This window comes from Chenopodium quinoa, unplaced genomic scaffold (genome assembly GCF_001683475.1).
Source record: "Chenopodium quinoa cultivar QQ74 unplaced genomic scaffold, ASM168347v1, whole genome shotgun sequence".
Classification (NCBI taxonomy): domain Eukaryota; kingdom Viridiplantae; phylum Streptophyta; class Magnoliopsida; order Caryophyllales; family Amaranthaceae; genus Chenopodium; species Chenopodium quinoa.
The window spans coordinates 3512708-3584796 of record NW_018745000.1 but is presented as its reverse complement, the minus strand read 5'-3'; the positions used below and the strand labels follow the sequence as shown (position 1 = coordinate 3584796).

The following is a 72089-nucleotide window of genomic DNA, read 5'->3' as shown; positions in this document are numbered from 1 at the left end:
GCCTTAAATGTTTGTCTTAACTTTTGCAGTACAACGTAATCTATGTTAGTCTTAAATTTTAAAAATAACTACATCATAAAATATTAGAATGGTTAGACTCTTTTTGGTTATATGCCAATTAGCTAATTTTAGTATACCAAAATAATGATTGTACCAATGATAATCCAATCAAGTTTTTCTTAGGGTGAGCGTTTTATTCTTCCGGAAGGACCTATGTACATTTAAATAATGACCTAACCTAATTGAACCTAGATTGAAATTTTATGTCATATTCACCTAATTGCAAGGGAATTCCTAATTCTAAACGCCCCTTACATATCTCTATGGTAACCTTATGAACTAACCAAATTGAAGCTATAATCAAATTAGTAGTTTTATAATGATATTCACCTAATTGAGAGGGCATTCTTAAATCCACAAGGTTCTAACATATCTCCATGGTAACCCACATGATAGTAAATACAATTCTAATACTAGAACAAACATGATCCACATAACAAAGTAAATGTGTAGCACCCCATAACGATATGGTGTTCAACATCACAAAACATGAACTACGGAGTACTCCAGTACGTACCACACAAGTCAGACTAAATGGATATTTAATGAGTGTTTCACAAACATTAGTTGCAAAAGGTAAGCTCATCCTTATAACAGAGATGTGTGATTGGTACTACTTCACTGAGACCTTGAAGGCTAGGGGATTCAGTCGAAGCAACTGCACAATGACCTTCTGCCTAGCCATAACCTTCACACCATGCATCATCGCCTTGACCCCATCCCTTATGTTGCACAGGACAATTGTTCCATTACAATCTTGCTTGACAAACAGTTTTACTTTCCACTTTTTATTCATTTCATCCCAGATTTCAGCAGGATTCTCGTACCCAAATAAACTGAAGTGTTGCCGTGCAAATTTCAGTGGCAAATTCTGCATAATTACAACACCAACAAATTCAGTACCATTTTTTTAGACACAATATGAATAAAAAGAAAACCAAGACATATTTTTAATGAAGGAATGTACCATCTTTCCCATTGCACTGTATGGACCCGTGTACCTGATTTCAAAGTCAGGTATCCAGCTACACCTGTTATCTGGCAAGAAGAGTGCAGTTGACTTTTGGCATGCCTCCTCCAAATCGGCATCATTATGCATAGTCTCCTCCATTTCAGAATCACTGTGTTTAGCCTCCTCCATTTAAGCATCATTTTAATTTTGGTGAATCTCTTCGGAAGAATCAGAATTTATCTCAACACAATCAAGAGTGATGTAGTTGCCATCACGCCATATTAGTACTTTGAAAGCCCCTTCACCCACATACAACAAGTCCAGTATATCCCCAACCTCTATGCTGTTGTCATTAACGAAATGAGACCATCCATCCTTAAAATATATCTCTAAGCCTGATTCACCCCTAATCTTGATCAACTTAACATGGTAAATTTGTTTGTTACCGCCTCTATAGACCCTAACATGCTTAGTGTTTTTGGGAAAGAGTTTTGTAATTCGATCGGGAATGAACTGGTACAAAAATTAAACGTTACATGTTAAAATTTCAAGGGTTGTAACAAGACGTGTTTTGTTTGTACTTATGTATTGTTAATATTATGAAATTGCTCACCAATTCAGTTAGCTTCTCATCGTTAATCCTGACCGTGAACCAAGTTTGCCCATCCTCCGGCATAGCTACAATTTAACTTATAGATTGTTTTTTATAAAATAGGTAATTAGTAATTGATCATAGGTTGTTGATTTGATAACACAGTATAACACGTGGGAGATTATATAAACAAATTTACAGATGAACGGGAACAGGATACTAAACAATGACATCATTCACAGTAAAGTGTACATAAGATATTAGTAGTTAAAATTTAAAAAAGTAAATAATTAAATAGAATAATTTGATGAAGAACATAACCAAAGTTAAAGATTTAAATCAAAATTTGGAAATAAAGGGCATCCTAAATAAATTGTGATAATATGACCACATTAATTTTTGTAGAAAAAAATCACCAATTCACATCCACGACTATAAGAGCAACCACATATAACCACATAATAAGATAAGTAGGTACAATCAAATAGTACATGCAAGAACAAATCTCAATGAATTATAAAACATAGCACACTATACATGTGAATAACACTTTAAAGTTCAATAAGTATGAATCCAAATACCCTAAAAAACATCATCACTGGTAGATCTGACCTAATTAAATCCGTGATAGTATAAAATTGGTGCTGTAAAAGGGAATTACAGTGTGGGTGAAACACACCTTACGCCGAATTTAATGAACGGTACCAAGGTCGACGACTTATGGGAAAGATTTGAAATTACTGTTCCAGTGGGTTGGTTGCGGCAGAATTCGTGTAGATGCGGCCGGAGTTGTTTAGGTCAAATTTAGTTCAATGGTAGGGTTTGGTCTTTAATTTCACCGTAGTAATTTATTGAAAAGGACAGTTACGGGTTTTAATGTGTGATTTTATCAAGTTTTTATTTTTTATTTTTTAGGAGTCAATAAAAGTTTGGATGGGCTACGAAGTCAAAGAGACAAGGAAATTGTTAAGGAAAAAAGGCAAAACTCATTTTGTAATTAATGTACTTATTCATTTTTGGGTAACCAACAAATCTAGTTTAATTACCCTTTTCCTCCTACTTGTAGTCATTTTGTATTAGTCATTTTTACAGTGCATAATGTTTATCAAACCAATAATATATGAAATCGAAGATTTACTGTGAAATTGTAAAGTAATACATAATATTATTTTACTTTATATATAATATTCAAATCTGTGTTATAAATTAAATAAATTTATCCATAAATAAGAATAAACATTTATATATAAATTGATGTTAATGAAGGAATAATGTTGAAAATTCGATATAGTTTGTAAGGTTTGTTGACATTGAAAAGAATTATCTTTAAGTAATTACAAAAAACCTAAAGATATTTGGAAAAAATTGTTCATACTTTCGGTTTACTTTTACAATATGCTTTAACTTCAATTCTAACATCAATAAATTCCTAATTTTGTTATTCCATTGCATGGCGAAAACTAGATATAATATTGCATTACATTAAATTCATTAAAAAAAACTACAAATAAGGGAGTGAGGGATAACTCGGATGGATGAAGTATTTCATCAATTGATAAACTTATGATTGATTGTGACCCCCGACCTGTAGGAAAAAAATACATATATAGTAATGAATCTACAAGTGTCATTACTAATCCGTTTTTCTTTTATGAAAATTAGATAATACACCCGGGTGCACCATGCTCATGGTACGCTCAGGGTAAACTTAAAAAGGATGAAAGAACATATAGTGTTTGATAAAGAACATACATATGTTTGACAAAGAACATACCTTTAATATGTTCTTTGAGTGTGATCAGTGTGTTCTTGGAGTAAAATTATATGTTCTTTACATTATAACTTATGTTATTTAACATATGTTGATACACATATATGTTTTGTTGGGTTTAATAATACTTTGTATGTTCTCCAAAGTTGACGTGTATGTTATTTGAATTTGGCATCTATGTTCTTTAAGTTTGTAGTAACGGACAAATTCTATTTTTATTATCATTTGTCATATTTTAATTACTTTTATTATCGTATGTTCTTTGAGTTTTATTAGTGAGTTATTTAGGTATTAACTATATGTACGTTACAATATAATTTATGCTACTCTAACATATGTTATTTTGAAATCTGATATTAAAATGTTATAAATATATGTATACTATTTTAGCTTTGCATATTTGAGGCATTGGTTAGGGGTTTGACTCATAATGTGTACGTATTACACAAGTATCAATTTCCTGATACATTTGTGTACATATAAATTATTATAGTTTTGTAAATGGAATGATGCCCAAATATTTCCAACCTAAAGGGAATCCTGTATTTTTTCTATGATATTCTTCACAAAATACGAGTAACAAATACAGAATTTTGAGTTGGTCAAAATTTATAATAATATTAAACAAAATATATTTTATAATAAAAAAATATAAATTATATTTTCCTGTGCAATTGTCAAGTGCAACAAGAATTGTTGTTGACAGAAGAAAATATCTTATTAACACGTGAGGGAAGGAAAGAAAGTCAAACAAATGTTACCCAATTCACAACTTGTCTAAACTCAACTTGTAAAACAACAACTAGATAAAAAAAAAAAAAAAAAAAAAAAAAAAAAAAAAAAAAAAAAAAACCTACTATTCTCCCTACTAATTCTCAGGCAAAATCAATCTACTGTAAGGGTTCTTTAAACGGCGCGAGTACAGGGCAAAGGGGAAGTTCTTGCATCCACAACCTTTCTTTCACCCGCATAAGGTACTAAATATGGATCGTTTGTATTTTGCGCAATTTATACCGCCTTCCATTTCTGACAAAACAACAACATGTTTTGCCTATGCACTGTAGTTTTCGCAATTAATCTTCAATTTACAGTTAGTTTTCCAATTATAATTGTCAAAAATTGTTGACTAAGAGTTTAATTACCCATAATGAAAATGTTTGTGTACTTTAAGTAATGGTTAATCTTCGGTTCATACTGTTTGTGGTATATAGTGCAATTGTAAGTCTTCGGCTGTTACAAGTAGTTGAATATATATTAGGAAGTGGGTTTTCTTTGTGTAATGTGTGTTGCGTTCGTGTGTGAGGGGGTTAAACCGCTCAAGAATTTTCGGTGTTTGGGTTCAAATTTTTTTAAATTTAGGAATTTTATTTTCCATCAATTGGCTTGTTGGGATGGTTGGTCAATTAAATAGCTGGGTTTAAATGTTGTTATTGGTTGATATATGAAAAGTTTTCTAATTCCATATGGAGTTCTGGGGTTTTAGTACAGCCCAAAGATAAAATTAAGATATTGCTCTGTAGGCTGTTATGATGGATCATTGTTTATCATTATCCAATTAAAATATGGTGCTTGTTACAAGGTAATCTATTTAACATAAGACCTTGTTTTTTTGTTTCGTTTTATGGGGTATAACTCAGTTATACTTTTTTTTTTGGAATTTGTAGTGTGATTTGGGATATGTATTTTTTCTGGATTTGGTACCACTATAATTGTACTCTATTGTTTGTTGCCAAGTACTAAATTCAAGTACTACATTTGGCCTATCTTCACAATCAATTATTCAATATCAATGCTGCACTAGGCCTATAACTACTGTCAAAATCAATGCTTTAACCTTATGTAAAATTTTTCCAAAAATGACCATACAGAACTGTGTTGTGACAATGATCATTTAAAATAATTTCCAACATTATTTTGTGGTTTCAACTATGTCCTATTTTGTTGAGTAGTGACAACAGTTGATTCGAATTTGTCGTATATAATGGGGCTTATAAGGTAGAAAACTAGATTGTTAATAACCATGTTAATTAGGTGGTAATGAAAACACAAACAGTTTGATGGGTTTGTAATATTTTTGTTCTGCTAGCTATGCATATATGAAAGAGAACTTGATGAAGTGGTTGAATGTCAACTTATTTAGTAAGACTCTTGTTTTTTGCAAACCCTCATTTGTCTACGCTTAGAATGTGGTTTGACTTTATCCCAAATCACAGGGCCTCCATAATCATCGGGGCTCCTAAGTGACAGGCCATTGGTTATATGTTGGATCCTATGGTATTTTACTACAATGCGTGAATTGTAACATTATTCATATTAGTTTTAAGGAAAACTACACTTTAATAATCCCAACTATGGGCGATTTACCTACAATAATCCCAACTAACGTTTATTATACAATAATCCCAACTAATAGGTCAGTTTTCCTCCACCAGTCCCAAACCGGTCAACAAAAGTCAACAACCTATTATTGTAGGTTGTTTGACACGTGTCAGCGTGTGAGTGGTTCCAAAAAAAAATACAAAAAAAAACCAAAAAAAAAAGAAAACTAAAAAAAAAAAAATCTGGTAGCCAACCCTAACCACCACCTCCTGCCGCCCAACCACCACCTCCAGCCCTAACCACAACCAACCGCACCCCCGGAACACCACGACCAGCCGCACCCCCGAAACACCACAACCAGCCGCACCCCCGAAACACCACGCTTAGCAACACCCCCGAAACACCACCTAAATCGCATCAGCAGCACCCACAACCAGCTGCCCTTGCCCGTGAAACCACCAGCAGTCCAGCAGCCCCAAATCGCACCAAATCACCCCGAAACACTAACCTGTGAACTTATTGGAGATTGAATCCGCGACGCCTCGCCGGAAACCACTCAGATTTGGGAGTGAAGGGGTGGTTAATGGGGGCGGGTTTGCGATTTTGGGTGACTGGTGGTTTGAGGTTGGAGGAGGAAGAAGGAAGGGGAGCGGTAGAGGCATGGAGTGGCAGTGTGAGGCTACGATTGGTCGGAAGGGCAGGCGACGGTGGGCGGCGACGAAGCTGCGGTGTTGGGAGAAGAATTAGGGTGGAGCTGTCATGTTTCGTGGTGGGTGTAAGGTGGTTGAAGGGAGGAGGGGTGACTGGGATTATTTTTGCTATTTTTTTCTTTTAAATTTTTTTTTTAAATTAGGCCAATCATGTGCTGACATATGGAATTTAAAAAACCAAAAAAAAAAGTTTACCATTTCAGCAGGTAACCGGTTTTTGGGACTGCTGGAGGAAAACTGACCCAATAGTTGGGATTATTGTAGAATAAACGTTAGTTGGGATTATTATAGGTAAATCGTCCATAGTTGGGATTATTAAAGTGTATTTTTCCAAATAAATGTCCTTACAGTTATGATTTAGTTCAGTTGTTAATGTTTGTTTTTGTTTATTAATAGTATAGGACATGACAACTTTTTCCATCACCAATGATGATGAAGAGAAGTTGCAGTTTTTGGTGAGCTCTTCTTAAACATTAGTTTGCCGGGATGTAATATATGTTTTCGTTGCAGCTAATATATTTAAATTTATTTTAACCTTCCTAGTATCTTCCGAATCATATAAGTGAAGAGGTCCGTCGTCGGGGTGGGAAGATAGCTCGTGTTATACGTGGCAACGATGATTCCAGGAATTTTTATGTTGAGCTTATGCAAGTCCGGTCGAAGTCAGGGGACAAGTTATTTTTGTGGAAAGGTTGGGAGCTTTTCATTGAGGATAATGGCGTGGAAATGGGTGATGAACTGCTTATGACGGTGTTTGATGATGATTTATTTAAGGTAGAAATCTTCAGGGGAGGGGTTGAATTAAACCCTATTGTTATTCTGATATCATCAAAGTCAACCGGTCATGCTCGCGTTGGGGGTGATGATTCTGTTGATAGCGTGGTGCCGAATCAACAACCAGACCCGACCCCTTTCTTCAAATTCAAGTTCCTCCATAGCTACATTTTCAAACCCACAATTGTAAGTTGTTATTTAGAACCTGTCATGCATGTACTGAATTATAGTAACTGATCTTGTATGCGTTGTTTTTTATTATATTACTTACCAATCCAAATTAGTAGATAGATGACAATGATAAATCTAAAATAAAAAATTGGTATTATTCATTATAGTTTACAAGAATAATACGACTTTATAAAGTCATATTGTGGGGAATAATTTCAAGCCTTTAAAAATCCCACTAGCTCGAACCCCACTATGATCATACACTAAAGTACGGTGGCGTCCAAAAGGGAAGAAGATAGAGCAAAAGAGTCGCCAACAAGTTTTTTAAGGAACTTGTAAACCGTTCATAGGATGAAGGTTACACCTCTTAACGATCCAAGAGATCGTCAACTCCATAAGGTCTAGAACCAAATAAGGGTTCGGGGATGAAGGTACAAATCCAACCTAAAAGAGACTGAACCTGCCTTAATAATAGGCCTCTACTTTATTCTGATCGTATTCATGTGCGCTTTCTGATTAACATGCAATCAATAGGATTAACCCTAAACCTGTTTAATCTATGTTGGTTGAATATTAATGCACAAACAAACTATTATTGGCGATCACTTGAAATTATAATCACATTAACCCTAACAAGATTATTAATTATCTTATTAAGCATGATTACAAGTACCAATTCCCTTTAAAACATGCATAAAAGGTGTGATCAAGCAACAATAATAAATATAATATGTATCAAGCAACACAATAATCAATATCAATAATTATAATCGTTATCAAAATAATAATAATAATAATAATATTCATAATCATCATAAATAAAATAATTATCATCAAAATAATAATAATAATAATAATAACAATAATAATAATAATATTCATAATCATAAATTATAACGATTATAATCATAATCATGTTCATGTTAATATTAAAGCATAATAATTGCAAGATCCTAGGCATGATACTAACAAGATTAATTACAAACTCTAGCATGTCACTAAGCAATAAAAATCAAATCTTTAGCCCTAACATGATACTAGCAATCATAAATATTAGGAAGAACATAGGAAGCATCGCAGGAATCATATTTAATATTAAAAACAACCTAGACATGATACTAGGAATATCATAATAACAATGTAAACATGATTTCTACATCATAATATCAATTAAAACCAATAAAAGCACTTACTTTGATGCTTCGTACCTCTTTCTAATAACAAAATACACACGTTAGTAACTTCAAGGAAAGTAATAATCAAAACAATTAAATTAAATAATTGAAATAGAGATTTGGGACCAAATCCTCAAAAATTAAACCTTTCACGTCTAGGGCGAAGGCAACTTCGAATATGGCTAGGTGTTTCTAGATCTTGTGAATGCGGAATTTTGTATGAAAAAAAGGTAAGAAAGAGATGAATGAAAGAATGCTAAAGAATTAATGATTGTTGATGAAAGCTAATTAAAACTAATTGTTGATGAAAATTCGTGAATGAAAACGGAGTTTTTAATACGATATTTATAGAGAAAATCAGCCAAAAAGATAATTTAACAAAACAGAGTTAGACGCTCAGGAAACAAGGTTGGCACCAACCCTGGCTAGCTGGCGCTAAGCACTAGTGGCTAGCGCCAGGCGCCAATGGCTAGCGTCTGGCGCCAAGCCTGGTTCCAGGCGCCAAGGCCTGGGGTTGGACGCCAGTCTTTATTCTAACCCGTTTTCGAAAATCTGATAAGTTTACCGTACTGGAGGATAAAATAATATAATTCCTTCGAAAATGCTATTTGATTTTGATTAAAACTCTGAAAAGTCAACAAAGTCAACTTATCAATGCTAATTGAATTAGGAATGAAAAGAACCTTCTGGAAGAATCTAGAAGACTAAAACCATTCCTAATTTCATTAGGAATGATAAATCACATTAGGCCCTCCCCTAGATCATTGGGCCGCACCTAAAGCTTAAACCGGGCCCAGTTTAGTAAATTGGCCATAACTTCCTCAATATTCATCGGAATTGGGATTATAATATATCGTTGGAAAAGGTCTTTGCAAGCCCCATCCAACTACACTATTATTGGACCCATATCATGGACCAACCAAACTGGATTGGCTGTTTTCTTAAAATAAAGTTTTCCAAAACAGAGTGAAGAGAAAAGAAATAAAAACTTTCCGCAACACTAGACCTTTCCACACTTTCGTTTCATTCGATTATGATTCGACGTGAAAGACATTCATCACTGGGTTTGGTTTTGGGGAGACACAAATGGGTGTCTACACATATATACTAATGAATGAAAGTGTCAAGAATGTCAGTTTGTGGATTAAGGGTACTTGGTAGTTATTTAAGCTTAGGAGTCCCTTTGAATAGCTATTCATTTGAATCTTCAGTATGACATTGAAGGTTTTTAATATGATTCTATCCTATAATTATATGTTTCCCCTAGAGCATTACACATTTGTACTCAATTTTAATTGTTTTTGAATTAGAACGTACCTGTATCGTTTGCACGTGCACATTTTCAAGGCCTAAAGGACCCGTGTGCTGTGGAGCTGTATAGAAGTCGAAAATGTGATGCCACAATGCACATTAAATACGATGGGAAAAAGATTGTGGCTTGCAACATCAAGAAAGGAGTTCTAGAGTTCATTAGGGGTGAAAGTGTTGTGGAGGATGAGGAAGTGTTTGTGCATTTGACTGGTATGGACCCCCCCCCTATCTAACAATAACCATTAAATTATTGGTGAGGTTAACTATTGCTATGATTAAGTAGTAATTGGTAGGTTTTCTGTTTTATTAGAAAAGGAGGAATTTGGAACCTGTAACATGTAACGTGGTGTTGTGATGATGTCAATGCTCTATGGACCAAGTATAGTTTTGGTATAAGATAGAACAATGGAAAACTAAAACTATAATAGCTTTTTTATCAACTTCATTCTTTAAGGATGTATGTTGGTTATTGCTATTGCAGTTTTCAATTTTTTGCTTAGGAAACCCGACCTCGCCTCATCTAATGTATGTTGTACTTATCAATAAATATAGTTAACTTGGTTTGGTTGAAGTCGTCAATAAGATATTCAAAGTAAAGGTTTTAATTTGATAAAACAACAAAGATTTATAAGGACCTTCAAAGGCCCAGACAAATACGTAGTGAAAGCTTTGGGCTGGCCTTGTCCAGACTTCAGGACGGCCCAATTCACAGTTCCAATCACAGTAGCACATGTCGTCCTTTTTTCACAAGGCCCAGGCTAGCCTACATCACGCCCCTTCAGGGTGTAATGGTTAAAGAACCAAGTTGGAGTGTATCCTTTTTGTGATGCATACATTGAAGGAAAAGCATCCCATTATGAAACCTACATTAACCAAATAATGAAGAACTACAAGCATCCACACACACTTTATAATCTTAGTGTTTACCATAATCATGCAAGAATTATCACAATAAATAATTGTGATTGTACTAATAAAATTCACGTCAAAACGTGTTTGTTCACAACATTATGAATTTGAACCTACCCGACTCAAACCTGACCCGAATATGACATTTTATGTTTTGATCCGAAAACCCGATTTATACAACAAACCCTATTCTTACACGGACCGAATTTCAACCCCGGCGTTTTATGCCCGAAACCGTTTATAATATGACACTCGAAAAGAAACATAAAGGACATGGGCCGGAGTGGGATTAAGGTGCGGGAAATCTGTGAGCTTCGGCTGCGAGTAGTCACTGAGTTTCTTTTGGGTCGTCATCTCTAATTCTGAATCTGAAGAAATTTCTGTGTCACTAGAATCAGAGGGAGGGTCTCTTCGACAGTGTCCTCCTTAGATTCCGCCAGAATTTGTTTATAAATTTTCCTTTGCCTATGAAACGAGCGCTCGATCTCAGGATCGAATGGAATGTAACCTGATCTGGAACACCTGGGCATAAACAAGGAACTAAAAGACAAATATGAGAATTGACTCAAAATACTAACGTTCTCTGAGACAAAAGGGGATAATCTAGACTACAAAAAAAAATTAAGAAAATAAAAACAAAACTGTTTCCCCGGAAACGACGCCAAATTTTGACAGGGTAAAGTCGTATCCCATAATCAAAAGTATTACCTAAGTCCTCTAACTAATGTAGATAGGGAAGTAGGGTCGAATTCAATGGGAAACAGGTCTTTTTACTCCTAATTAATTATTATAATCTAAATTATCAAGGTAACCAATGTTGTTGTAATTAAAGACTATACTACGAAGAATATGATCAGAGAAAATAAAGGAAGGAGAAATTAAATATTAAAAGACGTAGGGCATAGGTTCACTAATAAACAATATTCAGGGCAAATCATAATAAACAATCATCAAGCATTGATTAATCAAATTATAAAGGGCTTTCACTACGTATTATAATCACAGAGTTAATTTACCAGTATTAAATCTCATTTGTCGAATCTCGACTTAACCATTTATAAATTAGTCCGCCTATTAAAACTAAGCCTAAACATCAATTCTCATTAGTCAAATCTTGAGTTAATATTGCTAAACTCATACAATTAAATCTGGCCAAACCTAATTGCATAGCATTAAATCAATCAATAGGAAATTAACCAAGCATTGATAATCAACAATCACAAATTTATCCCTTTATATTATTTATTAGAACCCCATAAGCCCTAGAAATAAAACTACTCAAGCATAATTAAATCTGAACTAATCAAATAAATAAAGCAAGACATAATCAAAGAATTAAATAAAGCAAGACATGAACGGATCGGGCCCGCCTTTTTCACTATGCCCTTGCTGGTGTGCTGCGCCCGATCGAGCCTACGCTCACCCGATAGGGCGCGGCTTCTTCCTTGGTGCTTCTTTGCTCGTGCCTGCCCGATCAGGCGTATGCTGGCCCGATCGGGCCCGACTTCTTCTTTGAGGCTTGGATTTTGATTGGGCTCGATTCCTCGGCCCAATCCGGATTTCCTCATCGGGTCTTGATTACTTTATCCAATTGCCCCAGTATCACATACCGAGCCCTTAATCACCAGCTCTCACCGGTCCTGGGCTTCAATGATGGTCATGTCCTCCTAAAGCTCGTAGTTGCTTTGTGAAAAACCCAGAAAACGCTCCAAGTGTGCAATTTCCTAAAAAACTCAAGAAAAACTACACAAACACTATAAAACACAAATTAGTAATAAAAGTGACCCTAAAGAGCCAAAAACACTATTAATTATGACCATGAGATGGGGGTAAAACACTATATAAATTGGACATATCATGTCCCTAAACTCATCCAGAACCTTATGCATCGTTTTGGAGGGAGGAGGACGCCTCAACTTGATCCCTTTCAGGGAAAGCAGATTCCTCATCAGATTCATCAAACGGCTCTTGTTCAGTTTCAGAGCCGCCTGAGATAGAGCTAGAGTGGGAGGACCCTTTGGTCAGATTCATACTCCTCATCAGCCTGACCAGCCGACATGCCCAAGATGTGGTCATCCGGAGTGCTCGGGGTACCAGGATTGTCATAATAAACCTCACTCCTGGGCACCCTAATGGAGCCCTCACCCTCTCCTATACTAGGACCTTGAGCTGTCTTTTTGGTTCCAGTCATGGTGTCCTGTTGTAGGCGTTATTCGAAGTGCGCCTACGTTAAAGCATGTGGTGAATATGCTTGGCACTCATAGGAAGTGGGAATTAACATATATGATTAGGGACACGAATAGGGACAAGGAAAGTAGGGAGCTGCCAACAAGTTTTTAAGGAACTTGTAAACCGTTCACGGATCATAAAAGGCAACCACGAACAGGGACAACGAAAGGCAACAACGATTGACCCATGAAGGTTACACCCCATTCATAATCCATGAGATTACTAACTCCATATTGTTCGGAACCACGAAAGGAGGATCGGGGATGATGGTACAAAGCGAGTCATGGAGTCACATTCGCCCGTATTGGCCTCTACTCGATTCTTATTGTGAAAAGTATTCCGCGACCTTAAATGCATACAAACAAAGATTCAATTTGCTCTAAATCATTATTAAGCTAAATTGGTTGAATATTAATGCAACACATAATTCTAAAATATTTGTGACCACTTGATTAAATAACAAGATTAAAGGAACCTAAACCGGTTGTCCAATATTTTATTAGTCGTGATTTTCAATTACATATTCCCTTTAACATGTAATATGGTGATCATAAATAATAATTGGATAAACATTAACATTGGAAGCAATTTAACAATAATAGCGTTAGTCAAATTAAATATAAACAAACCTAATCATGGTACTAGCAACAAGAATAAAAATAAGAGTAATTAGGTGATTAATTACTCATTTTCCGCGTTTCCTTGAATTGCTACATCATTAATAAATTGTTAGTAACTTCAATAAAATTATAAATAAAATGGAAATTAAATTAAATAAAAGTAGAGTTGATTTGGTCCAAACCCTCAGTTAATTATACCTTTATAAAACGTTTTTATAAAAAGGACACGTAATGAATGATTTTAAAGGACACGAAATGAATTATTTTGGGTTTAAAGGCACGAAAAGAGGAAAATAAGTTATATTTTGGGGAAATTGGCTAGGAATTGGGTTGGTTTATGAAATGAAAATATGGATTTGAATATGGATTTAAGCACTCCAAAGATTAAGTACTATACCCGACCAATAATGGCGGTGAAAGGTTGTTCATCATCGAGTTTGGTTTTGGGAGACATTTTTAGGTGTCTACACGAGCCACTTCTGCCGGCGACTTTCTCCATAGGATCCTTTTGGCGAATCGTGCGTCGATGAGTATTCCAACTACATGTGCATTTTTTTATTTTACTTATTTTCTGACGATTTTTCATGTGGTTGTGTTTTATAGATTGATCTCCGTCCTTGGAGTTTGATCGTCAGAGTCCCTAAGGATATCCGGTCTTGCATGGTTCGTTGCCGTTTTCGGGCCCTCTATTTAGGACTATCGATGCTCCAGAGGACAAACGCTTGGTTTTTAGGCGAGCGTATTCTCTGGCAGCTTTCGTCCGGGGAGCATTTGAATCCTGCGGATCCTCCGATCCGGATGCTACGTCCGGACTTGCTGTCTACCGAGGATCGAGCTCAAGAGATCATTGGTTATCCAGTGGAGCAGCTGGTGCTGCCGGAGGTTTCTTATCCAGCTTTTATAACATCCAGGCTGACTCCTTTTCCGGCTTTTGTTCCGGTTAGTACTCTAACTCTCTTTTTTCCTTGTTTCTATTTATTTTACGGAACTTTGACCCTTTTATCGTTTTTTGTCATATATATTTTAGCGGGTCGAGCTAGGTGGTTGGGTGCCTCCTACAGCGGAGATCACGTATACCGATGTTGTCGGATCGGTAATTTGTGAGCCCTTCTAGCAGCGGAGGATGACGAGGGGATACCGTTTGTACCTGAGACGGTGGAGTCGGTATGTCTTTTATGTAAATGTACTTAAACATTTCTATTTATTTTTTGTTTCTTATACATTTGCTTACTAACTGTCCTTGTATTTTTGGAACAGGTTCCGTGGGAAACCGTGAATGGCATGGTGAGGACTTTACATGCTTTCCGAGCTGTTTATCGGAGAGCCCTCGTGACTTTATCATGCTGTGATCATCGGATGATCGCGGTAAGTTTAATTTCTTTTCTTTTCAACGAAGTTATTACATTTCATATATTAATCTTCGTTTTGCATTTAGCAGGATGTTCAGCAACCGTCTAGTAGTCGCCGAGCACCCTGATTCCTCTTGTACGCATATTGTTATTTTTAGTGTATATATATACATATATTTATATATATATTGCATTATTGTACATATGACACATTGACACATTTGTATATATGTCATCATTATTATTTTTTTTTCCATGTGTACATTATTATTTTTTTTATTTTTCGAGGGAGGGAAAGGGTTCCCGACTTACCCCCCTCGAAAAAAAGACCAAAACTCTAACAAAAAGAAGACGAAAAGAAAACAAAAAATAAAGAAAAAGAGAAAAAAGAAAATAAGAAAATAATAATAAAGAAAATAAGGAAGTAGGAAAATAACAAAAAAAAATAAAAAGAAAAAGAAAGTAGGAAAAATAAAAAAATAAAATAAGAAAGTAGGAAAATAATAAAAAAAAATAAATAAATAAAAAGAAAATAAGAAAGTAGGCAAGAAAAGGGACACAAAGTGTTAGAAGGCAAGCGTATGATTCGTCTTAAGATTTCGTGAAGATTTCTTCATTATGTGAGCCAAAATACGGAAATAAATCCAACTCACATGTCGTGTCAGGGGAGACGTGCGCAACTGCGTGAGTTGCGCCAGCTGCGCACGCATGTGAATTTTTCATAAGTTGCGCGCGCCACCTGTTGGTGAACTTTCCTTTAAGCCGAATTTGCTGAAAATTTGCCCCTCTTAGGTCTATTTAAACGTGGTTTCGTGTAGGATTTTGATCATCTCGTATTCATTTACTTAGTAATATAAGAAAATAAAAAGAATTAATCTCTCTAAATTCTCATTCTCTCTCTCTTGTTTTTTTAACAATGGTGAAGACCTTTGAACAACATTTGAATCAATGGGTCACTTCCCTTTCAACCGAGGACAAACTAGCTTTCAAAATTTACCATTTAGACCCTCTATTGAACTATATGCAACAAGTGGTTAACTTTGATTTTCTTCATTGACAAGGGGGGACTAGGTCGTTGGACTAATCCTCCCTAAGCCAAACAAAATTTATAAACACTCAACTAACCTAAATACAAGTATAGAGGTAAGTCAAGGGTCGAACCCAAAGGAACGGTAATGTCTAAGTGCTTTCAATTATGTGCCTAAGCTAGGTCGAAGTATAAGGATAAAAGGTGACACTAACAACTACTTAAACGGAGAAACCGAACAAATAAAGTGCTAGGGATTAGGATTCACATATAATAGCAACTAACATAGCAAAATGGGATAGGAAGTTGACTAAGTCGAGTGATGCGAGGGAAAACCAATTATGCAACCAAAAGAGCATATCAAGCTATTCTCCTTGAGGTCCAACTAGCGTCAACTACAATAAACTCTAGCTGGGAAACATCACAAGACACCTCAATCGTGTAAATGCAAGCCACAAATCAATGGTACGTATCAATGTGAACCTACAATGCAATCTAGTGTGAATAACTAGGGTGATCAAGCCTAAATCAAACACACACATGCACATAATCAATTAACCAATTTAATCTCATCATTAACTCCATAAATTATCCCCAATTTACATCAATTCATCACATCATATAAGCTTCACCCTATCCCTAGCCAAACAACTACTCTAGCAACATCATCAAATCAACAAACAACTATAGAAAACAAGAATCAACACTCAAAGAAGAACAATTACTCTAATCAAAGATCAAAGATCAAAATCCAATCAAAACAAATCAAACAAACATGAATATTAAACAAAACAATAAATGAGATAGAGTTTAGAAATGCTTATTGATAATAGAGAAGATCTCCAATACAATTGTCACCATTGAATCTTCAATCTCTCAATAACCATTGAAATTCCTCACTTTCTCTCTCTAAAATCTACTCCTAAAACTAACCCTAAAACTAGCTAGAGAGAGAAGCTCTCAACTAAGCTAAGAATATGAATGAAATCTTATTCTAAAACTTGCTTCTAAAACTTACCCCAAAAATCGGGTTTACATAGATATATATAGAGGCACGAAAACACCAAAAACCGAGCACAAAATACCCATGAAGGCGCGCCCGGGCAGCAGGGGAGGTGCGCCCGCGCACGCAAGGGTGCGCCCGCGCCACCCTGTTGTGCGCCCGCGCCTAGCTGGGTTCCTTCGAGATTCTCGCGGCTTGGTGCGTTCTCTAAGGTCTTCATGACTATGATGATGATGAACACTAGGAGTGGAAGTAGCTAAAGCTCTAGATTAGTGGGTACACCACTTCTTAATGGTAGCACGACATGAGAGCGCAAGAGCCAAGACTTGGAATTTCCACTTCCTTGCATCTTGAGCTTTCCAAATGTCGTGAGCTTGCTCCAAAGGCTTTCTCCACCTTAGTAGATCACCAATATCAAGACCCAAACCTCGTACAATACCTAAAACCACGGAAATAGAGCAAATAAAGGAGAAAAGGCTAGAAAACCAACGAATTACACAAAAGCTACAAAATAAGAGAGGAAAGGTAAAACTAAGCAACAAAGCATAAAACTAAGCATTTATTGAGCAAGAAAGCTATGAAAATAGGATGAAAACAATCTAAATACTCATCAAATGGGTTCCATTTATGACACCCATAATTCAAGCCGCAGTCAACCATTGGGACTTTAACCACCATCTTTTCTTGTTTAAAGGGGAAGAAATAGTCCCCCTTCCCGGTGAGTTTGAGGCCTTGCCAGGTTTTCCTACAAATACTCTATGACTTATTCGCCTACCTTGTCAGATCCCAAACCTATATTCCAAGGATTTTTTTTCTTGTCCAACAATGATATGACCAACATTGGAACTGAAGAAGGCGTGAACTTGATTCAATTTATTGAACATTTTGTCGCCCCACGTGACAACATGACCAAACAACACTTTAAAATTCTTGCTTTATGTTATTGTCTTGTTGTTAATTGTTTACTTAGGACAGGCAAAGAATACGGAGATTATTCCATGTTGTCCATAGTAGAGCAAATAGAGGGATGTCATTCACCCCTCTCCTTTGGCTTTGGCAGAAACTGTTCTATGTTTGAATCACCTTAGAGGAGACCCTAACAAAAATGGTTTCACGATAAGTCCACTCCTATTACGCATACGTTTTTTTCGGCGTTTATCAGCGCAAGTTACAAAGTTGCGCTAGCATGACCAGCGCAATCTTCATCGCTGCGCGCGGAGGGCGTGCACAACTGGTTTGGTTGCGCGTGCCACCTGCTTGTGTAAAAATCGCAAACTGGTTTTTTTTTCTTCCTTTTTTTTCAGATTTGGCTCATGGAGCGCTTGCGAATTGTTGATCAACCACAAAACCTTGAGGCTAATGGAGTAAGGACATTCCCTAGACGTCGGATCCTTTATAAGCATAAGAATGAAGAGGAATGGACGTCTTTTTTCTGTCATGGGGTTCCTAACATACGTTTTGGGATTCTTGGTGGAACATAAATAGTATGATTGGGAATAGTCTCAATTGCCCTTACATTAGGCTTTTAGGCCTATCTAGTACTACTTATATTTTTCCTTGTAGGGTAATGAGACAATAAGGGATGAAACAATTTATTCCCCAGCAAGATTGTGATGCCCCTAAAGATGTGATCTTTAAACCCAAAAGAATTCCTCGTTGGATGGAATATTGGTCAAGTCTTCCTAGGTAGGTATTACAAAATCCTACCGCAAGTATTGCATTGTCTTCCTTTTACAAAGCTTGGATGAATGCGGCGGATAAGGGCGAATTAAACAAGGCTCGATCTCAACTTCAAGCCACCACCGCTCGTAATCCACCTAAGCATTTGATGCATTCAACCACTACTACTCTTCCTAGTGGCCAAAACAAAGGAGTGGGAAGAAAATTAGACTTCTCATCCCCTAAGGCTCGTTCGAAGGAAACAAAAAGGAAAGCTCCCTCCAAACCCACGCAACAAGGTATGAAAATCATAGAACCTTCACCAAATACTCGCAAGAAAGCCCCAATAGTCAAAGGGAAAGGAAAACCAGTTGCAAAGGCCCCAATCCCTAAATTGAAAAACAATGTTTGGGTGAAAAAGAAGAGTGTAGGGGAGAGCTCTAAGGCTTCTGAAAACACTGCGATGGAAACTACTCCTCCATCATCTGTGACAATCGAGGACATAGTAAAACCTTAGAGTATTACACAATTTTATCATTAGTTTATTTTGAATAAAGTGTAATCACTACTATGTTTTTTTCGTTTACAATCTAGTTCAACAATGTCTCTCTTTTGTTTGCAATTTTAATGAAATAAAATGAGCTTTATATTTTTATATTTTGATATGACCGAATCATAAAGATTGCCTACGTATTCGTATTACGAAATCAGGTTTTGCGTAGTTCTAACGTTTTTTTTATTATTATATTTTTTTATTTTTTCTTTAATCTCTTAGGTAGAAATTAAATGAAAAATTAATCGAACCTTATTTAAAAAGAATTAAATCAAAGTTTAATTTTATTTTCCGAGTATATGTTATATTTAAGAAACACCCTCTTTTTTCCTCAAGTAGAAGTCACAACTTCATTCAAACGTAAAAATTCAGGTTCGCAGTTCTTCATCAGGTGGCGTGCGAAACGTCTGTAGTTGCGCGAGCCTTTCGCGCACAACGAAATTTGTTGCGCGTGACATCCGCGCGCAACACCTGTGCTACGAATGTCTCGAGAATTATTTTTTAAAATTTTTGTATTATTACCCCCCCTCCAAGTGTGAAGATTTTTTCGTGATGTTTGAAAATATTTGAACACTTAGAATGGTTTATTATTTCTAAATTACCCCCCAGTGTTATGTATTTTACCGTGTTATTCGGTAAAATGCATAACACTTAGAATTTTTCAATTGAATGCTAATTAAAATTTGTTGTATAAGTGAACGAATTTATCCAGATTTTATATGTAATATTTCTTAAGTCGATCAATGTTTATTAATTGGCGAATTTCATCTCCTCCAATATCCATTAATCTGACGGCTCCTCCTGATAGAATTTCAATTACGCGATAGGGACCTATCCAATTAGGTTTGAATTTCCCTCTTGGATCGGTTGATGGACCTCTAACCTCCTTTAGTACAAAGTCTCCTTCTTTTATACATCTGGGTTTGACTCTTTTATTGAAATGACGCGCAATACGCCTTTGGTAGACTTGTACATGATGCAAAGCTCTTAATCGTCGTTCATCGAGGAATAAAAGCTCTTCATACCTCGCTCTTACCCATTCAACTTACAGTAGCTTATTTTCAAGTACGATGCGTAGGGATGGTATTTCCAATTCGACTGGTTGAACTGCATCCATTCCGAAAACTAAGGAGTATGGAGTTACTCCTATTGATGTTCGTATAGACGTTCTTTAACCCCATAATGCGAAGTGTAGTTTATTCGGCCAGTCTTTTTAATTTTCTGTCATTTTCTTAATGATGACTGTTATATTTTTATTTGCTGACTCTACAGCTCCATTCATTGGAGGTCTGTATGGGGATGAGTGATGATGTTTTACTTTATAACGAGTTAAGAGGGTCTCGACTTCAGCTATGAATTGACACTAATTAGTTCATGTGGAACTCCATATCTACAAAATATGTTTCATTCGAGAAACTTTGCGACATGTTTAGAAGTGATATTCACGTAAGAAGCAGCCTTAATCCACTTAGTGAAGTAATCGATGGCTACTAATACGTACTCGAGCCCTCCTGTTCCTGTTGGAGAGACTTTTCCAATTATGTCGATTCCCCAAGTTGAAAAAGCCCAGGGGAAGTGAGATTGTATAGTTCGGATGGTGGAAGGTGTTGTAAATTAGCGAACATTTGGCACTCTGAACATTTTTTAACATATTGTATGCAATCATGTTCAATAGTGGACCAATAGTACCCTTGTTGTGAAATTATTTTTATAAGCATTTTACCATTCATGTGAGGTCTACAAACACCTTTGTGAGTATTTTCCATAAGACGTGTGGCTTCCGGTTAGCCTATACATAATAAATCTAGGGTTTATTGATATCCAAGAAAATCCTAGATATATTGTATTTCTATATATACTTCCCCTACTCAATGGAATAATAGACTGGACTATTCTCTCCACAATTTCTCTCCTATTCCCTTTATTTTATAATACGTTATTAGCACCAATCCTAGCCGACTGAGCCGCAAGACCATAATCCATCAATAAATTTTCTATTAGAATATGATGCGAAAGCTATATACCTTTGATTGAAATCATACCTCAAAAGTTAAGTCTGCGGAGGAATTACCATTGAAATCTAACATCGTTCTTGATTGAATAAGTATTCAAGCACGCATAAGAGGTAAGTTTACGCTTATAATTATTAAAATTCAGGATTAATATATGTGTGTGATCCGACAATGATGTTTCGGTTTTCCGTAAATTATTAAATTTGTCAATAGTATGTGTCCTTGTACCAAGAGTCTTTCACCTTTGACCTTAAATTTTTCCCACGCTAATCATTTTATTGACTATTGTACAAGATGAATTAAATTACTTTGTATTAATTTTATTAGATAAGAATATTGTTTGTTATGGGATTCCTTGGATATTCGAGTCTAGAAATTTCTGTTTTCATTGTTGAAATCATCATAGTGGGTTTAGTCAATTTTGTTTTGAGGGGCTAATTTTATGTCGGCTTGATGATTTGCTCATCTTCCCGCTTTTCCTTAAATGATAATCTTTACGATAACTTTGTCGATCTCATTTGAACAATTAAATTAAAGTTCTGTATAGCCCCAAAGACCCCAATTTTCTTGAAAATTCTAATTGTACGCATAGATTGTTAAGATTATATTATTGGTAAATTCATGACTACTTTTACATAGTTTGTAAACCTAAAGTATTATATTCAAGGACCAAAAACCCCTAAATTTGCTTGAAAGCTTTGTTTATACCTTCTTTATTCACTGCATAACCAAGCATTATTTGCTTGTGAATTATTTCCTTAACTCACTACATCTACTTGGATAAATTGTTTCTTTAGTTTTGATTGACTTTGAGAAAAATCCTATTTTTATATTGGATATGTTTGGTTACTTTTTGGTGTGTACTCTTTATTTGGTATAGACGTATAGTTAACGAGTTATACCATTATAATTCCATGATTTTGCCTGTTAATTTTGGGACTATTGCACATGATTAGCTTTATCACAAGATTTAATTTGTTGTCTGCATGTATTAAGTTTATTACTATTAATTAATAATCTAAGATTATTAATGAATCATGATAATGTATTTATAATATTTATTTCTCTTAGCATATATGTTTATATCTTATGCTCTGTATTTTCGATGGCATTGGTTTGGTATATTAAGTGGCTAAGTGCATTACTAAGGAAAGTCTAGTTTTGATTTAATTTGTTATGTATGAAGTATACATATTGGGTTATATCTTATGAGGAGCCTAACTTTGGTTGAATTAAGTGATTGTGATGATTGTAGATTAAACTTTATAGTCTATTTTCTTTAGGTATGCATTGAACTCTTTAACGATGATCCCATAATTATATTTCTTGCACTTTGTAAGCTCTTATACTTTGTAAGTGAGATTACTTACACTTGGATGACGACTTATTTTCATTATTGACCACCTTGAATACTTGTTTAAAGATATATTTGACGTAATAATCAACTAATTTTTACGGGTATAATTTTGTTTCTTTGATGATATATATTATTTCTTTTAATTACCCTTATGAGTTGCATGATGTTATATATTTGATTGACTATATAGATATTTTCTAGTTAACCTCAAATTATGTTAATCACTATCTGTCTTATTTTTATATGCACTGTTGAATGTTAATTTAGAATGAATTTGAGGACAATTTCTTTATTTTAGTAATTAAATGGAAAAGGATTTGATTGATGAATTACATATATATATTATTAACATGCAAACTAATACTCTATAAATGCATACTCCAAATTTTTGTCTTAAACACTTAGAAATATTAATTTGAGTATGATTGAATTTGTATATATACCTATACACATGAAGTCAGATAATAGGAATAATGAATAAATTGAACATGAAATACTTACACATATATATGGACCTGAAGTTCCTTAAATTTATAAGGGATTAAAAACCCTACAATATGATAAAAGATACGTATATAACTTAGAAATTTCTATTAGTTTCTAATAAAGTATATTTCTTAATAGCATCCGCGATACTAATGCGATTCTATAGACACAATTCCATGAGAAAGAGTACACAAAAGGTTTTGAATGTATTTCAGATGTTGAACTCAAAGTGAGTATTGAAGATACATAAATTACTATATTTACTCACTTCGATCCATAAGTGAATGAGAGTTCATGTGATTGAAAGGAAGCATGTTCTCATTATGTTTTAGTGATAACAATTCATTGAAAGGCTTAATTAGAATTGCAAACATGATTACATATCAACTATTGGACCAAGAAATAATGTTTTAATTGTGAGTTTATAAAATGCAACATGACATTGTGATAAAATTTACATGATCAACATTTTATTATGCCCATAAATATAAAAGGTTTTGTTTTTTTTTTTTAAGGTGAATGTAATTTGGCATGAGAAACATGATTAAGTGTTCTATAAGTATAATTTTATATAAGCATGATTTTGCTTAAAGGAACACATTACTTGATACATGACATTGCCAAAAGAACTTATGGCTTAAAAGGTACAAGGATTTCAAAGGTTGTTGGATTTAAGGATTAGGGGAAAATTGTATGTAATCCTTAGCTTGCACATAAATAACATAATATATTGATGGTCAGTTTGATATATACATTAACTTTATTATCAACAAGTTATTTAATAGAAGTGGCCACATGTTAATTAAATATTTAGAAATGATACCATCCTGAAGATGAATCAGATACAAATATATGTCTATATGTCATTGATCCTATACTAGTTGTAAATTCTCCTATTGAAATTGATTACCCATAAGCACAACATCAATTGCTGATAAATCAATTGCACTCCTGAAGCGTAATAGATCAATTGGTTTCAAAGATAATTAAATATATTTGAAAAGAAAAGAAGTCACTATTGACATTGAAAAAGTTGAGAAAGTGATAAAGCTTAAAACATTTCTAGAACACATTACTTTTAGTGAAATTTATATGTTCTCATATGTTATTATATAAAAGACTCCAGAAGATTATAAAAAAATATCCAACAAGCTTAGCATGTGTCAAGATTATAGTCAAAGCACTCCAGCAGAGTATGAGTTAATATTGGATAAAATATTAGTTGATTGTCTTGCCAATTGTATAAAAAACACATATTGGTGTTCAAATATCACATCAAATTCATGGCCATGCATAAAGTAAAATTAATAAAAAAAACTGACCAGAGTTCAAATTTAGAGAAGTGATTGGATGTGATAATTAAATTAGGCCATCTAGATTTAATAATTACCCGTTATGGAAACCTGAACTTTCATTTGATAATGTGTTGACGCTCTCTCAATGTTAGATATATGAAATGAATCGAATGGCAAGACATAACATCGAGCTTAAGCTATATTTGGATTGTGATTCATAATAATTTGTATTGATGAAAATTTCAAGAGTTATTAGGTTTTGATTTCTTATATAAAAGAGTAATGGGTGACTAGAAATTCACCAAAATAACTTATATATTATTGTCAACTATTAGGTGACCAGAAGCTCACCAAATACACATTTAAGTCTTTAAAGATCTAGAAGATCACCACCTAGTAGAATTACAAGCAAGTGATTTGTGTTTGTGTAACAATTCCTTTGATTGGGGCTATTATATGTCAACACATAAGAAATTGAAAAAAGAAGGAAAAACGTACAATTTCACAACACATGTCTCCCCTTTGACATTGTTTTTCCAAAAGATATTATAAAATAGGTAATACTAAATACACATATAATGTAAAAATAATGAAGAAATGATTCTTCATTGAAATTGTTCTCCAGAAGAGATAACTTGTTTAATACAAATCTTCTGATAAATTTATCTACTAAGTTGGTATAGAATTAGACGCCCCTATAAATGAGAAATTTTTCCAACTTAGGGGGAGAAGCACGAATTAGCAAAAGTTAGAAAAATTAATTAAATAGATAAATGAATAAATAATAATTATAATCCTTATAATGGTAGTTTGAAAAGTTGTATGCCAACTTTTATTTATATATTATCAAGATATGTTGCACATTTATGATTTGATTTGTATTCAGTTAAGACTCATGTTGCATAGCATTAAAGATACATTTTGGTCATATTAATTATGTGCATACATTGAGATAAAATCTAGCCAATTATACTTGAATAACTACACTTGAAGTGTAGGTTTTATGATCAGTTCCAAAACAAATATATGTCTAATATATATGCATGATACATGGAAAGATAGTGTAGTTAACACTAATAGTGTAATAGTATATGAATACCATAGTGTATGAAATACCTTAAAAGTGGTATAGATATCTGAATTATTACAATAGATGGTCTATGATGTAAGAAAGTTATAATGGTACCAATAAGAAATGTAATTAGATATCATAGTAAAATAGCATGCGATATATACATTAATTTTATGATACCGGTACACAATGGAACCGATGAATAATATGCATATGCATAATAGTGGACTAGTGAATAAGGGATCTGAAATATATGTCCATTTTGATATCGACATAACGATAATGATCATAAGTTTATCATAGACCAAAAGTCCAATAAAATATGGATTTGAAATCCACACTGTACAGTGTCACGCATTATTTTGAGTCTTATGTTTATGAGCATGTGTGTGTCATAGGTTAATGGATTATTTATTTCATGTGTAGGAAGTTGTTAGATGCATTCCTCATTGTATATTTTATTTTTTATATCTCATATTGATGCATGTGTTTCTATACAATAATTGTGGTATATGTGAATGTTTGTACAAAATATAGTAAGGCGTATTTGTAACTTTGATGGAAAATTACAAAGAAATATTTATATTCCAATGGGCTTATAAGTGTGATGAAATTATTAATGACGTTGATTTTATAGCATGTTATGAATCATGTAAGAAGAGTTCTTGAAAAACTTATGTACGACGTATTTATATACCTAGCCCTACAAATTTTATATGGAAATTACCAACGGTAACCCTCTACTTTTTTAATTTCTCAATGGTAACTTTCAATTTTCAAAATTATCAAATATAACCCCAAATTAATAATTAATCATTAAATGTGACATTAGTGGATTAAAAAAATTAAATTACAATATTTTCCGTTAAGTTGTGGGTGAATGAGTTATTTTGCTAACCATGGTTAAAAATTAAATTAGCATATACGACGTACTACTACTATATTGATTTACTTCTAGTGCCGCCGACAAATTTCATGCTATAGACATTCTTCTCTTTGTCAAAAAACTAGCAAATTCTCCATTCAAGCTTTTGTGGAAAACGAGGGACACAACACATTCAAAGGATTTTTTTTAAGTCTGGGTGTTTTCATTCCAACGATTTTTGACTTTTTACCTTCAACTTGTTTAGGGCTTCAGATTACAAGTAAGTGCATTATCTCAATTCTAGGTTGGGTTTGTATAATTTGTGTCAATTTTGCTGAAATTTTATTTGTTTAAGGTTAATTTTTAAATTACCACCAAAAAATGTAACCGTTTTCGAACTAACTACCCGTTTAATTTTTTATTTTAAATTACCACCCCTTAAATTAAATAAATGCTCCGATTACCGCCCATTTCAAAAATCCGGTGGATTTTTGGTCTGTAGGCCCCACCTAACACTTATTTTGACCCTTTTGACTGTTTTTTCCCCGATTTTCTCTTTAAAAACGCTCTCTAAACTTTAATTCACATTTTCTTTACCAAATTCTACCAAATTTTGAAGAGAAAAATGTAAATTGAACTAAGGAGAGCGTTTTTAAAGAGAAAACCCGAGGAAAAAATCAGTCAAAAGGGGTCAAAATAAGCGTTAGGTGAGGCCCACATACGGAAAATAATCCACCGGATTTTTTAAATGGGTGATAATCTGAGAATTTATTTAATTTTAAGGGGTGGTAATTTAAAATAAAAAATTAAATGGGTGGTTAGTTCCAAAATTTTACATTTTTTGGTGGTAATTTAAAATTTTTCCTTTGTTTAAAGGAAAATTTGTTAATTACTACCTCAAAAAAGGGGTCTTTATGAATTATTACCCCTAAAAAAAATGTTGTTAATTACTACCTTAAAACTGATGAATTCTATAGATTGCTACCCTTTTCTCTAATCAGCCCCTAATTAGGTGATTTAATCTACTAATGATATCATTATCCGACTAATTTGTAATTAGTTACTTTTAAGGCATGATTAATTAAATAAACCCTAACACCACCTCTAAACCACCATTGCACCGCCTCCGACAGCCCCCTTACTCTATCCCCACCATCTCTGGCAGCCTACCCCCGCCCCGCCCACCTCTAAACCACCCATTGCACCACCTCTAAACCCCCCAACAATCCCTCCTCCCCACCCACTGGCGACCCTAGCCCCCTCCTCCTTGCCAGAGAACCTTATTAGGCCCTCCCTAAGCCTCCTCCAACCCCTTCCCCCCTTTAATCACCACCCTAATGTTCCAAAATTAAAACCCTAAAGCCCTAAAATTGAAACCCTAGGGTGGTGATTAGGGGGGAAGGGGATAAAGGAAGATTAGGGATGGTTGTGCAAGGTTTTCCAGCGAGGGGTAGGGGGTCAAGGCCGTCGCGGTAGGGGATGGGGGTATCGTAAATGGAAGGTGGGTTTAGGGTGGGCAGATGGTGGTTTTAGGGTGGGGAGTTGGAGGAGGTAGGTTCGGTAGTGGGTGGTGGGTGGCCGGAGGTGGTGCAATGGTGGTATGGAGGTGGTTCTAGGGTTTAATTAATTATTTAAGGTTTAAAAACAACTAATTACAAATTAGCCGGATAATGATATCATTAATAGATTAATCACCTAATTAGGGGCTGATTAGGGAAAAGGGTAGCAATCTATAGAATTCACCAGTTTTAGAGTAGTGATTAACAACTTTTTCTTTTAGGGGTAGTAATTCACAAATACCCCTTTTTTGAGGTAGTAATTAACAAATTTTCCTTGTTTAAATATATAGAAATTAGTGGGTGGATTATGACAATAGAAATTGACGAAATTGTAAGAAAATTCTTGTAAGTAGCTATTAGTTTTTATTTATAATTTTAATAGCAGAGTACTCATTTGGTCAAATTTGTGATCTTACCTAGAATTTGATAACTTGTTGGACCCAATTGAAGAACTAACAACATGTTGTTAATCAATTTACATTGCCTAGCCAACTAGTGTAGCGTCATTGTCTAATTGCACTAGAAGACGAGGCTAGATAATATCAGTAAACTTTGACATAAAACAAAAGGTAGTGAATGGAAAATACAATTGAATAGAAAAGGAAAAAATGTGTTGGCATATGTATGTAGTCTCTGATTGATATGTGTAGTCTTATATACAAAATAGTCATATGTTTGGAGTAATCAACGGACAAATGGAAAACTAATTTAACTTGTACAAGTATATATTGAATGGACAAATGGCAAGCTAACTAATACAAGTATATAAATGATGCAACATAAGCTAATTAAGCTAACAACTAACAAGTAGATTACAAAAGATTTCTACTTTTTATGTTCCTACATTAATATATTGGTTTTCATTCTACTATAATGGATTGCTACTTTTCTATAATATTTATTGGATATTATTCTTTGTTTCTACAGATAATTTAGCCTAAAATATGGGTGATATTGTATTTTTGAGGTTTCAATACTCTGGTAAAGACACTGACATCATTGTGCAAGACGTTGACGAGGTCAATTTGGTAGACCTTATTATCGAGTATTGGGAAATAGCTAAGCGAGAACAAACCCCAATGCCTAAGAATCCTGAGTTTACATACATTCACAAAATGAAACATGTTAAGCTAAAAAATGACATGGCGCTAATGAAGATGTTTGTTGACTTGCCTGGGAGGGATTTGATTTACATATGGGTGGGGGATCTTCAAAAATCAACTCCAATTGTTGAAATTGCACAATCACTTAAAGCTTCAAGAATAATGAATGCCATTGAAAGTAGTGATCATATTCAACCTCAGCCCACTCTAGACCAAACTAATGAACCTTGCCTCACCAAAAACCAAGAAACTGAAACTTAAAAGCAAGCCGAGGTTACATTTGACATGGCTCATCCTCCTCTCCTATTAACATAAATGAGTTTATTGTTGATAACATGGAATATTGGAACAACATTGAGATCATTACAGCTGAGCCTAATAGAGGGAGAGGGAGAGGAAATGGAAAAGTAAGGGGTGGGGGCAGGGATAGGGGAAAAGGAAGAGGAAGAGTGACTAGCACACCAATTGTTGAACCCATACCCGACCCTACTCAAGTAGTTCAGATAAGAAGAAGAACTAGAAACCACCCTCAATCTCAACCACATATTATACCGTCTCCGAATTTACCATCCCAAACAAGTAGTGCGTTTAAAGTGGGAAAGTCATCAATATATGTTAAATTTTCACCGTTGCTAAAGAAGAGAATTCCTAGAACTATAGCAAAGAGGAGGGGCTTAATCACTACCACTAATGTGGGGAGAGGGAGTGCTGAACTAGGTAACAATAGAAGGCATGTTGTTTTTGACTTGACAGCTAGCCTTGACACGACAGCTGAGATGGACTTGGACTTGGATAATATTGAAATATACTCTCCTAGTGGACTTAATGACAATGAGAGTTCTCTATCAGATGATGATGACGAAGGTGAGGGACAAGATGATAAGCTAATTCGCATGATTCATGATAACTTTGACCCATATGAAGGCCCTGTTTGGGAAAATGAATGTGATGACTTGGATAATTATCTCCAAAGGGTTTATAAAAATGGTGAGTTTTACAAAGAAGAGGACTTTGGTAAAATTGTTGTTAAACCATGGCAACTTTACACAGACAAACAACACCTCAGAGACGTTGTAAGGAATTATTGCATTCAAAATGGATTCTATGTGATTGTAGAGAAGGCCAACAACTTTACGTACACTGTGAGGTGTAGTGATGAGAGGTGTCTTTGGAGATTGCATACATCAAGACTTGTTGATGGTGTGACATGGGCTATTAAGTCAATTCAAGGATCTAGACACACTTGCATGGGCTTAAAAACTAGGATCCCGATGATGACAACAAAATGGACTTGCAAAGTTTTGTTAGAAGACATTAGGGCCAACAATGACATTCCATCTAAGGCCCTTAACGAGCTTCTATGGTCATGATATAGGGTTCAAATGGCACAAAGTTCGCTTTATAGCATGAGAACTATGGCATTAACTAAGATTCATGGGGGGCATGACGTTTCATGTAGTTACTTACCAAAGTATTGTGAAGTTATAAAAGAAACTAATCCAAATTCATTAGCTAACTTGCTTGGAACCCCCCAAATAACCCTGAAAAGCCTTTGCATTTACTAGTATCTTCATATGCTTTAAGGCTACATTGGATGGGTTTGTTTTCTGGATGTAGGGACTTAATTGGTGTTGATGGAACATTCTTGAAAGGTAACTGTGGAGGTGTGTTGCTCTCAGTTGTGGCACTCGATGTTAATAATGAGATGTTTCCTATGGCTTGGGCTATAGTATTAGGAAAAGATGAGGAAACATGGAAAATTTTTGTGTGGCACTTGAAAAAAGTTCTATAGTACATCAATGTGATAGAGGTGATGTTATTGGACTTAAAATTGTATGTTTTTGTTTTAGAATAGGTATAAGGAGGGTCACTATGGTTAGGCTGGCTATAAGAAGAGAAATGTGTGAAAAATGGGATAGGTGTGATGTATTTCCAAACATTGTTAAAAGGGTTCAAGTACTTTGTAGTGATTCAAGAACTTGAGGGCATACTTATCAAGTCAAGGGGAGTATGAAATTGTGGATAGGAAGTCATCTCTTTCGGTGAGTCTTAACAACCACACATGCCTTTGCAATACTTGGCAATTGACTGGAATACCATGCAAGCATGGCATGAGGGCCATATTACATGCAGGTTTTGACCCCTTAAGATTTGTGCACGAGTGGTACTCTGTAAAGAGATATAAGATGGCATATGCTAATGGTATAAAATCAGTGTCAGATAGAGAGCAGTGGCCTCAAACCGATGTGCTAGCCATTGAACCTCCCGTGATGAAAAAAGGAGTTGGAAGACCATTGATAAATAGAAAAAGAGGTGAGGAAGAGCAGAGAAAAGGGAAAAGATCTAAGACTTTACGGTGTGGTAACTGTGGTGATTTTGGCCACAATATTTTGACTTGTCAGAGAGACCCAACACAAATGCAGAAAAAGGCACAAAGCAAGAAGAAGAATGCAATGTAGAGCATCGTTGATTGTTGTAGTTAACTGTCTCATTCAATAAGAACATTAGTTTTCATTATACTATTGTGTTAGTTTCCCCCAGTTTATATTAGACTACTTTTGTGTTTAAGCTTGAATCTTAGTTTTAGGTTTAGCTTTAATCTTAATTTAAGTAGTTTAGTTTAAATTATTTATTTAAGTGGACCTGACATTTTATATATCATGATTTATGTTTTTTTTACTGTTAATTATAATCATATGTCTTACATCATATTCTACTTCATACTATTTTAAGTTGGAGTACTATTTTTTAATATACTAATGCAAAATGTATATTAAAAAATATGGGGAAGCAGGTTTTCCACATACTCACATAGTACTCCAACTTGATTGAAATTTTAAATATACTACAATATTTTTATTTGCCTTTTAGAGTCCTATTGCTAGTTGCTAGTAGCCGCCACTTTTTCTTTCATTTCATGGAGGCAAAGCATAATCAATTATCATGCAAATAAGACAATTTCTAGTTAGTTGGTCAACTATCATGGAGGAAATTAGATTAACTATAATAATTAACCAGGGTTAGGACTATTTAACAGAAAAAGATTCATTAAACATGCATTTAACCTACTAATATCACATTTAATGATTAAAAATAAACTTGGGGTCATATTTGATAATTTTAAAATTGGAAGTTATCATTGAGAAATTAAAAAAGTAGAGGTTACTGTTGGGAATTTCCCAATTTTATATTTTGAATATTGTAATTATATCAAATAAACTTTTGTCTATGTGACTATGTCATTAACATCTCAACCTGAAGATTGAGTATATGAAAGTTAGTGAGAATTACTATTTGTATATGCAAGAGAACCATCATGACAATTATGAATATTCTAAAGAATATCAATGGGATAATTATGCGTGATAATGTTTTCTTATGGTCCAAAAAAACCATGATTAGCGTATATAATTACATGTGTTATATTATAATTCATATGAGATTGAAGAACGACATTAATAATATCAAGTTTTGTCATGAAATTATTAAACGAATGTTTGATCAAATAATGACTATCAATTTCTATTATTCACTACCTCCAGAAGAAGGCAAAATCGTATAAGTTTAACCGTTAAATCAAATATTAAATAGAGATATGAAATGATATTGAAATATACACATGTATGGTGAAACGTAGACATTCACATATTCACTTGAAGGCTTGAAGATGAATTTTCAATTTAAGAGGATCAAAGATCGAAGATATCCTACCATATCGGATTCATTGTCGCAACACTAGAAAATCTCAATTTATGAATTCATTAGGGGGAGAAAATACGTGCTGCACTCTTTTTCCTTGACCATGGTTTTGTCCCACATAGGGTTTTCTTGGTAAGGTTTTTAATAAGGCAGCATCTCGAACATATTACGAAGAATGTTGTACTCTTTTTTCTTAATTAGGTTTTTATCCCATAGGGTTTTTCCTATTAAGGTTTTATCGAGGCACAGTCTTCGATAATGGACATCCAAGGGGGAGTGTTATGAAAATATTGTGTGGATATCCATTATCCTCTTTGTATATTTTCGGAGTATTCTAGATCTAGGGTTTATTGATATCCAAGCAAATCCTAATTATATTGTATTTCTATATATACTCTCCCTACTCAATGGAACAATAGACTAAACTATTCTCTCCACATTTTCCCTCCTATTCCCTTTATTTTATAACAATAAAACTTTTTTTTTTTTTTCTGATTTTTACACTTGAAAAACACATCAAGCACAATAGTCTAAACTCATTCTTCATTGGGCATAAGTTACTAGACTCAAACCTTCCATCCAAAAGTGTCTTTGTGAGGAAGTGGTGTGTTAACCTTAAGGAACGTACCCACGAATACAATTGAGCACACTGGCTGTGTCAAAAAATTAATTTTCAAGTTAGTGATTTACATCACGACACGCCGATATTATTCCATTGTTTGTGAGGTTATCTTTTTTATTTCACTTTAATAATTTTATAGTATATGTACTACTCCTTTATTTACAACAATTGTAACTAATTTAAATTCATTTTTGTATTTTATCACACAATTTTTGTATTTTATCACACAATCTTATCTGTTGATATTTAAGTTTAATATTGAACATGTCCATTAATTCAACAAAATTGATTAGTATAGACAATAAAGTATTTAATCCAATATACCATCATACATTCATACATAAGAAATGAAGGTGCAAGCTAAGTGCCACAAGAATTACGCTGCCTATTTATCTTACATAAACAAGATTGCTGTTCTAATCTTTGGTGAAAATTTAATGATCTAGCTTTGGATAGGAGTAGACAGGGACAATTTCCTGTAGCTGCAGTCTCAACGTCTGCTTTGCTTTCCTGTTTTAACAAGGGGAAAAAAATCAACAGACAAAGAATGTGTAAGACTAGGACTCCTAGGATGTCCTCGTGTTGGTTCATGCATGTAGCCGACCCTCACTTATGGGATTAAGGCGTTCAAGCAAGCAAGCAAGAAAATGTGTAAGACATTCAAATAATGAAATAAGTACTCATACGAAATGACTAGAGCTAATGAAAAAGATGAGGTAGCTTATTTGTGACCAACACATAAAATATGCAGATGTATATAAGAACTATTTCAAGGACACAAAAGGACCGAATGAAAAATCATATTATGCTAAGAGGCAAAAAAACACAGAACTCTAACCATTATTTCACTAGATGTTTTAATGGCAAGTCCAGCATCTTTCTCGGAATCATGAACTCTCCGCTCATTTATAAGAGAAATTGCACATCGGCAGGTGTAGAAAAGCAATAATCCTCCAAGTGAGAGCACCCCAAGAAATTCCAATATGATCATAAATCCAAGAGCTGTGACAAAATAACCATAAAAGTTTGTATTAGAATCAATCCAAGATACCACTTTAACTTAGCAACTACAATTCTCACTTTTTCTGTAAGACGTAAAATATAAGCCACGAGGAAGCAAACATCCTAATGACTTCCATATCAATTTTAGTATCAACCCTCCGTTTGAAGAAACTTAAATCATGGAAACTAATGTTGGACATGAGACAAGTCAAGGTGCTTGACTACTAATTTACAAACATTGCATGCTTTTCTGTTCAAGTATTAAGTGTCCAAACCAACGAACTATTTTGGGTCAAAGGGTTGGAGTTAACAATAAAATGAAGAGTATAGGTAAAACAGTTCGTATAACTTTGATAAACAATGTTTCCACACTAAGTACACAGTTCACTAAGAAAGTCCGAGGAAGTAACATTGTTACATACCATGTGTTGCCTTGGAATTCAGTGGCCTTCTCTTGATAAGATTAACATTAACCTCCGCAAGAAGAGGCTTTGAAACATTTTTTGCACAATCAGGAAAACATCCATAGTTTCCCATGTCATTTATCACCATTTTTAGTATAGCAGCATATTCTGTAGCCTGTGAAAACAGAAAGTCGTCAATTGTGTAAATAAATGTCGAGCAATAGATCATACTAGACATATTTTCCTGTTTAGCACATATGAAAATTTATTGGGAGGGGGGAAATAGTGAAATTTCATCTGTAAATAAGGGAAGATCATAATTAATTTCATACACTCGAGTTTTAGGACTAATGGACATCTACTCAGTAACATTTTCTATAATGAAATGATCCAGAACGAAGATAAAACTTTTGTTTTACTATTGAATTCTATGACAACCCTTCTAAAAAACTTGAATAATCACAGGCCATAAATTTCAGTGATTTCATGGAAGAACAAGAACGTCGACCAAAAGTAGCTACTTACATGATATTTTAATTGTTGGACTATGTTATTGCAGTCATCAACTGTTGCCAGAAATCTCAAGCCTTTCGCCTTGACCACCAAATGATCTGAAATGGTAACAAAAGTCTGAAGCGGCTGCCACTGGTAACTATTTTTTAGTTTCAGCTCTGTGGTATTGATAAGCTGTACTGGAAGGATGGCTTCTAAAATTCCAGAAGTCAATTCCATAGAAAAGATAACCATAAAGTTGGATTTGTTCCCTATATAATTACAAGCAGGAATAGTTGTTCAGATTTACAAAGAAAAAGTAGTAAACAAATAATGAGCTTCATTTCTCGGCATTCATGAATAGAATCTATTAATTCTCTTACTTTGCACAGCACTAGCATAGCCCTATCTTTTTAAATCCTCTTTTTAACAGGATTGCACAACGCTACCATTCCCCTATACCCTGGTTTGCATTGGCAATTTGGCAATAAAAAATGCAAAATTGAGCCAAAAGTAAACCATACTTGTCCAAACCTCGCACACCCTCACTATATATATATATATAACGTTCTAATGCAACAGGTAACGTTCAAAATGATATGCATACCTGGAAAATGCAGCACATCAGGGTCTCCAATTGAAAACTCTAATTTATTCCTCCCCTTTTTATAGATAAGTGATCCAATTTTTTCATTCTCCTCAATAGTGATGTATTCCGGGGTGAGGATGAAAGGATGATCATTGACAGGTTCGACACATACTGTGATATTCAAATCAGTAACTCCGTTTTTGTTCCTTGCAGAGACTTTGATTGTGTCGTTACCATAGAAGTTTTCATTCCTAATCATAGCACAATAAAAATAGTTTCCAACTTTCCATAAGCAGTCATACCAAATCAGCAAATACAACACAAGTATAGAAGGTTATTGAAAAAGAAAAGACTTCTGTTTAAACATTGAGAAAGAATTAGACACAAGCACGGACTCCAGACAAGCAGCATAGTTCACAGAAAATCAATGTAAATCATAGCATCAGTTGAATCCAAATACCCGAGATACTGAATTGACTGAAGAGCCATATTGATTACATCCACATGGCCAGACAAAGTCAATGCCTTAGCTTCTTCACCATCTCTCCTTGCAAAAAATTCACTCCAAATTGGTTCCCAAAATTGCATCATCATTGAGGCAAGGAAAATTGTTCCAGAGTTTGCACTTAAAGTTACCGAGATGTTCTCCAAAGCATCAGGATATTCAACCTCAATACCATGAAATCCACTGCCACAACAAGATTTTGGTATATTATAACTGAATAAATAATGTATCCATAAACAATCTTGTCATCAAATATACCAGATTATTACCCAAATTTTGGACACAAGACGTCTTCAGTTCCCTTCAACGAAGTAGGTAAGGACATGAGCTGAGGTGGAACACTGAGTACAGAAATGTTTATTGAAGCAGAAGCAGTATTTCCATTTAGGTCGCAAATCGTGTATGAGAAAGAATCGTTTCCATAAAAACCTTTGTAAGGTGTATATCTGAAAAGCAGTCCATTCAGCAACACTGAACCAGAATTTGGCTGCCATGTTATAATAGCAAACATGAGAAACACCCCTACAAAGAAAATTTTAGGTGCAATTCATACACACACAGACATAAGTAAAAAATAATAATTCAAATCATAAAAAATAGTAATTTTTTTTTTGACAGGAATAAAAAAAAAATAAAAAATTGAAAACTCTTATTACAGTGATTCCCAAGTTGAAACAGAATAATACATTGGACAATTTAACACCATCACCCATACCACGCTAGCAAAAAGCATAAGCAAAGACAAAGCTACATATTGTGCAATGCAGTGCAATGAAGCTTAATCACTTAAAGATAAACATACATTAGAAAATGCAATAATTGATGCGTTTTCACCAGCAAAGTAATCATTTTCAAGAGCATCGAAAGAAATTGATTCATCCTCCCATACAGATATTGAATCATCACGAGCTTCAGGAAAATATTCAGCTGCAATACAGTATCAGAAAAAGATATGAAGAACTCAGAAGCTGTTTTATAAATTAAAGAACCACTAACAGATATAATCAGCACTGGAAACAGCGCTATATGCAGTAACCACAACCAGGATATATGAACAAAACTTAACTTTTTTTCGAGCTCTAATAAATAAATCAAATAAAATTAAATACACTTTGTCATTCTTTCTATAAAGAAACATAAATGAAAAAGATATTTCTATTTTTTAAAGATTTAACATTCACAGCTAGAAATTTAACGAGGTATAAATCTGATACTTAACATTCACAACTAGAATAAACCTCTGTTTGTTCAGATAAATCCGCATCACATCCATTAAATTTTATTTTTCTATGTGAATGTCACACCTAGCTGATTCACATTATCACAGGCCAATGATGCTTTATAAAAGGTTATTAACAAAAACAAATACTGGAACTGACAATCAGTTGTTAATAGTCTGAAGCAATTGATAATAATATATTGCACTTACTGCTGTATGCATTGATTCCGAAAGGACAAGGTAAGAACTTCTTGCCATCAAATGTTGCACATAGTTCATAAGTGCCGGTATCATTAGCCTGAAATTGGCCTGTATATGATCCATTGTTATTGTCCAAAAACATCCAGGTTACAAAATCAGAATGGTTTATTGAACCAATCTCCAATTTTAATTTAGATTGTTGGGACAAAACTGGGTTTGAAAATGAATCCATTAGCTGGATGACGACTTCATTTCGCACCACCTTCTGTACTTTGGGTGCATATTTTACTACACCTGACATTGACATATTAACCTCACCTGTATCATGAATTATAACTTAGTAATTATTTTATTATATAAATAAGTCAGTCTATGAAAAAAAAAAAATAGGATGTATCAGTTTAAAAGGAATACAATCTTCAATCTTAAATCCCCAAACACTTATTTAAACTAATCTTTGGATTTACTTGGCAACAGAAAAATTACCAAATGTAACAGATCAAAAGCGACAAGAATCTTACCTTTGTACACTGTTAGCATTATCATGCTTTTAAACGCCACAAATCTAGATAGATTATTCCTACATAAGACACTTAAGTTTCCACAATGAAATTGCGATTTTTCCATCCATTGACATCATAGTTAAGTTGCGTAACCAAGCTAAATGTGTCCTCCCTGCGCCCTTCTAAGCTTGAAAATATAGTGTGAATATAGTCATTTTATTTTAGAATCTAGACCATAAACTCTTTACTAGAATTACTTCCGTTGAAAGAAAAAAACAGGTATTTTCAGTATTCTGCTCTCACATTTTGTATTAATGATATCAGAACTCTTAGGAAAAACCAACTAGAATGAACATCAAACTATTCTGGCTACCATTTATTAATTATTACTTTTTAACCTATATTTAAGCTTGCTAGCAGAAATTTATCTAAGCTATTTGTACAGATAAAAGAGTTAAATCTTCTTCTGCAAATTTTTATGTTCTCACGGTCACTAATAAATGAATTCTGTATATGTAAACCAATGATTTGTCATACCTGCTTGCACTTCCTTTTTCCACAATTCACCGCCATTCAATGGAATATTTCCACACAAGATAAGAATTTCATATGATCCACTCCTTTCGGGTGTGTACAGCACACCATATGTGTCAGACACAATTTGCTTTGTACCTATAGACTTTGACAAGGAAAACAATCTGTCATCGGTCTTTTAGTACAAGGATGTTTCATAAAGCAGATAACTTATGCAGGTATAAAGCAATTTATAAAATGTAGTTCATACATTATTGCCGTGGTCTATTGATGGGCTAGGAGAAACTTCAATGGGACTCATAACGCCAAGTGTCAAGTGCTTCGGAGACTTAATTCCTATGATACATGACTATGTGCCTTAACAAGAGAAAAGCTGTAATGAATAAAAGTTACTAAGCATTCAAACATACCATTTGATTCCTCTAGAGGATAAATTGTAGGCAGCACCATATATGCATCTGCTGGACATGAAATTTGTACTTGGAGCATATTCATCTCAACTGGACAAGGATATTGGTAAGCATCTTTCAAATAAACTGAGAATCTCGCTTCTTGTCCAGCAACTGAGTTGTTCAAACCAGATCCATTGACAATGCTATTGAAACCATCACAGTCGCCTATCCATGCAACATAGAAAGTGAACAAATCATACAACACAAAAAGAGCAGAAGATACGTACATACAGCTCAAAGAGATTTTCAAAAACAGGAAAACTAGAATCCTCAACAAATTCCTGCAAATATCTCTGACATACCAATTGAAACACTAAACTCATATGGCATGTTGGAAATGCTGGTATTATGCTTTGCGTCATATATAGTGAGTAGAAAATTTCCCGGTTCCACTGCTCTGAATGTAAGTAATTGGATTTCCTGGGAAAATATGCTGAAGTTGAGATCTGGTACAGGTATTGATAATTTTGTGCTCTTCTCAAAAATCTCTGCATCAAATGGATAAAATCCTGGCACAAGATTTCCATACAAATCGCGCTGGTAAATGAATATTTCCACTTCAGATTGATACTGTGATATATTTGTGCCATATTTCCACTTTGCCTCACACTTGGAAACATCAATTGGTCCTGTTAAAGTTTCATCTCATTAATATATATCACTAATGTCAATACCAAATAGGCAAATACAACTGAAATGTTCGACATAGCTCATTATATTAACTTGTTATTGATAACAATAGCATGAGTAACGAGGAGTCTACTCCAACACCTACAATTATTCTACTATTAGTGAGCATTTCAGACAGCAGAACATCATATTTCATATATAGCAGAATGATTTTTTACCCGGGTGCACCTTGAAGGGAAGGGGAGATCCTCGCAAAGTTTGATTGTGCCACTGTACTTGTAGCAAAAGATCTCCAGCTGATGAAGCAATGAATTCAATCCTAAGATAGCCATGATCATTCCAACCCAGGCTGGTGACACTGAGAACATTGGCAGCAGAACTGTTTACAAAGGATTCAGAAACATCAAAGATAAATGAATTCAGTTCGGCATTTGTTGAAGGAATGGTGTTCCCAAAGGCATCTTTAGGAAGTATCAGAGCCATAGCCCTTGTCCCAGCCACAAATTCATTCACGTAATCCATCCACGATACAATAGACACAGTCGGGTTCATTTTCCCTTCATTAACAACATTAATAAGAGTCAACATTACATCTTAAAACTATAAATCTAGGGGCAATTGATAAGTTACCTACTGAGACGAACAACGTTATACATGTTGGTTAAACAAACTGTGAAGAGCAAGTCTAAAAGCCTGAAATTTGACTAAAAACAACATATAAAATTAAACCAAACCAGAAACATTATGAATTAATGATCGGAACAGATCAAAACTGTTTATTCTAATTTACTCATTGATAATATTATTAATTGCATAATAATTTTATGAAAATTTATATTTTGAACTAACAAGATCCAATTTGTTTACTCGTTTTTTTAAAAAAATGGTGTAAAAATGCGTCAGTGTTTAGTCATATAAATACATCAAATCAAACTAGACAAAACCAGAAAATTTGGAATCATACTAAACCAAACAAATCTTATTAAAATCAGACCAAGTCGCCTTATTTCAAGTGAAGAGAACAAATCCTAAATAAATACTATCACTAGTTCCCTACATCCCAAAAAAAAAAACTTACCACCATATCATTGAAAGTTCGAAAATGAAGAATAAACCAAGAAAAGCCAGGAAACTACCTGGGTTAACAAAGAAATGAAGCGAAGAATCGAGAACCCTGAAATGATCATCTGTAATCAGGACATTAAAAACGCCAACAAGAATAGGAACAAAGGTAATAGTCCAAGAGTTAAGATCATCCCCAAAATTTAGAGACAATCCAGAAATAAAAGTGCTGTTTCCTGCTTTCTCATTCACTGAAACTGTAGGATTGAAAGACACATTATATGAATTGGGGTCAAAATTCCCAATTATTTTGATCTTGATTGTTGCAGTATCGCCTGTAATGTATGTGTCCCCTTCAAGCCAACTAAACACGAAAGCCGGCTTCGATTCATCATCTGCAAACATAAGGCGGAGAAAAAGGATAAGTTAAGCATATTTGAGTACAACACCACATCTGTAATTTATGTGTTACTGAAAATGGGTAGATTAAGGTGTATGAGTACATGGGTCAGCGAGAATTGAACCGAAGGCGAAGACGAGAAGTAGGAAGCCATGAATGAATACTTGAACCATGATGATTAGAAGGAATTAGTGATTTGGGAAGGATGGTTGTAGGTTTTTAATTGATTTTGAAAGCAAGTGTACAGATTAAAGGCGGGAAGTTTGTGGTAACTGCCTGTAAAGCCAATAAGACCGTAATTTCTGAATTTTGTAGAAAAACTAATCTATACTTTAGTATTTAAAAACAAAAATCATCATCCTTATAATGTCACATGTCACTAGTAGAATAAATGTGATGGGAAGCGGTTATAGGCAAGCGGTTTACAAAATCCGCTTCCCATTAGATTAATAAAAAAAAAATAAAAAAAAAAAAAAAAAGGAGGGAAGTGAAATGGCAAGCGGTTTTGGCCCGAACCGCTTGCCTTTTAACTAATGGCCAGCGGTTTGGCCTTGAACCGCTTACCATTAGTTAAATTGGCAAGCAGTTCAAGGCTTAACCGCTTACCATTTTAAAAAAAAAAAAAAAGCGGGCTCGATATACAGTACACCCTCCCTGTAATTTCAGTTCACGCTCTCCTCTCTTCCCAAATTTTTGAGCTTCCCCGCCTTCACTCCTCCTCGGTGTCTCCTTTGTCCTCACCTCTCTTCTCACTTCTTCAGATTCCGGCCACCACCACCACCACTCCATTCATATTCATTTTTTTTTTAATTTGGCTATTGAAGCTGCGTTTGGGGGTCGTGGGTCGAGGCTGCTGCTGGTGGTGGGTCGAGGTTGTTGCTGGTTGGTCGAGTTTGCTGGTGGTTGCTCGAGGCTGCCGGTGTTTGGTGGTGGTGCATGTTCGAGGGTGTTGTTGAACCGAGCCCAAGCACGCATTCTTCAATCTTCAATCTTTGTCTTTCTCACTCTCAAATTAGGGTGAGTTCTTGCTAAATTTTAGTTTCATATGTATTAATTGTTTGTTATTCCAAAATTTCAAGTTAGGGTTTCAAGTAGTTAATCCAAGTTTCATATGTATATATATATTGTTTGAATTTGAGTAGCTTTAAATGAAATTTATGAATAGAATATATATTAGTTAACATTTTAGTTTGTTAAATGTGGTTAGTAAATTGCAATGTATGAATATAATGTATTGCTATATATATATATATATATATATATATATATATATATATATATATATATATATATATATATATATATATATATATATATATATATATATATATACATATATATATATATATAAGTAAACTTAGTTTGATTTTGTATGTATGTTAATTTAATTATTAGCCCTATTTAAATGAATGAACTTGTTTGTTGTTGAATGTCAAATAAATGCAAATAATAATTGAATGCTTGCATCATCATTTGCCTAGATACCCGTTCGAGTCTTTTTCAATAGGAGAAAGTCTTGAATAGTCCCCAGTTGGGACTGTTCTTGGACGTTTAATCTCACTTAGGTAGTGAATGTATGTCTCTTTTTCGATTTTAAGGAATATCGGGGCTTCTCATTTCTCACCATGTTCTCTGGGTACATATGTAGGTAAGTTATTACCTACATCGTGTACTTGGAGAACTGGGGGGAAATGCTGCCGGATTTTCCTTAAAATTGAAAAGTTAACATACATTCACTAGTGAGATTAGACGTTCAAGGATGGGTTAGGTTGGAGTGATAAGGACCTTTTGGGAGCATTCATTTTTACGATATATAGATGATATATATGCTATGTACTTTGATTACATAATATATGTTACATTTATCATTGTTTGAAATGTGTTGGTATGTTTAAAGGCATATTAAAGAGTCAATGGATCGCGGTTGGATGTATGGTAGACGTGATACATTGGAATTTTTTAATGGGGTTCAAGAGTTTTGCAAGAGTGCTTCACAGTATAAGCTTAGAACGGGTGTCAATTACCTTTATTGTCCTTGTGTCAATTGTAATAATGTCATAAGGGTCAATAGTGTGGATACTATCATGGCTCATGTACAATGTCATGGGTTTAGGCCTCAATATCATGTTTGGGTTTGGCATGGTGAGAAGGGATCGTATAGGGAGAATGTTGTTGGCAATGAGACGCATGTTGAAAGTGCCGAGATTCATGTTGAAGAAGAAAATGGGAGTGATGATGGTGGTGAAGGGGATGACACCGAGGATGGTGGTGGTGATGATCACTTGGATGAGATGATGCGTGATGTTGAAGGTGAATTTGGTGACCGACCCGATGTATTTGAGTCATTATCAGAGGCTGCCAAAAAGCCTTTGTATCCCGGGTCCAAAAAATACACAAAACTCTCAGCCGTGCTTACACTATTTAACATTAAGTCTAAGCATAACTGGAGTGACACTAGTTTCACTTCTTTGTTGACTGCGTTATGTGATATGTTGCCAAATGGGAATGAACTTCCTAATTCTATTATTATGAAAAGAAACTAATGTGTCCATTTGGTTTGGAGTATAAAAAGATACATGCATGTCCTAATGACTGTGTTCTGTATCAAAATGAATATGAAGAGTTGGAGGAGTGTCCACGTTGCGGTAAGTCGCGTTACAAGCGATCAAGCTGCAATGCTGGTAGTAAAGGACCTCCTGCCAAGGTGTTGTGGTATCTTCCTATTATTCCAAGGTTAAAGCGTCTATTTTCAATACTAAAAGACGCCAAGAACCTAAGATGGCATGCTGAGGGAAGAAAGAAAAATGGTTTGTTGAAGCATCCTATAGACTCTCCACAATGGAAGAACATCGATATGAAGTTTAGGGCATTTGGTGGTGAATTCAGAAATTTAAGGCTTGGGTTGTGCACGGACGGTATGAATCCATTTGGCACTCTTAGTACTAAACACAACACATGGCCGTCACTTTTAGTGATTTACAACTTGCCTCCGTGGTTGTGTATGAAACGGAAATATATAATGCTTTCACTTTTGATAACGGGGCCAAGGCAACCTGGAAACGACATTGATGTTTACCTTGAGCCCCTTATTGATGATTTGAGAAAGATGTGGGACGAAGGTGTTACCGTTTATGATGCCCATAAGAACGAGATGTTTCTTTTGCGTGCTGCCCTTATGTGGACCATCAATGATTTTCCTGCATATGGAAATCTGTCCGGGTACAAGAACAAAGGGCATAAAGCATGTCCCATTTGTATTGATGACACACCGAACGTGTACCTTGACCACTATGGCATAGATGTGTACGTGAGGACCCGAAGATTTCTTAGGTGCGATCACCCGTATCGTAAGCAGAAAAAGGCCTTCGATGGGAAAGTTGAGAAGGGGGTTGCGCCTAGGCCATTGAGTGGAAAGGAGGTTTATGAGAGAGTGAAGGGTATTCCATGTGTTTTTGGTAAAATAACGAAAACAATTGACCCACACGCTCTCTTTAAAAAGGAATCAATCTTTTGGAAGCTTGAGTACTGGAAAGAACATGATGTTAGACATTATCTCGATGTGATGAATATAGAGAAGAATGTTTGTGATGCAATTCTGGGGACAATTATGAACATTCCTGGAAAAATGAAGGATGGCAAGAGTGCGCGGTTAGATTTGCAAGAGTGGGGTGTTCGTCCGGAGTTGTGGGTTCAAGCTAAGGTAGGGATGGCGAAGGCTAAGGAAAAGGGAAACGAAGATGGTGGTCAAAATCGTAAGGGGAAGCGCAAGGAAAAGGCCACGGGTATCGCAAAGAAGAAAGGTGATGGAAAAGGAAAGAACCAAAAGGTGTATTTACCTCCAGCTTGCTACACATTATCAAAGGAAGAAAAACGGAGGTTTTGTGCTTGTTTCTATGACATTAAGCTTCCATCTAGGTTCTCGTCAAACATGAAAAGGTTTGTTTCCTTAAATGGAGAATTGAAGTTGACAAGGTATGAAATCCCATGATTGTCACATGATGATGCAAGTTTTCCTACCGATACATGCATGTCCTAATGTCTCCACAAAACCAAACCCGATGATGAACAACCTTTCACCGCCATTATTGGTCGGGTTGAGTATTTAATTTTTGGAGTGCTTAAATCCATATTTCCATTTCATAAACCAACCCAATTCCTAGCCCATTTCCCCAAGCCATAACTTATTTTCCTCTTTTCGTGCCTTTAAACCCAAAATAATTCATTTCGTGTCCTTTAAAATCATTCATTTCGTGTCCTTTTTATAAAAACGTTTGATACAGTTTATTTTGGTCCATAATCTGGGTCCAATGATTGAATAGTTGGATGGGAATTTAAAATAGCTTTCCAACGATATATTAGAAGCCCAAATCAGAGTTATAACGAATAAGTTATGGCCAAAATATTAAACCGAGCCCAAACCGAACCTAAGCCCACCTTACCTACGACCCAATGATCACGTGGAGGGTCCAAATTATTTAATCCAATTCCTAAACCAATTAGGATTAATTGGATGCTTTTAGAAGTTTCTAAAAGATCTTAATTATCCTTTTTTGAAAAGATAAGATTAAAAAGTTTGAAATTGAATAAAACTTTTCTTTTTGAAAATCCTATTTCTATCTGAATTGAAAGACGTTCAAACATAGACAGATATTATTTTCGTGCCTCATAGTTTTTATCCAAATTTTATATGGTTGGATAGCCCTTGAAATTATCTTTCCAATGATATATTATAATATCAATTCCGAGCTATAACGAAAACGATATGAATTAAATAAAAAACTCTATCCAAAACCGATACCATCTCACTATTTCGGCCATATATTTTATTGTATAAAATATTTTAATCTGATTCTAATTGAGTTAGAAAGTAGACTTCAAGAGCTTTCCGAATATATCTTATTTATCTTATTCTGAATTCTAGATAAAAAGATATGATAAAAACAAAAACCGCAAAAACTGTTGTCTATCGCAAGAGTTTTAATCCGATTCGAACTCGATCTTTTCTTGATTCTTCTACCTTCTTTTTTCTCTATAAATAGAGGTCATATCACCCCCTTTTCAATCATCAACAAGCTTGATCACAAGTTTATTCTCTTCTCCCTCTTCAGCCTAAACACTAGCCTCCCTATTCTTTCATAACACTCCCCTTCAGCACTCCAAGGAGTCCATACTTGACTCGAGGTTCCTCCTTAAACCAAGGCGTGAAAAGGTAGAATTAACTGAAGGTTTGGACCAAATCAACTCTACTTTTAATTTAATTTAATTTCTATTTGCTTTATATTTTTATTGAAGTTACTAACAAATTCATGATGTAGCAATTTAAAGAAACGCGCGGAATGTGAGTAATTAATTAATTTAATTACTCTTATTTTATTTTCTTATTGCTAGTATCATGATTAGGTTATTTAATATTTGATTTGACTAACAATTTATTTTTAAATTGCTTCCAATATTGATGTTATTCTATTATATTTTTTATTGATCACCATATTGCATGTTTAAAGGGAATATGTAATTGGAAATCACGCTTAATAAGATAATTTGGACAACTGGTTTAGGTTCCTTTTTAATCTTGTTAATTAATTCAAGTAATCACAATATTTTAGAATTATGTGTTGCATTAATATTAAACCAATTTAGCTTAATGATAGTTTGGAGCAAATTGAATCTTTGTTTGTATGCCTTTGAGATCGCAGGAATCACTTTTCACTATAAGAATCGAGTAGAGGCCAATACGGGCGAATGTGACTCCATGACTCACTTCGTACCATCATCCCCGATCCTCCTTTCGTGGTTCCGAACCATATGGAGTTAGTAATCTCATGGATTATGAATGGGGTGTAACCTTCACGGGTCAATCGTTGTTGCCTATCGTTGTCCCTTATTCGTGGTTGCCTTTTTATGATCCGTGAACGGTTTACAAGTTCCTTAAAAACTTGTTGGCGGCTCCCTACTGTATTTTTCCCTAATCGTATATGTCAATTCCCACTTCCTATGAGTGTCAAGCATATTCACAACATGCTTTTAACGTAGGCGCACTTCGAGCGACGCCTACACTAGTTGATGATCATTGATTGATTGAATTGTTGCAATTAAATTGGTTGACATAGTTGTGCATGTGATTAATTAAACTAGGAGTGATCAACCTATAAGATTAATATAGATTGCATTTCAAATTTCAATGACATGAACCCTTGATTTGAGAATTGCTTTAATTGACTGAATTTGATTGTGATTGTCCTTGTTAGCCATTCATATTGAACCCTAGCTTGGCTTATAGGAGATAACCTTTGGATTCCTTTGATTGCAACTATTGTTTGTCCTTTGTAATGTTTGAATCAATTGAGTGATCTATCAATTAGCATAATCATTGAGCTTGCATGTAGAACCTATATTCCTAGTGTTTAGCATATTGATTGAATTTCTTGATTTGTCTTGATTCTTGATATTCTAGTTACCAACCTCAACCATTGATATTCTTCGATTTAGCTTGACAATAGACTATAGCATAGTTCCTACTCATTCCTTTGGATTCGACCCTTGACTTACCACATACTTGTATAAGGTTCGTTAAGTGTTTATAAATTTAGTTTGACCAAGGGAGAATTCGATGACGACCTAGTTTTTCCCCTTATCATATATTGATATTGATTTCTAAAATAATTAGATGAAAAAACACACACACACACAAACACACGCTGGTGATTGACATAAGTGAAAATCAAATGAATATAGCACACTCTTAGGGTATATTTTATTCACTTTAATAGACCTAAACTTATTTGAAATTAACTTAATTGAACTTATTTGATCCTATTAGAACTTATTAGACTTTATTAAACTTATTATTGAACTTATATAAACTTATTAGACGTTATTGAACTTATTAGAACTTATTAGACCTTATCGAACACGTTTTGGGTGTTTTTGTCCCTCGGGAGAGTTACAGGTCAGAGACTGGTTGCGCGCGGCCTGTACCTGCAAAACAACGGAGACTCCGGGTGGTTGGAGCTCCGCCTCTGACGATGAAGTTAGTACTTGAATATAAACGGGAGAAAGCGCGGAAAAAGAGATGAGATCTTCTCGGATTCCAAGATTAGGGAATTCTTTTATGTAAGAGAATGTAGGGTATGTTGTAATAATTGCATATGCCCCGAAAACGGGGGAAATCTTCCTATTTAAAGGGTCATTGGTAAATGTGCCTGTTATTAGGTCACTCTGACCTAATTATTCTTGGCTGCGCCGAAATACGGCTTTCTCGGGATTTGGGCCATTAATGGCCGCCTTTTTCTCCCGAGTTCTAGGATGGACTCGTGTCGAATAGATATTGATCCAATTCGGACCAACCAGGGTATGACACGTATCAAGGTATGATTGGACCACGTGGCATGGGTAAAGTTACCTAAAATAGAACATATTAGAATTTATTGGACCTAGGGATGGCAATGGATCTGGACCCGACCCGGATCCGTGGATCCAGATCCGTTTTTCATGAATTTGGGTCTTCAAATTTTGGACTCGACGGATTCGGGTCCTGCTGACAAAAACGGATCTGGGTCTGGGCCCTAGACCCCGGATCCATATCCGTGGACCCGTTTTTTTTTTTTTCCTATTAAAAAAAATAAAATTGTTTGTTTATTTCTTTATTAAAAATGTTGATAATGTTAGTAATGATAAAGATTAACCCTTTCAAGAGATGAATTTTGGATGCTCATATTATATACATCATCGTTGTTTTTTTCACTAGCTCATATGTAACATCGTATTTTTTTTGTTGTTTATAATTTTAATTCAAAATATGAGTGTATAAGTTGGTTAATTTGGGGTTGAACTTAATAACCAACAACGTAAGTTTGAAATAAATTTTTTGACCAGAATATTACATTTATAGCAAAAAATTAGGCAAACTATATTGGACCCGTTTTAGATCCGGATCCAGACCCGGATTTGTTGGACCCGACAGATCCGGATCCGGGTCTTCATTTTCTAGACCTGACGGATCCGGGTCGGATCTGGATCCTATATACAAAAACGGATTTGGATCTGGGTCCATCCAAACCCGGTCCAAATCCGACCCGTTGCCATCCCTAATTGGACCTTAGATTATTACTTCTCTTTCCGATCCGTGTTTTAATAAGTATTACACTTTTTTTACTAAAAAGTTACACTTCAATATTATATATTTCTCCTGTCATAGGCCACACTGAAACCTATTATTAATTTATTTTTTTATCATTTGTTTCCTCTCACATTCATTGCTTTTCAATTAACCCCAGTATTTTTCTTTTACAATATTTTGATACTCCAACTACCCCACCCACCTCTTATTTTGCTTATGTCAATTAAATTGACAAAAATTATGTGCTAGTTAAAGTGTATCACTTATTATTATTATTATTATTATTATTATTATTATTATTAAAACCTACAAATTCAATCAATTTACAAGAAATTGGTAGAGATTCGAGATACAATATGGCCCCCCACCCCTCTAGCTATAGCGAACCCGATCCTACTGAAGATGTGAGCAGCTGCACAAGCACCAATATCTTGAGTCTTAGCGAACGCCTAAACCTGCTTCAGCAACGCAATAGCATCCTTCTCTAAATCCCCTAACTAAGAAAAGGAGAAAGGAAGAAAACCATAGCCAGTAGCCCTGCAACGTGCCCCATATTTGTCCCACTTTCGCTGAGCCGCCGCCGACACAACACGACTAGGAACGAAGTTAGACAACCCCGATTGTGTTAAAGGTGAAGACCCCTTCAAGTCGACACATACATCACGACCACTATCCCAGAAATAAAGCAACACATCTGCAGGTCGTAGCGCCCCGTCGTTCCCTCTAATCAACCCAACGTTAACCTCCTTTCGAGCAGAAATCCTAGACCGAAAAAAAATATCAACAAGGGTGTCACGAACAACGTTGTGCCGATGCTTAATACCTACCATCCTAGCACAAGACACTGCATGATCCCCATAAATATCTCCATCAAAAACCCTTAAGCAAGCATAAAACGGTGTTGAAACGGAGAACAAAGGACCACCCAATCGATAGCAAAGAACACTACGGTAAGTCTTACCATTCATAGTCTGACCCAAACCCGATATCGAGACCGTCTGCAACCAGGCCGACGAGTGATCCCCCTGCTGGGACTTCCATAAGGCAACCTAACGCAGAGATAAGTAGAAAGTGGAATCCGCAGATGCAGTGACCTTCGTGAAATAAATATTTGCCAATTTTTTCATGAGTCTAGGGCAGGGATCTCACTAGGGTTACTCAAAAGGTCAGTCTCCACAATCTTGTTAAAAAGACTTAGAGTACCATCAAAGGCCGGTCTTGGATTAACAATAACAAAATCGCAAAGAAGCGTAGCCTGAAGACCAAAAGACTAGAGACGCGACGCAAGGAAAGCATAATGTTGAACATCACCCGCCGAATAGACACCCAAACCACCATAAGAAAAAGGTAAGGTGGCAAGTCGCCATTGCCAATCACCAAAACCAGGCCCCGAAGCAGTTACAATGCGCTCCAAAGAAGCTCGAAGGGCCACGTCAAATGAAACATGCGCCGTTTCAAAAAGACGAGGAGGACAAGTGTGCATTGCAAAGTAGAGTTTTGAAACCCCATTACACGCGCGAAGAAGCAACAACTAGCCTTGGGGATCATCGAGCTTAGCAACAACATCCATTAGCACAAAGGTCTTCGACACTCTCTGCGAAACAAGCTCACCACAGAAAGAGGAAACAACACTTATAGGACCACTCAGCAACTTAACACCATGCACAGGACAACCAATATCTGAAGGAAAGACACCGACAAGACGACTAATTGTTTATTATTATTATTATTATTATTATTATTATTATTATTATTATTATTATTATCATCATCATCATCATCATCATCATCATCATCATCATCATCATCATCATTATTTAATGGAATAGGTCTTTAATGGACTATGCCTTTATTGTGTAAAGTCAATATATAGGGCTAATTGTTTATTATATTTAGGAAATTTGTAAGCTTCAAACACGCTATAGTTCTCAATTTTTATTTTTATTTTTTTCATTTACTCTCCCTTCACCTCTAGACAGTGCATATCCCTTTTCTTTAATTCTAATCTTAGGCCTCCCGTGAATGATGTTGTCAAAATAATTCTTTTTTCAACTTAAGCCCCGATTTTATCTACGTTTACCATTGCATCCCTTGTGTCATTGTAAATTTCACACCTAAGTTGTGGCTAGTGGTGACGGATATATGGCAACGACCTTTCCTAACAATATGGAATCCCGGCCCAAATGTTACCTACATACGAAATATTGTGTGATTAATTGATGGTGCATGTGAATTAAAATTAATAATGCCTATTTATAATAAGATAAAAATCTTAGCTTTATAATATTAAATCATATATTTTTAACATAATTTTTATCTTTATTTTTTTTACCCACTCTCATTTTCTAAAAAAAAATAAAGATTATTATCTAGAAGGATTATGTTGTGACTTTCTTAAAATCATACATGATAACAATCCTAGATTATATTTTTTTTTTAATTGTGGTTCTTTTAAATCATAATAATATTATATTATCTTTATTTTTTCAATTTTAATTTGTATTCATGATATTTTTTTTAGGATAACATGTTTCAATAATTTTGTATAAAATTATGATTTAATATATTCATAAGATTAATTATTTAAATTTTCAACCACTATAACTTTCACTACAAAAAAAATGAGAATAGGCAACACTTAAGATTGCAATACTTATAGAAATGTTACTCTTAATAATCTAACGCAAAAATATTTATTCGTTACCTTGAACTAAAGTAACAGAAAAAAAAGTGTTGCTCTAGACTATATAAGGCAACAATCGCTTTAAAGTGTTACCTTTTTCTTGTCTAAGACAACAAACATAATAATTGTTGCATGTAAAGATAACAATAACAAAACTATTGTTTGAAAATGTTACATTAATATCTATGTTGTCATCTACGCAACATTTATATTAAAAAGACATCTTTGAGGTCACAAGTTCGAGCCCTACTATACCAACCACTAAATGCTTGGGAGTGGTAACATTTAGAAACATTTTTGAATTGTCTCCTTAGATGGCAACATTTTTCATTTGTTGTCTTTATAAAAGTGTTGCCTTTTGTATCATTTTACCTTGGCTTTCAAAATTGTTCCCTTTGAATAAAAATGTGTTGCCTTATGAATAGACAACGGGGGCATATATTACGCCTCATATGTGTTGCCTTAGCTACAAAGCAACACTTTAATTTTTTTTATAGTAGGGAATGATTTTACACTGTTACCTTTGCTTTATTTTGTTGTAGTGATTTTTACTTCATAAATCTCATTTTTCAATCAATTTTGGAGAGATGTTGATATATACACCCGGGTGTACCATACACCCATGATTATTTGTTCTCATTTTGATGATTATTTTTCATTTTATCATCAAATGAAGAGAAAAAACTAACCTTAGGTTAGTTGGTTGTACAGTACATCCAGGTGCATATAACAAATTCTAAATTTTGGTCGAAAGTGTTGAACAAAGTTAGTTTTTATTGAGGCATAAACGTAAACACCCTGTAATAAAAATAAGAAATTAAGTTAATTTAATATATTCATCAAATTAATTAATTAAAAACTAAAGAGGACTACGAAAAAATTTAATAAATGTAAACAATTTATAAAAATACCTCCTCGTCCAATAGCACCATATCCAAACTTATTAAGTTATCTTGTTTGCGGAAGTTTAGTATGTCAAATAGGCAAGAAATTCGTACTTTGAATTTCTAATCATTTTTGCTTAGATCTGTATGTAAAAACAAAATTTAATTAACAAAACATAAACATGTAATATTTAAGTATCCTCAGCTTATAAAATTTAAGTAATGATTACAAAAATAAATTTAAACTGATTTTAAAAATTAAAATAAGAATTACCTAGCCATTGATTACCAAAAACGCCACAAAATTACTTATACAAAATTCACTTTATATGATTTTTTATTGATACGAAATTTGGTTAGTGTCGTATAATGCATCAATTTATAATGGTAGGTATAACAAATTTTAAATTTAATTATGATTAAAGAACAATTTTTGGTTCTTATAAAAAATTCCATCAAAAATTATCTTTAATGGTAGTTTATCATTTAAATTTAATATTATTTATGATATAATCATATAATAATATACTTTTATCTAAATTATCATATAAGTTATCGTTTTTCTAGATTATCATGTTTTAAATATATAATTACACGATAAAAATCCTTATGATATACTTTTTTTGTTTAATTTTTTTTTGAAGTTAAAAAAAATATTTGTTGTTTTTATCTACAGGGCAAAATTATTATATCTCATTCGCCACTTTTTCTTAGATGGCGAGTGAATTTTTTCTAAAATAAAAAATAAATTTAATCTTCTATTGGTCAAAATAATACATTATCTTATGTGTAATACCTCGTATTTTTGAAACGTATTTTCTAATTAATTAATTAGTATTTTCTAAAAAAGGATATTTTAAGTAATTTATTTTTCTATTTGAACTTTGGAGCCAAAATGATATTTGAAATTTGGCGCCAAAAGTAATTTAAAACTCAATTATTATTTTTGGATTTTGGATAAGATTTATTATCCATTTATTTTTTTTTAAAACCGGATTATTTACATATTTCGGATATTTTAATTACATTAAAATAATATTTTATTAATTATTTAGGATGGTCGTTCCCAATAATTAGCTAGGGATTTTTGATTTTCCATGTATGGAAAATCTGATTTTTCTTGGTTATTTATTGGTGAATAATTGGTATTTAATTTATTAATTATTTAATTATTTATTCTATATTTTTTATACAATTATATTTATTCCTTAAAACGAGCAAAAATCTTCCTAAATACTATAAAGTGAATCCGAAAATCTAAGCTATGGAAAGCTCAAGATTTTCGGCGCTCTAATATTACTTTGGGGGAAATTATTTTGGTAAAATCGCATTTTTAATTATCTCCCAAAATATCTTATTTTCCTTAATTATATTTCTCCATCTTTTTAATATTTGATCATCAAATTCTCTTGCCTTTTATTCTTCTTAATTATTCCCCAAATAATTCCAATTTCCTTATTATTTTTCATGACATACATACATTCCGTATTCAGTTATACATAATCACCTTAATATCAAAACTTTCCTTAATTCTTTTACTCACTTCTCCAAGTAATCTCTTAAACCCTACTTACCATAATTCTTCCTACATTTTCCTACAATAATTCATGCTTACACTAGCCTATAAATACCCCTTCATACCTCTCATATTCTTCACACCAAATCTCATTTATCTTCTTCTCTCTTATTCTTCTTATTTTCCCTAAACCTTTTTTCATATTTTTCTTCTCCTCGTTTTACACAAATCATCTCGTTTATATTTGAAGCCAGTTTTTTGGCACTTATGCTCATTTGAGGTATTGATGTTTCACATAAGATTGTTCCTCTCGAATAATCCTTGAGGTTAGGCTGAAGAATCACCCAATTACGAGTTATATTGAAGGAGTTATGACCTCTGAAAGTTTTGCCTATTCTTTCCAACGAAAATTTAATTCTCTTTAATCCTATTCTTTTATTTTCTTCATGGTTAGTTTTCTAAAATACAAATACCTATTTCAAAGATATAATTTTATATTAAAGTATCATTTTAAAGTGTTTTATAGTCCATGCACATTAGATTTGAGTTTATGTTGTGATAACCTTATGGTTATGTTATTTGCAAGGTGTATTCGTGATTGAAATTTGAAAGTGCGAAGTGTTGATTGATATTCGGAATCAAGGTTCTTGAGGTTCTTTTTGTGTGGTTTTTCTAGCAAGGATCAAGGTACGTTTAGGTGGCTAGGTACCTTTGAAAGTGATTGGTTTAAATAACATGTTTTATATGATTTTATTGGAGATTGAATTAAATTGATTTGAATTATGTTTGGAGGTATTGATTTTAAAACTTAATTTGTTTTTATAAAAGTATTTTGAATGATTGATTTTTAAATCATGTTTTGAATGGTTTGAATTATTTATCATGTTTAAATATAGGAATTAATTTTAAAAGGTTCGTTGAATTAAATAAAAGCTTTTTCAAGGAAGAGTTATTGATTTTGAAAAGTTATTAATATGAGATTTTATATTTAAAAGGTTTTGATTTTGAAAGTATGTGGAATTATTGAAAAGGAGTTTGAATGATATTGGAATTTATTGGATATTAAAAGGATTTATTGAACCATTGAATTATTATTATTAATGCTTTTATAGCATGTTGGTAATCCCACTATGCGGATTTTGTATATTGATAAGGCCTTAGACTTTATATGACCAGGTCTTTCCTAAAGAATAACCTTGTAATATAAAGAGACTAGATTTAGGGGTGTGCACACTTGGATGAGGAATTGGATTAAAAGAAATTGGTTCTTAATAAAGGAATTGGTTTTATTAACTATTATTTTTGAATATTGAATCATTGGAATCAGGTTTGGAATAATGAGTTTGGAATTTATTGGATTAATTATTGTAATTGATTTTTACAGCATGTTTGCAAATAAATTGAGTTTACATTATCTTGCACTTATCGTACTTAGCATATTTTGCTAATCCGTATTTCTTATTTGTTTTGGTTCGCCCTGTTTACCGTAATGGTAAGCAGTGTTGAGTATTTTTAGGTGGAGTCATGAATGAGCATATGGTAGTCCAGGGATTTGCTTCACCTAGTTTAGGAGTGTTGATCTTTATGTTTATTTTGAGTACTCATGACTATAGTAACTATTTATGGTTTATAATTAAAAGAAGAGTATTGAAGTTTTCCGCTGTAAAGTATTGGTTTTGTTTAGTAAGTTTTGAGTAGCCTTGCGTTAATCACGCGGTGGTAATAAGCCCGAGTCTATCTCTACGGTATAATTATACGTATTATACTGGTATTTCCGTAGAAGGAGATGTGGGGGTGTTACATTATGTGGCACGCCGAATGCTTTCGAAAAATGTGTACTTTATATATATATATATATATATATATATATATATATATATATATTATATTATATATATATATATATTAGATTAGGCCTTATCAGTTTCGGTTTAACTATTAATCGATTCCAAGTTACATTACCAAATAAAGTCGGTTTGAAGTTAATTTCAATTTTACTTCAGATCGAATTCGGATAGAAAATTTAGGATCTAACCAGTTTGAAACCAGTTCGATTTCAGGTAAACTTTTTGGGTTCGGGTAAATTTTTAACAGCCTTACTATTTAGGAGAATTTTCCAAATACTTTGTTACAATTAATAATGAGCAAAGGTACATAGCTATCATTGAGAATGTAGTTCTCCGTATTTTTAAAATTTAATCTTGCTAAATTTGTGTATTTTTTTAAAAGCTGCACTTCCTCTTTTGAAAACACTTACAATTTAATAATATATCTTTACCTATTAATGATCCTCACTCTCTCTATCATTTATCACTCCTCTAATAGTCCTCACCCCATCTCACAATGCTTTAATTTTCATTAAAATAATAATTGTTCTATCTTTTCTTTCATTTTTTTATTACTTCATCTACCGTACTAACATCTTACTCTCTTCGTTTCGTATTGATTGCAACAGTTTAATTAACACATCCATTTCATATTATTTTCAACACTTCTATATTTAGAAAGGATTCACCATTATTTATAATTTCTCTCTTCCACTAACCCCACTTTTCACAAATATTTTATTATTTCTCTTTCTTACAAACCTCATTGTAGGCGTCGTTCGAAGCACGCCTACGTTAAGCATGTGTGAATATTCTTGGCACTCATAGAAAGTGGGGATTGACATATACGATTAGGGACAACGAATAGGGACAAATAAAGTAGGGAGCCTCCAACAAGTTTTTACGGAACTTGTAAACCCTTCACGGATCATTAAAAGGCAACCACGATTAAGGGACAGCTAAAGACAACAACAATTGTCCCGTGAATATTACACCCCATTCATAATCCATGAGATTTCTAACTCCATATGCTTTGAAACCACGAAAGGAGAATCATGAATTATGGTACTAAGTGAGTTATGGAGTCACATTCGCCCGTATTGGCCTCTACTCGATTCTTATTATGAAAAGTAATTCCTACGATCTCAAAGGCATGCAAACAAATATTCAATTTACTCCAAATTAAATTATTATTAGACTAAATTGGTTAGATATTAATGAAACATATAATTCTAAACGGTTTTTTCACCAAATGCCCTTGAACTTTTCAAAAATTCACCAAATACCCTCAAGTTTTTCAAAATTCACCAAATGCCACTAACGTTTTTTAATATTCACATCGTGACCTCAAAATACCCTTGACTTTAAAGTTCATTTAGCAATAAAATTTAATTCACCAAATGCCCTAACTTTGTTAATTAATTACACAAAATACCCTTATTTTTGGAAGTACAAGTGTACAACGTCTAGTTTAAAATTTAAGGAAACAAGCCGTTAGTTTTGATTTTCACCCTTTATTTGCATAAATACTCGATACTTAGCATCCTCTTATTTGTTTAAATACAAATTTTTAACTCCTTGAAAAATCAATCTAAATCATCCTCCTCAATGTATGAGAACTTTTGCATAAGAGTTGCAAACAAATCTTGTTGTAGTAGGAGAAAATTTGCAGTTGAACTTCTGAGTCCGCTAGCTAGTCCACGGACAAACCCAAACTATATACTAGGGTGGGTATATACTAATTATCAAGCCGCATAAAAGGGGCTTGAGTTTGCTATATTCAGTCTGCTGGACAAAATATGAACTATAGCCCAATCCGTTTTCCGTCCAAGCCCGTAAGTAATCACCTCTATTTCATTTAGCCCTCTTTTTCTCTATTTGCAAGGTCTTCGACACTTCTTTTTATGAATAGAGAATGTTTGCAACTCTTACACAAAATTACTCATATATTGAGGAGGATTATTTAGATTGATAACTCATGATGTTAAAAATTTGTGGTTATGCAAATAAGAGAGATGATATGTATCGAGTATTTATGTAAAAAAGGGTGAAAATCAAAACTTACGGCTAGTTTCCTCAAATATCAAACTAGAAATTGTACTTCCAAAAATAGGGGTATTTTGTGTAATTATTTAACAAATGTAGGGCATTTGGTGAATTAAATTTTATTGCTAATGGAACTTTAACGCCAGAGGTCACAGTGTGAATATTAACAAACGTTAGTGGCATTTGGTGAATTTTGAAAAACTTGAGGGTATTTGGTGAATTTTTGAAAAGTTCAAGGGCATTTGGTGAAAAAACCGAATTCTAAATTATTATGATCACTTCAATTAACAAGACTAAAAAGGAACTTAAACCAGTCGTCCAAATTATCATATTAGTTTTGATTTTCGATTGCATATTCCCTTTAAATATGCAATATGGTGATCATAATAAATAGAATAAACATTAATATTAGAAGAAATTTAACCATAATATCGTTAGTCATATCAAATAATAATAAACCTAATATGATACTGGCAATATTAAAATAAAATAAGTAATTAAATTAATTAATTATTCACATTTCGCGCACTCCTTTAAATTGCAGCACCATGAATAAATCTTTAGTAACTTCAATAAAAATATAAATCAAATTGAAATTAAATTAAATTAAACGGAAATTTCACCATATACCACTGAGTTTAAGCTTAATTCACCGTATACCACCAAAAACTTTCAAATACACCAAATACCACTCAATTACTGTACATTAACACAAAATGCCTTTTTGGCTAACTGCCCTTAGTGAGCCGTTTGGGGTAATTTACCATTATTCCCTTATACATCAAAGTGGCGCCATCAATCAAAAAGCTTTACACTTTCTACGATCAAAGGTAGATGTTGCTAGTAAAACAGTAATTACGGGTTTTTTGTTTGAACACAGACGCTGGTTGGTGCGTTTTGAGAGAGAGGAAGTTGTTAGTGAGTGAATTTCGCTCCTCATTCTTACCTGGGCTCAAATAAGCTTTCTTATGGAATTGTTGTTCTCATCAATTTGTTTTTCGAGCTCTGATTTTGTTTTTTTTTTAGCGAAATTTAGTTAGGGTTAGGGTTTATTCTACAATGATTATGTTAGTTTGAATGTGTTGCTAAAATGTCTGAATTGTTGATTAATTTAGGTTAGATTAAGTATGATTTGTTGCATGTGAATTGTTTGGAGTGTGATGTTAATTGTTGTTGTTTATTATTCATTTTTAGGATGAGTGCAGTGTGGTTATTAGTTCGTTCCCCAAGTGGTACTTTTGATCTTAGGGTGGATGACACTGATCAGACTAATTTGATGGAGTTGTTTGAGTATATGTTCGAGGATTCAGTGAAGCAGAATGTTTTCCTCCCTTAATACTTCACTTTGTTTGTGAGTAAACCCAGAACTAATCGTAAGTTAGAGTTAGTTGATGATGGGGCAATGTTGAAAATGTGGGAGTGGAATGAAGGGAAGGATGAAATAGAAGTGTTCATTGAAGAGACTGAAAAACCATCTGTAGTGTTTCAGTTTGTAGAAGCTAGTTGGGCAAGAACTTTGAAGTTGAGGGCTGACAAAATTAAGTAGAGGGAGGAAGAGAATAGGAGAAATGAGAGGCAGTTGAAGCTGAGGAGGACCTTAAGGCCCAAGAACCATTTACAATGGTTGTAGAGGTCCCTATTATGAATGCAAATGAAGATAAGCTTGAATATGTTAGGGTATTCAACAGTGCAGCAGCTGATGAGTCATTTCCAAGAGATTCTCAACCTGAACCCTCTCAAAATGAACCAACTCAACCTCAACCTTCACAAAATGAACCATCAGCACCCAAAAAATCTCCAAGAAGGAAAAAAGTAACTCCACCCCCACCACCACCTCAACCAAACTCAGCAGCATCTAGTTCTGCTGGTAAACCAAAAGAGCAGACTAGACTTAAACAAAAAGAGTGGAGGGTTCCAAGAAGCACAGCAAACAAGTATGGTCTTGAGGTTGGCAAAAATAAAAGAGGAGGAAGGGAAGGGAGTACCAGGAGAAAAAGACCTGTGACTGTTGAGGAGAGTGATGGTGAGTCTGATGCATGTCCTTCTGATGATTCAGAAGATGATGACTATGAAGTTTCTGAAGCAAAAGATGATTTGGATATGGAGTTGAACCTTGATGATCAGTATATTGTGGAAGAGGAAGACCTAGCTGATAATATTCCAGAGAAGACATTTGAAGATTACTTGGATGGTTCTCATGTGTTATACAAGATGTACAAAAATGGCAAGGTTTGGTCTAACTTACCATTTGGTTCAATTCAACTTGAACCTTGGTTAATATTTGAAAACAAGCAACAATTTCATGAGGTATTTAGAGATTTTTGCATACAAGAAGGATTTGTTGTGATAGTTGGCTATGCTGACAACTATAGATATACTGCAAAGTGTATGATCAATGACTGCAATTGGAGGATTCATGCAGCAGTCCTTGTTGATAAAGTCAGCTGGGAAATAAAGAAGCTAGAAGGGGAGCATACAACTTGTGGGAGGTTGGAAGAGAACCCTATGGTTTCTTCAACATGGCTCTGTAGACATTTGATGCAAGATCTGAAGGCAAATCCAGAGATCCCTGTTGATTCATTGCAAAGAATGTGCCTGGAAAGGTATAGGATCCAAGTGAAGCTCAAACTATTTTTCAAAGTGTAGTGTTTAGCCAGGGAGCAAATACATGGTGGTTTTGCCCAGTCTTATGCTCTCTTTCCAAAATATGCTAAGATGATTAAGGCCACAAATCCTGGCTCATATGCTCTCATCACCTGGACTGACAGTGGGATTAATGGTGAGAAGTTCAAGGCATGTTTCATCTCCTTTGCAGCTCAGGTGAAAGGCTTCTTAGGGGGTTGCAGACCCATTATAGGCATTGATGGTGCACATCTCAGTGGCTATTACAAGGGATTCATGCTCACTACAGTTGCAATTGGATGATAATAATGAGATTTTTGTAATAGCTTATGGTCTGGTTGATACAGAGAGTATAGAGAGCTGGACTTACTTCTTTAGAAACCTAAGGATCCTATTTTCCCAGTATGGATCTGAGAGGGATGACTGGACTTTTATAAGTGACAAGATGAAGGTTAGTGACTTACTATTTTACAATTTTCTATGCTTTTGTTTCATATGTTAATTTCCATTTACTAATTTTGTGTTGTTCATTCAAGGGTGTTGAATCAGCCCTCTTTGAGGTGTTCTCAAGGGCAACTAGGAGGGTATGCTGTCATCATGTGTACTCTAACTGCAAGACAGCTGGATGGAGTGGAACAGAGTTCCATAAACTTTTCTGGATTGCTGCTAATGCATACAATTCATATGTGTATGACAAAGCAATGTCAAAGATAAAGAAGTATGATGCAAAAGCATTTCAGAACCTGACAGACATTGAAGAGTAGTGGAGTAGGCACAAGTTTGACACAATAGTTTGTTGTAATCATAACACAACAAACTTTGTTGAGTCATTCAGCTCATGCACAAAGGACAAGAGAGATTTTCCTGTCTTGACTTTACTGGAAGGTAACATCTAACCCTTTATTTGATATGGATACAATAGATAAGGAACATATTCTGATGTTTGGTTTTTTTTGTTATTTATTTTTTTAAAACTTAAACTAGCTGTAAGGAATTGGTGTATGAAAAGGATAGGTTCCAGGTTTGACACAGCAATAGATATGGACCCTAATGAGCTAACAGAGTATGCTAAAGGGGTTTTGGAAACAAGAAGTGAGGAGTCTAGGTTCTGTCATGTGGCAGCAGCTGGTGGTGGGGAGTTTGAGATGAGGGATGGGCATGTGAAGTTCACTGTCACACTGCAGACTATGACCTGTGGGTGTGGGAAGTGGGAAGTGGCAAGGGTCAGGGATACCATGCAAACATGGTCTAAGGGTCATCTACAGCCAAAGACTTCAAGCCAGAGATTTTGTGTCACCATACTTTAAGGGGGCTACTTACAAGCTCACTTATGCAGACCACATCCATCCCATGGCTGATCCAAGTCACTGACCAGCACTTGATGTGCTTGAGATAGCACCACCAACTATTAAAAGAGCTGCAGGCCGACCAGCTAATTAGAGAAGGAGAGCATCTCATGAAGAAAAGGAAAGAGGCACAAGAACAACAAATGCAGTCTGTGCAAGGAGTTGGGACATAATGCCTTAACCTGTAAAGCAAGAAAGGAAGCAGCAAGACAAGCAGAAAATGCAGCATCCAGTTCACAGCAAGGCAAAGGAAGGGGGAAGAAGAGAAAGGCTGCAAATTAGAAACCTTGAAGCTGCCAGAAATAATGTATAATTTTTTGGGAAAAACTTTTATAACTAATGTGCTAAGTGTCATGTTTTTTTTGGACAAATTGTAAAGTACTTGGTGTAAGTACTTGGTTTAATTGGCACAAACTTATTTATTACATTTCAGGGAAATGTACTACAACTATTGCACAATCATGTAGGCATAATTTTTTGAGCACAAAAGCTATGAATTATAATGCATATTACTTTTTGCAATGATACAATCATGATACTTATTGCACAATCATTAAGGAAGTGTTCAACGGCTTATTTTTTGAAAAAAATTACCGTTTTCAAAAAATGGGTAAATGATGAAATATCTTTTAAAACATGGTATATGGTGAACAAACTTTTGCATAAAATGGTACACGGTGAAACGGTAAATTACCCCAAACGACAGTTAGCCAAAAAGGCATTTTGTCTTAATGTACAATAATTGGGTGGTATTTGAAAGTTTTTGGTGGTATACAGTGAATTAAGCTTAAACTCAGTGGTATATGGTGAAATTTCTGTAAATTAAAAGTAAAGTTCATCTGCTCCAAACCCTCAGTTAATTATACCTTTCACGCCTTGGTTTAAGGATGAAACCTCGGGTCAAGTATGGACTCCTTGGAGTGCTTAAAGGATGTATGGTAGAAGAATAGGGAAGGCTAGAAATTAGGTTTGAGCAAGAGAGAGAGAATAAAAAAGGTTTTGATGTATAAGAGAGGAAGAGAGAATGATTTTGTGCCATGAACTGCAGAAATAAGGGGGTATTTATAAAGAAAATGCCTAGGGTGAAGCACGGAACCCTAGAAGTGAAGTGCCACAAAGAAAAACCCTAGAAACACCGTGTCACGGTGAAAAATACTGTGACATGGTGCAGAGTATCGTGACATGTCACAAAACACCGTGGTGCGGCATTTATGCCGTGACGCGGTAGATGCAGTTTTTACGCGTTTTTTTAAAACGATGATAACTTTTGATCTGTAACTCGGAATAATGCATATAACATATCATTGGAAAGATTATAAAAATATTGTGTATATTTTAATATATGATTGCTTTAGTGAAAAGGTGTCAGTTGTGGGTCGAGTTTAGTGTTTTGCTCATATCCTTTTCGCTTTAAATCGAAATTGGGCTTATGATATATAGATGTAAAGCATATTGTAATTCCTATCCAATAAAATAATAATTTTATCAAAATTATATAGCCACAAAATCATATTATCTTGGTTTTGTGATGTGGACACAAAAAGAGGAAAATAAGTAATAGTTTGGGGAAATAGGCTAAGAATTGGGTTGGTTTATTAAATGTATTGGATTGAATACGAATTTAATAACTCCAAATATTAAATACTCAATAATGGCGGTGAAAGGTCGTTCATCATTGAGTTTGGATTTGGGGAGACATTTTTAGGTGTCTACACTCACACACACTATTTTTTTTTTTATAATTTCTCTTTCTCTTAGTAACAATACTTTATATTATAAGCCTATAAGGGGTTTTTTTTTAAGAAGGGAAATTAATTAATTAGATAAAGTTCCAATACAGCATAGAATCAGAGTTCATTATGCCAACTAAAGAAATAGGGAATCCTATTGCTTTCCACAAAAACAAGAGCAAAGAGTTTGTGTGACTTAATTCATACAAAAGCAAATACACAAGCACAAAAGCTAAATAAACACGTAGAGGAACAACATGAACTAGGGGTAAAAACCAGATCTTTCACTTTATAGCAGGTCTCCTTCATAAACATCCCTGATGGATGCAAGGAGGGTTGTCAAACAACTTCCCCATACCATCAATAGCTTCCTTGTCCACAACAATTTTGGTGAGTATATGAGCAACCCCATTCGCACCTCTAGGCACATAGTTAAACTCGAAATAGCAACCCTTGGTGAGAAAAGCCTCCATGTCTTTGAGTATTGTAACCAATTCACTCATTTCGTACTTCCTAGCATCTTGAATAGTTCTTTTAAGAGAACTTGCATTTGTTTCAATGATCACCTGATTGAAATTGGCATCAATAGCCATTTGCATCCCTCCCCTAATCGCAAGAAGCTCGGCCTCCGCTGGATTCCTAGACTTTGTCTTCCATGCTTTTCCAATCATCCAAGCACCATTATCATCACGAATAATACTACCTGCTTCTCGCCACTCCTTCACCTTTCCAAGCACTGTCGGTATTGATTTTAATAAACCCTTGATCCAGCCTTTTCCAGATGCTAGCAACTGCTACAATAGCTAGAACTTTTGACTTACCCTGAAACGTGTTTGTAGACACCAAATTTTGATCCCACTTTTGTAATTATAACTATTATTATCTTTTATTATTATAGTTATTGTTTTTGCAAATAATTACTATTATTTTTCCAAGTATTTTTATAACTTAATGACGTTTTTTTTATTATTTAAAACAAAGAAAACGAGTAATAATAATGATTTTTATTCATAATTTTAAAAATACATGTTCCAATTTGTACTTCAAAGCTACTAAATTACAAAATACTAAAGTACAGCGAACATCACCTTCATTTTTACCCTGCTCCACCGAAGTAATTTTTAGGCTTTACTTGTAAATTAGCAAGAAAATTAATAAAGCTATTAGGAGGACCACTAGCCCCATAATGTACATGAAGTACAACCGTATCATCCTTATGTCTTCCTCCACTAGTAGAAAATTACAAAAAGGCACCGAGCTATGCCCACCGGTTTTTAAGAACCGGTGGAGAAAAAATGGGTGGGATTTAAGTGAAATGATAAAGCCACCGGTTCAAACCGAACCGGTGGGGAAAATATTAATCCCACCGGTTTTGAACTGGTTGCAATGTTAAAAAAAATACACTCTCTTTGCTTATAAACCCTAAGCAAGCTTCTCCTCCCTCCCCTCACTCTCTTGCCTCTTTCTCTCTCCTCTCAGCTCGCTTCCTCTTTCTCTCTCCTCTCAGCTCGCCTCTCCTGCCCCTTTTTCAATCTTGATCTCTTCGTTCTACTCCTTCTCATCTCCTTCCTAAGCCCTCCTCAATGGCCTCCACACAACGAAGCCCTCCACCGCACTTCGAGCTCGTCCCTTCTCTCCCTTGATCTACTTCTCTTTCCCCTCAATGCCCACCACCGCCACCGCCACTAACCATCTCCACGTAGACCGGCCATTTTCGCACTTTCATGGTTTTTTATGGTCGAATAATGAATGTATGTGTCTTTTTTTTCTTTTTTAATTTTTTCGGGTTTCTGGTTTTAATTATATGAGGTTAGGGTTTCCAAGTTTAATTATTCATGTTAAATGCCTTGATTTTTTTGGGTTTTTTAGCTGATTTTCTTGGTTTGATTGATTTTGAAATTTTCTTAAACTTTTTGTTTTTTTATTCGATATTTTGGGTTTTTTGGTTTAATTGATTGTTCTATTTTACTTGATTTTCTAGTGTATTTCGGATTGTTTTTTTTTTAATTAATTTCAGACTGATTTCTGGGTTTTTTTTTTTTTTTTGGAATCTTCTGGGTGTAATTGATTTTCGAATTGTTGGGTTTAACCGTTTAATTGATTTTTTTTTTAAAAAAAAAATAATTTATGATGGGTTTTTATTAATTTTGGTGTCCAAATTTGATGTAGGTTCACATCACAAAAATATTCAAGCAAAAGGATTCAACATTTTGATTTTGGAAATTCGATTTTGCAGTTTTTTTTTTTTTTTTTGAAATTGTGAAATACTGTAATAATTCATTTGATGAATATACCGTTGTCTCACATTTTTAAGTGAAAAAGCATATTATTGGCATTTATTTGATGAATATATCGTTAATGAATATATTGTTGCAATTTATTAATATTGTTGTCTAACATTTTTAAGTGAAAATAGAAAAAAAAAAATTGGACACTTTTGGCACTGGTTAACCGGTGACAATGTGTGTTATTATTTCCATTTATTTAACATTTTTGGCACCGGTTAACCGGTGACAATGTGTGTTATTATTTAACATTTTTAACCGGTGCCAAATGTAATGAATTTTTTTTTTAAAAAGAGTGGGTGCCTATTATTGCCATCGGTTAACCGGTGACAATGTGTGTTATTGCCACCGATTTTGAACCGGTGGCTTTTTATACAAGTATTGCCACCCCCAAATGTCCAACGGTGCAAAACCGGTGGCATTTAGGGGTTTTGAACCGGTGGCAATCACCTTTTTTCTACTAGTGCTCAAAAGTAAAGACAGGCTGATCTTCTTGGTTATCTAGAAACATTGTACCCAAAATTAATGGTGGTTTTTGTTTAGTTTTTTTGGGTAAGGAGGGAGATGGAAGAAGATAAGAATAAAGTGGTGTGTGGAGATTTTGGATAGGGTAATTTTTTAATAGTAAAGTGGGTATTTTATATCATATTTTTATACGTATATGTATAATAATCATATAGTATAAAGTATAATTTTTTTTTTTGTCTCGCCAGGGGATTATGTCATCGTTTACTCCTTTAAAGTATAATAAGTGTATTCGTATGTTCACTTAACGTGATAGAGTATTTTTTTTTATCTAGTAATTTTTGCGATTTATGCAATACTCCGTTATTTAGCCAGCTTATCTACTCTTAAGACTCATGCCCAACCAATATAGGGAAATGACAAACATTCCTTTACTTAAATAGGTATTACATGTTGTAGTGCTAAAGGAACCTCCTTTTATATACACTTGTTAAAATGTCATTGTATTTTTATTCCACAGTTAATACTTATTTCGATAAATACAAGTTCGGACCAACCCCGTCGATATTTATCTAGGTATTGTAAGAACGAGAATAAAAGAGGGATATGTATGTATAATTGTGTATATTTGTTACGCCTAGCTTTAGATGAATAGTTTTTTTTTCAGCGTTAGTTTAAGATCGTGTTCCATCGCTGAGAATTATCACCCCTAGCTGCAATTGTTCATCCACTTTGATAGTGGATTCATGGCTCTGATATCTTTCTTTTATTGTTATTTTGTTTTCGCTTTTTTTTTTTTGACTTGTTTATTCCAGTATGCGTCGTTCGAATTGCGCCTAAGTTAAAACATGTTGTGAATATGCTTGGCGCTCATAGGAAGTGAGAATTGACATAATACGATTAGGGACAAGGAAAGTAGGGATCCGCCAACAAGTTTTTAAGAAACTTGTAAACCGTTCACGGATCATTTGAGGCAACCACGATAAAGGGACAACGATAGGCAACAACGATTGACCCGTGAAGGTTACACCCCATTCATAATCCATGTAATTACTAACTCCATATGGTTCGGAACCACGAAAGGAGGATCGAGGATGATGGTACAAAGTGAGTCATGAAATCACATTCGCCCGTATTGGCCTCTACTCGATTCTTATTGTGAAAAGTGATTCCTACGATCTCAAAGGCATGTAATTCAATTTGCTCCAAACTATTATTAGGCTAAATTGGTTGAATATTAATGCAATACATAATTCTAAAATATTGTGATCACTTGATTAATAACAAGATTAAAAAGGAACCTAAACCCGTTACCCAAATTATGTTATTAGGCGTGATTTTCAATTACATATTCCCTTTAACATGCAATATGGTGATCATATATATAATAATAGAACACACATTAATATTGGAAGCAATTTAACAATAATAGCGTTAGTAAAATCAAATATAAAATAACCTAATCATGTTACTAGAAATATTAAAAATAAGAGTAATTAAATTAATTACTCACATTACACATGTTTCTTTAAATTGCTACATCATAAATAAATTGTTATTAACTTCAATAAAAAAATAAAAAACAAATGGAAATTTAATTAAAAAAATATAGAGTTTATTTGGTCCAAACCCTCAGTTATTTTCACGCCTTGGTTTATGGACAAAACATTGGATCAAGTATGAACTCCTTGGAGTGCTTAAGGGAAAAATGGTGTAATTAAGAATATAGGTTTAAGGCTTGGAGTATGAGAAAAAGAGAGAAGAGAATGATTTTTGGTGTAAAAGAGAGGAAGAGAGAATGATTTGGTTGATCAAGCTTGTTGATGATTGAAAAAGGGGTGATATGACCTCTATTTATAATGAAAAAAAGAGGGTCTAAGAATTAAGGAAAGATAAGAATTCAAATCGGAATAAAACTCTTGCGATAGACAACCGTTTTTGCGGGTTTTTGTTTTTATCATATCTTTTGATCCAGAAATTGGAATAAGATAAATAATATGTAGTTGGAAAGCAGTTAAAGTCTACCTTCTAACCCTATTAGAATGAGATTAAAATATTTTGTATAATAAAAGATATGGCCAAAATAGTGAGACAGTGTCAGTTTTCGATATAGTTTGGTATTTCAATCATATCTTTTTCGTTATAGCTCGAAACTGATATTATAATATATCATTAGAAAGATAATTTCAAGGGCTATCCAACCATATAATATTTGGATAAAAATTATTAGGAACGAAAATAATTTATGACTATTTTTGAACGTCTTTCAATTCAAATAGAATTAGGACTTTCAAAAAGAAAAGTTTTATTCAATTTCAAACTCTTTAATCTTATCTTTTTAAAAATAATAATCAAGATCGTTTAGAAACTTATAGAATATTCCAATTAATCCTAATTGGTTTAGGAATGGGATTAAAGCTTTTGGACCCTCCATATGATCATTGGGTCGTACTTAAGGTGGGCTTAGGTTCGGTTTGGACTCAATTTAGTAGTTTGGCCATAACTTATTCGTTATAACTCGGATTTGGGCTTATAATATATCGTTGGAAAGCTCTTTTCAACCCCATACAACTATTAAATCATTGGACTCAGATTATGGACCAAAATAAACTAGTATAAACATTTGTATAAAAAGGACACGAGATGAAAGATTTTAAAAGACACGAAATGAATTATTTTGGTTTTAAAGGCACAAAAGGAGGAAAATAAGTTATGGTTTGGGGAAATGGGCTAGGAATTGGATTTATTTATGAAATGTATTGAGATTGAATATGGATTTAAGTACTGTATAGATTAAATACTCAACCCGACCAATAATGGCGGTTAAAGGTTGTTCATCATCGGGTTTGGTTTTGGGGAGACATTTTTAGGTGTCTATAGAAGCCCCACTTTGACTGAGTTTATAGAAACGTTAGTTTAAAAAAAGATAGTCAAAGTAGTTGATAGGGACGGAGAATGATTTAAGAAGTTTTGCGATCTTAAATAACTATGTATACGCCGATACTTGCAGAAAAATGTTAGTTCCACAGATAAAAGAGTAAAGAGATAGAATGCTTATCTGACACCAGTGTATCGGTGACAAATTAGTTTGGTAGCTTCCTATGCTTGAAGGAATCTATCGGATGACGTTTGTGAAATACTTTCCATGCCTGAGGAAAGTCGACAAATGAGCTTGGTAGCTTTCTATGCTTGGAGAAATTTACCGGATGATACTTTCCATGCTTGAGGAAAGTCGACATATGAATTTGGCGGTTTTTCTATCCTAAAAGAAATTCACCGAATAATAATTTCCATGCTTGAGGAAAGTAGAAAGATGATTTTGGCAGTTTTCTATGCTTGAAGAAACCACTGGTTGAGATACTTTCCATGCTTGAGGAAAGTCGATAGATGATATAATCGTTGACTTCTTCGCTTTGAGAGGTGGCAAAGACCGACAATATTCCATACTTGAGGAAAAACTTATCTAATGAGATTACAAGTTTCCTTACGTCGTGAAATGATGGTGGTTTGATTGTCCCCGAACATGGGCTGTAGTTGGTTTGCTTGTCCTCGAACATGGGATGTAGTTGGTTCTCTTGTTCCCGAATGTGGGATGTAATTGGTTCGCTTGTCCCCGAACATGGGTTGTAGATGGTCCGCTTGTCCCCAAACGTAGACTTTAGATGGTCCGCTTGTCCCCGGACGTGGGCTGTAGATGGTTCGCTTGTCCCCGAACGTGGGTTGTAAATAGTCCGCTTGTCCCCATACGTGGGCTGTAGATGGTCCGCTTGTCCCCGAACGTGGGCTGTAATTGAGACCTGCAAAATAAAATTTGCCTAGGGACTCGTATAGACTGTGATTGACTTGACCAACTGACTTGACCAAGCTTGACTTGAAATGACATGACATGTGTATGACTTGTGATTCTATGTATGTGTGTATTGGGTGAGTGTGTAAACACGAAAATGCAAAAGCAAAAAATTTAGTCATTTTCGTCACGAGACGAGTTTTTGAATTTCCCCAAAAGAGAAAATATGAAAACGGGAAGAAGTTTTGAATTTACTCGTTGAGCAAGACAAAATGAATAGTATGGATTAAATTTCTTGTCTTGAAAATAATGTATGCATGATGCATGTTCTTAGGATAGGAGGCTAGGAACAATTACATAATGTGACACTATAGATGAATAAACTTAGGTCATGGAGCTAAGTGATAAGTGACTTTTATGTCACTTTTAGGGTGTTTATTGAGTCTTTTTCCGGCTTATTTTCCAATAATTTAACCCTATTTGTCCTTTATTTCTTTTATTTGCTTATTCTCGTCTTTTATCTTTATTTTGAGTATTTTAGTAGTTTTTATTAGTTTTTAGTTTATTTTTGTAGTTTTAGTTAATAATTTCCCTCTTCTCTCATTTTATTTATTTTCTTTTAGTTTTTAGTTTGTTTTATTTTATTTTATTTTATTTCATTTAATTTTATTATTTCTTTAGTTTTAGCATTTTATTTTACTTTATTTATCTTATTTTATTTTACTTTATTTTACCTTTATTTTATTTTATTTTATCTCTTAGTAATACCCTCGTGTTTTTGGTTGTAGGTGTTCCAGGTTTCAAAGTCATATTCGTGTTCGGAGGTCCAAGGTTCGAGGCACAAAATTTGAGCCAATCCCTGCTGCCAGCTTAACCTTCACCACTCCAATTGCCTATCCTACACCACACACTCCTCATCATCTCCCCTGCTCCATCTCCTTAGCCCATTTCGCACCCAACAACTAACCCCCTAGTCCGCACCTCTATCCCACCGCAACCAACCCGCATCCACCTACAACCTCCACTACACTCACACACAACAACCAGTAGCACCACTCAAACCCAGCCTCACCTCCCATTTCGCCACCAAAATCACCACCCACAGCGCCCCTGCTCACCTCACACCAAGAACCACCAAAACACCTCCAATCACCACCCACCAATAACCGCAATTCACCCAACACCGAAACCACTCACAGCCACCACAATTCACCAACTGTAACAGCAGCCACTTCCACCACCACGCAAACCCCAACATGCCTCCTTCACCAATTAGCACCAATTAAACCACCAACACCATCGTCACCTCCCATTTCTCCACCAAACCGCTAGCAATTACCACCTAAATTCGACCCCCACAACACCAATTAAACCACCAGCCCTTCACCCACAATTAACCACCCAAATCACCTCCCAATTACTCACCAATTACAGCCGCATTTTGCCTAACACCCAAACTTATAGAGCAACCAATTCGCGGTCGCGCAGCCCTGTCAGAAAGCGCACAAAATGGAGTCCAAAATCAGATTTGAG

General features: G+C 34.4%; 2 protein-coding genes across 2 annotated transcripts; one reads left to right on the top strand and one right to left on the bottom strand.

The window, feature by feature from the left end:
* Window positions 1–32856: 32856 nt before the first annotated feature.
* LOC110707505 (protein GAMETE EXPRESSED 2-like) lies at window positions 32857–40454 on the bottom strand. The gene is made up of 14 exons (XM_021885520.1): window positions 40004–40454; window positions 39458–39784; window positions 39114–39320; window positions 38954–39039; window positions 38707–38848; window positions 37676–37984; window positions 37049–37173; window positions 36516–36733; window positions 36202–36429; window positions 35760–35992; window positions 35186–35424; window positions 34679–34835; window positions 34093–34256; window positions 32857–33764 (listed from the first exon to the last, which is right to left on the bottom strand). The coding sequence occupies exons 1-14, from the start codon at window positions 40371–40373 to the stop codon at window positions 33615–33617; spliced, it is 2955 nt and encodes a 984-aa protein (XP_021741212.1). The 5' UTR covers window positions 40374–40454; the 3' UTR covers window positions 32857–33614.
* Window positions 40455–59941: 19487 nt separating this feature from the next.
* On the top strand, window positions 59942–61707 carry LOC110707579. Its single transcript, XM_021885606.1, has 4 exons — window positions 59942–60924; window positions 60979–61141; window positions 61233–61394; window positions 61480–61707. The coding sequence occupies exons 1-4, from the start codon at window positions 59942–59944 to the stop codon at window positions 61705–61707; spliced, it is 1536 nt and encodes a 511-aa protein (XP_021741298.1).
* Window positions 61708–72089: the final 10382 nt, after the last annotated feature.

Coding starts and splice junctions, on each gene's coding strand:
- LOC110707579 (XM_021885606.1), top strand. CDS start 59,942: ATGGTTGTAGAGGTCCCTATTATGAATGCAAATGAAGATAAGCTTGAA. Junction 60,925..60,978: donor CAAAGAATGTGCCTGGAAAG/GTATAGGATCCA, acceptor GTGTTTAGCCAG/GGAGCAAATACATGGTGGTT. Junction 61,395..61,479: donor TTATAAGTGACAAGATGAAG/GTTAGTGACTTA, acceptor TGTTCATTCAAG/GGTGTTGAATCAGCCCTCTT.
- LOC110707505 (XM_021885520.1), bottom strand. CDS start 40,373: ATGTTGACTCTTATTAATGTTGTTAATGAAGGGAAAATGAACCCGACT. Junction 39,785..40,003: donor TCCCTTCAAGGTGCACCCGG/GTAAAAAATCAT, acceptor AAACTTTAACAG/GACCAATTGATGTTTCCAAG. Junction 39,040..39,113: donor TCCTCTAGAGGAATCAAATG/GTATGTTTGAAT, acceptor CATGTATCATAG/GAATTAAGTCTCCGAAGCAC.